This window comes from Martes martes, assembly GCF_963455335.1.
Source record: "Martes martes genome assembly, chromosome: 9".
NCBI lineage: Eukaryota > Metazoa > Chordata > Mammalia > Carnivora > Mustelidae > Martes > Martes martes.
In genome coordinates, this window is record NC_137896.1 from 49,435,377 (window position 1) to 49,505,646 (window position 70,270).

The following is a 70,270-nucleotide window of genomic DNA, read 5'->3' on the forward strand; positions in this document are numbered from 1 at the left end:
GGACGTGTCGCTCAGGATGGACTCGCCACAGTGTGGACACGCTCGAAGCTTGGAAGCAGTTGGAACGGACCTGGTGGAAAACAAGAAGAGCTGCGCAGAGGGCCCTAGACTAAGCCCTTCCTTGCCGGGGACCATCGGGAGCTCCGCGTTCAGTGAAAAGGCCTCCGGCGGACAGGCCTTCGTGGCGGTGTCTTCCCCGTTGAGGAAAGAAGACAGAACAAGGACGGACTCAGGGCAGGTGGCATTCCGTGAGTTCGGTGCAGGCGACAGCTCTCACGCTCCCCAGAGGTATACTGGAAGAACCCGAACGGGGCTCATCCCTACTGTCTACCTCACAGAAACGCCTCCAGCGTGCGAGGAAAGCGTGCGGGAGGACGGTCTCACCACCGTTTTGAGCGTCCTGAAGGAAGGAAGCAGTGGGAACTGACCGGGTGGAAAGGGGGCCGAGTCGCGTAGCTGTCCCATTCCCGCCAGTCCGAGCCGTCGACCGTCCGCAGTTCTGTGTTCACTGACACAGCTTCAGGCAGACACCCATTCGTGGCAGTGTCGTTCCCGTTGAGGAACGAGACAGAACCGGGACGGAAAATGGGCTGTTTGGATTCTGTGAGATACGTGCCGGTGACAGCTCTCAGGCGCCCGGAACGTATTTCGGCAGAGCACGAACGGTGGTCGTCCCTCCTGTCAACCTCACAGGAACGCTTCAAACGTGTGAGGGACGTGTCGCTCAGGATGGACTCGCCACAGTGTGGACAGGCTCGAAGCTTGGAAGCAGTTGGAACGGACCTGGTGGAAAACAAGAAGAGCTGCGCAGAGGGCCCTAGACTAAGCCCTTCCTTGCCGGGGACCATCGGGAGCTCCGCGTTCAGTGAAAAGGCCTCCGGCGGACAGGCCTTCGTGGCGGTGTCTTCCCCGTTGAGGAAAGAAGACAGAACAAGGACGGACTCAGGGCAGGTGGCATTCCGTGAGTTCGGTGCAGGCGACAGCTCTCAGGCTCCCCAGAGGTATACTGGAAGAACCCGAACGGGGCTCATCCCTACTGTCTACCTCACAGAAACGCCTCCAGCGTGCGAGGAAAGCGTGCGGGAGGACGGTCTCGCCACCGTTTTGAGCGTCCTGAAGGAAGGAAGCAGTGGGAACTGACCGGGTGGAAAGGGGGCCGAGTCGCGTAGCTGTCCCATTCCCGCCAGTCCGAGCCGTCGACCGTCCGCAGTTCTGTGTTCACTGACAAGCTTCAGGCAGACACCCATTCGTGGCAGTGTCGTTCCCGTTGAGGAACGAGACAGAACCGGGACGGAAAATGGGCTGTTTGGATTCTGTGAGATACGTGCCGGTGACAGCTCTCAGGCGCCCGGAACGTATTTCGGCAGAGCACGAACGGTGGTCGTCCCTCCTGTCAACCTCACAGGAAGGCTTCAAACGTGTGAGGGACGTGTCGCTCAGGATGGACTCGCCACAGTGTGGACACGCTCGAGGCTTGGAAGCAGTTGGAACGGACCTGGTGGAAAACAAGAAGAGCTGCGCAGAGGGCCCTAGACTAAGCCCTTCCTTGCCGGGGACCATCGGGAGCTCCGCGTTCAGTGAAAAGGCCTCCGGCGGACAGGCCTTCGTGGCGGTGTCTTCCCCGTTGAGGAAAGAAGACAGAACAAGGAGGGACTCAGGACAGGTGGCATTCCGTGAGTTCGGTGCAGGCGACAGCTCTCAGGCTCCCAAGAGGTATACTGGAAGAACCCGAACGGGGCTCATCCCTACTGTCTACCTCACAGAAACGCCTCCAGCGTGCGAGGAAAGCGTGCGGGAGGACGGTCTCGCCACCGTTTTGAGCGTCTCGAAGGAAGGAAGCAGTGGGAACTGACCGGGTGGAAAGGGGGCCGAGTCGCGTAGCTGTCCCATTCCCGCCAGTCCGAGCCGTCGACCGTCCGCAGTTCTGTGTTCACTGACACAGCTTCAGGCAGACACCCATTCGTGGCAGTGTCGTCCCCGTTGAGGAACGAGACAGAACCGGGACGGAAAATGGGCTGTTTGGATTCTGTGAGATACGTGCCGGTGACAGCTCTCAGGCGCCCGGAACGTATTTCGGCAGAGCACGAACGGTGGTCGTCCCTCCTGTCAACCTCACAGGAACGCTTCAAACGTGTGAGGGACGTGTCGCTCAGGATGGACTCGCCACAGTGTGGACACGCTCGAAGCTTGGAAGCAGTTGGAACGGACCTGGTGGAAAACAAGAAGAGCTGCGCAGAGGGCCCTAGACTAAGCCCTTCCTTGCCGGGGACCATCGGGAGCTCCGCGTTCAGTGAAAAGGATTCCGGCGGACAGGCCTTCGTGGCGGTGTCTTCCCCGTTGAGGAAAGAAGACAGAACAAGGACGGACTCAGGGCAGGTGGCATTCCGTGAGTTCGGTGCAGGCGACAGCTCTCAGGCTCCCCAGAGGTATACTGGAAGAACCCGAACGGGGCTCATCCCTACTGTCTACCTCACAGAAACGCCTCCAGCGTGCGAGGAAAGCGTGCGGGAGGACGGTCTCGCCACCGTTTTGAGCGTCCTGAAGGAAGGAAGCAGTGGGAACTGACCGGGTAGAAAGGGGGCCGAGTCACGTAGCTGTCCCATTCCCGCCAGTCCGAGCCGTCGACCGTCCGCAGTTCTGTGTTCACTGACACAGCTTCAGGCAGACACCCATTCGTGGCAGTGTCGTTCCCGTTGAGGAACGAGACAGAACCGGGACGGAAAATGGGCTGTTTGGATTCTGTGAGATACGTGCCGGTGACAGCTCTCAGGCGCCCGGAACGTATTTCGGCAGAGCACGAACGGTGGTCGTCCCTCCTGTCAACCTCACAGGAACGCTTCAAACGTGTGAGGGACGTGTCGCTCAGGATGGACTCGCCACAGTGTGGACACGCTCGAAGCTTGGAAGCAGTTGGAACGGACCTGGTGGAAAACAAGAAGAGCTGTGCAGAGGGCCCTAGACTAAGCCCTTCCTTGCCGGGGACCATCGGGAGCTCCGCGTTCAGTGAAAAGGCCTCCGGCGGACAGGCCTTCGTGGCGGTGTCTTGCCCGTTGAGGAAAGAAGACAGAACAAGGACGGACTCAGGGCAGGTGGCATTCCGTGAGTTCGGTGCAGGCGACAGCTCTCACGCTCCCCAGAGGTATACTGGAAGAACCCGAACGGGGCTCATCCCTACTGTCTACCTCACAGAAACGCCTCCAGCGTGCGAGGAAAGCGTGCGGGAGGACGGTCTCGCCACCGTTTTGAGCGTCTCGAAGGAAGGAAGCAGTGGGAACTGACCGGGTGGAAAGGGGGCCGAGTCGAGTAGCTGTCCCATTCCCGCCAGTCCGAGCCGCCGACCGTCCGCAGTTCTGTGTTCACTGACACAGCTTCAGGGAGACACCCATTCGTGGCAGTGTCGTCCCCGTTGAGGAACGAGACAGAACCGGGACGGAAAATGGGCTGTTTGGATTCTGTGAGATACGTGCCGGTGACAGCTCTCAGGCGCCCGGAACGTATTTCGGCAGAGCACGAACGGTGGTCGTCCCTCCTGTCAACCTCACAGGAACGCTTCAAACGTGTGAGGGACGTGTCGCTCAGGATGGACTCGCCACAGTGTGGACACGCTCGAAGCTTGGAAGCAGTTGGAACGGACCTGGTGGAAAACAAGAAGAGCTGCGCAGAGGGCCCTAGACTAAGCCCTTCCTTGCCGGGGACCATCGGGAGCTCCGCGTTCAGTGAAAAGGCCACCGGCGGACAGGCCTTCGTGGCGGTGTCTTCCCCGTTGAGGAAAGAAGACAGAACAAGGACGGACTCAGGGCAGGTGGCATTCCGTGAGTTCGGTGCAGGCGACAGCTCTCACGCTCCCCAGAGGTATACTGGAAGAACCCGAACGGGGCTCATCCCTACTGTCTACCTCACAGAAACGCCTCCAGCGTGCGAGGAAAGCGTGCGGGAGGACGGTCTCGCCACCGATTTGAGCCTCCTGAAGGAAGGAAGCAGTGGGAACTGACCGGGTGGAAAGGGGGCCGAGTCGCGTAGCTGTCCCATTCCCGCCAGTCCGAACCGTCGACAGTCCGCAGTTCTGTGTTCACTGACACAGCTTCAGGCAGACACCCATTCGTGGCAGTGTCGTTCCCGTTGAGGAACGAGACAGAACCGGGACGGAAAATGGGCTGTTTGGATTCTGTGAGATACGTGCCGGTGACAGCTCTCAGGCGCCCGGAACGTATTTCGGCAGAGCACGAACGGTGGTCGTCCCTCCTGTCAACCTCACAGGAACGCTTCAAACGTGTGAGGGACGTGTCGCTCAGGATGGACTCGCCAGAGTGTGGACAGGCTCGAAGCTTGGAAGCAGTTGGAACGGACCTGGTGGAAAACAAGAAGAGCTGCGCAGAGGGCCCTAGACTAAGCCCTTCCTTGCCGGGGACCATCGGGAGCTCCGCGTTCAGTGAAAAGGCCTCCGGCGGACAGGCCTTCGTGGCGGTGTCTTGCCCGTTGAGGAAAGAAGACAGAACAAGGACGGACTCAGGGCAGGTGGCATTCCGTGAGTTCGGTGCAGGCGACAGCTCTCAGGCTCCCAAGAGGTATACTGGAAGAACCCGAACGGGGCTCATCCCTACTGTCTACCTCACAGAAACGCCTCCAGCGTGTGAGGAAAGCGTGCGGGAGGACGGTCTCGCCACCGTTTTGAGCGTCTCGAAGGAAGGAAGCAGTGGGAACTGACCGGGTGGAAAGGGGGCCGAGTCGCGTAGCTGTCCCATTCCCGCCATTCCGAGCCGTCGACCGTCCGCAGTTCTGTGTTCACTGACACAGCTTCAGGCAGACACCCATTCGTGGCAGTGTCGTCCCCGTTGAGGAACGAGACAGAACCGGGACAGAAAATGGGCTGTTTGGATTCTGTGAGATACGTGCCGGTGACAGCTCGCAGGCGCCCGGAACGTATTTCGGCAGAGCACGAACGGTGGTCATCCCTCCTGTCAACCTCACAGGAACGCTTCAAACGTGTGAGGGACGTGTCGCTCAGGATGGACTCGCCACAGTGTGGACACGCTCGAAGCTTGGAAGCAGTTGGAACGGACCTGGTGGAAAACAAGAAGAGCTGCGCAGAGGGCCCTAGACTAAGCCCTTCCTTGCCGGGGACCATCGGGAGCTCCGCGTTCAGTGAAAAGGCCTCCGGCGGACAGGCCTTCTTGGCGGTGTCTTCCCCGTTGAGGAAAGAAGACAGAACAAGGACGGACTCAGGGCAGGTGGCATTCCGTGAGTTCGGTGCAGGCGACAGCTCTCAGGCTCCCAAGAGGTATACTGGAAGAACCCGAACGGGGCTCATCCCTACTGTCTACCTGACAGAAACGCCTCCAGCGTGCGAGGAAAGCGTGCGGGAGGACGGTCTCGCCACCGTTTTGAGCGTCTCGAAGGAAGGAAGCAGTGGGAACTGACCGGGTGGAAAGGGGGCCGAGTCGCGTAGCTGTCCCTTTCCCGCCATTCCGAGCCGTCGACCGTCCGCAGTTCTGTGTTCACTGACACAGCTTCAGGCAGACACCCATTCGTGGCAGTGTCGTCCCCGTTGAGGAACGAGACAGAACCGGGACGGAAAATGGGCTGTTTGGATTCTGTGAGATACGTGCCGGTGACAGCTCGCAGGCGCCCGGAACGTATTTCGGCAGAGCACGAACGGTGGTCGTCCCTCCTGTCAATCTCACAGGAACGCTTCAAACATGTGAGGGACGTGTCGCTCAGGATGGACTCGCCACAGTGTGGACACGCTCGAAGCTTGGAAGCAGTTGGAACGGACCTGGTGGAAAACAAGAAGAGCTGCGCAGAGGGCCCTAGACTAAGCCCTTCCTTGCCGGGGACCATCGGGAGCTCCGCGTTCAGTGAAAAGGCCTCCGGCGGACAGGCCTTCGTGGCGGTGTCTTCCCCGTTGAGGAAAGAAGACAGAACAAGGACGGACTCAGGGCAGGTGGCATTCCGTGTGTTCGGTGCAGGCGACAGCTCTCAGGCTCCCAAGAGGTATACTGGAAGAACCCGAACGGGGCTCATCCCTACTGTCTACCTCACAGAAACGCCTCCAGCGTGCGAGGAAAGCGTGCGGGAGGACGGCCTCGGCACCGTTTTGAGCGTCTCGAAGGAAGGAAGCAGTGGGAACTGACCGGGTGGAAAGGGGGCCGAGTCGCGTAGCTGTCCCATTCCCGCCATTCCGAGCCGTCGACCGTCCGCAGTTCTGTGTTCACTGACACAGCTTCAGGCAGACACCCATTCGTGGCAGTGTCGTCCCCGTTGAGGAACGAGACAGAACCGGGACGGAAAATGGGCTGTTTGGATTCTGTGAGATACGTGCCGGTGACAGCTCTCAGGCGCCCGGAACGTATTTCGGCAGAGCACGAACGGTGGTCGTCCCTCCTGTCAACCTCACAGGAACGCTTCAAACGTGTGAGGGACGTGTCGCTCAGGATGGACTCGCCACAGTGTGGACAGGCTCGAAGCTTGGAAGCAGTTTGAACGGACCTGGTGGAAAACAAGAAGAGCTGCGCAGAGGGCCCTAGACTAAGCCCTTCCTTGCCGGGGACCATCGGGAGCTCCGCGTTCAGTGAAAAGGCCTCCGGCGGACAGGCCTTCGTGGCGGTGTCTTGCCCGTTGAGGAAAGAAGACAGAACAAGGACGGACTCAGGGCAGGTGGCATTCCGTGAGTTCGGTGCAGGCGACAGCTCTCAGGCTCCCAAGAGGTATACTGGAAGAACCCGAACGGGGCTCATCCCTACTGTCTACCTCACAGAAACGCCTCTAGCGTGCGAGGAAAGCGTGCGGGAGGACGGTCTCGCCACCGTTTGAGCGTCTCGAAGGAAGGAAGCAGTGGGAACTGACCGGGTAGAAAGGGGGCCGAGTCGCGTAGCTGTCCCATTCCCGCCAGTCCGAGCCGCCGACCGTCCGCAGTTCTGTGTTCAGTGACACAGCTTCAGGCAGACACCCATTCGTGGCAGTGTCGTCCCCGTTGAGGAACGAGACAGAACCGGGACGGAAAATGGGCTGTTTGGATTCTGTGAGATACGTGCCGGTGACAGCTCTCAGGCGCCCGGACCGTATTTCCGCAGAGCACGAACGGTGGTCGTCCCTCCTGTCAACCTCACAGGAACGCTTCAAACGTGTGAGGGACGTGTCGCTCAGGATGGACTCGCCACAGTTTGGACACGCTCGAAGCTTGGAAGCAGTTGGAACGGACCTGGTGGAAAACAAGAAGAGCTGCGCAGAGGGCCCTAGACTAAGCCCTTCCTTGCCGGGGCCATCGGGAGCTCCGCGTTCAGTGAAAAGGCCTCCGGCGGACAGGCCTTCGTGGCGGTGTCTTCCCCGTTGAGGAAAGAAGACAGAACAAGGACGGACTCAGGGCAGGTGGCATTCCGTGAGTTCGGTGCAGGCGACAGCTCTCACGCTCCCAAGAGGTATACTGGAAGAACCCGAACGGGGCTCATCCCTACTGTCTACCTCACAGAAACGCCTCCAGCGTGCGAAGAAAGGGTGCGGGAGGACGGTCTCGCCACCGTTTTGAGCGTCTCGAAGGAAGGAAGCAGTGGGAACTGACCGGGTGGAAAGGGGGCCGAGTCGCGTACCTGTCCCATTCCCGCCAGTCCGAGCCGCCGACCGTCCGCAGTTCTGTGTTCCCTGACACAGCTTCAGGCAGACACCCATTCGTGGCAGTGTCGTCCCCGTTGAGGAATGTGACAGAACCGGGACGGAAAATGGGCTGTTTGGATTCTGTGAGATACGTGCCGGTGACAGCTCGCAGGCGCCCGGAACGTATTTCGGCAGAGCACGAACGGTGGTCGTCCCTCCTGTCAACCTCACAGGAACGCTTCAAACGTGTGAGGGACGTGTCGCTCAGGATGGACTCGCCACAGTGTGGACACGCTCGAAGCTTGGAAGCAGTTGGAACGGACCTGGTGGAAAACAAGAAGAGCTGTGCAGAGGGCCCTAGACTAAGCCCTTCCTTGCCGGGGACCATCGGGAGCTCCGCGTTCAGTGAAAAGGCCTCCGGCGGACAGGCCTTCGTGGCGGTGTCTTGCCCGTTGAGGAAAGAAGTCAGAACAAGGACGGACTCAGGGCAGGTGGCATTCCGTGAGTTCGGTGCAGGCGACAGCTCTCACGCTCCCCAGAGGTATACTGGAAGAACCCGAACGGGGCTCATCCCTACTGTCTACCTCACAGAAACGCCTCCAGCGTGCGAGGAAAGCGTGCGGGAGGACGGTCTCGCCACCGTTTTGAGCGTCTCGAAGGAAGGAAGCAGTGGGAACTGACCGGGTGGAAAGGGGGCCGAGTCGCGTAGCTGTCCCATTCCCGCCAGTCCGAGCCGTCGACCGTCCGCAGTTCTGTGTTCACTGACACAGCTTCAGGGAGACACCCATTCGTGGCAGTGTCGTCCCCGTTGAGGAACGAGACAGAACCGGGACGGAAAATGGGCTGTTTGGATTCTGTGAGATACGTGCCGGTGACAGCTCTCAGGCGCCCGGAACGTATTTCGGCAGAGCACGAACGGTGGTCGTCCCTCCTGTCAACCTCACAGGAACGCTTCAAACGTGTGAGGGACGTGTCGCTCAGGATGGACTCGCCACAGTGTGGACACGCTCGAAGCTTGGAAGCAGTTGGAACGGACCTGGTGGAAAACAAGAAGAGCTTCGCAGAGGGCCCTAGACTAAGCCCTTCCTTGCCGGGGACCATCGGGAGCTCCGCGTTCAGTGAAAAGGCCTCCGGCGGACAGGCCTTCGTGGCGGTGTCTTCCCCATTGAGGAAAGAAGACAGAACAAGGACGGACTCAGGGCAGGTGGCATTCCGTGAGTTCGGTGCAGGCGACAGCTCTCAGGCTCCCCAGAGGTATACTGGAAGAACCCGAACGGGGCTCATCCCTACTGTCTACCTCACAGAAACGCCTCCAGCGTGCGAGGAAAGCGTGCGGGAGGACGGTCTCGCCACCGTTTTGAGCGTCTCGAAGGAAGGAAGCAGTGGGAACTGACCGGGTGGAAAGGGGGCCGAGTCGCGTAGCTGTCCCATTCCCGCCAGTCCGAGCCGTTGACCGTCCGCAGTTCTGTGTTCACTGACACAGCTTCAGGCAGACACCCATTCGTGGCAGTGTCGTCCCCGTTGAGGAACGAGACAGAACCGGGACGGAAAATGGGCTGTTTGGATTCTGTGAGATACGTGCCGGTGACAGCTCTCAGGAGCCCGGAACGTATTTCGGCAGAGCACGAACGGTGGTCGTCCCTCCTGTCAACCTCACAGGAACGCTTCAAACGTGTGAGGGACGTGTCGCTCAGGATGGACTCGCCACAGTGTGGACACGCTCGAAGCTTGGAAGCAGTTGGAACGGACCTGGTGGAAAACAAGAAGAGCTGCGCAGAGGGCCCTAGACTAAGCCCTTCCTTGCCGGGGACCATCGGGAGCTCCGCGTTCAGTGAAAAGGCCTCCGGCGGACAGGCCTTCGTGGCGGTGTCTTCCCCGTTGAGGAAAGAAGACAGAACAAGGACGGACTCAGGGCAGGTGGCATTCCGTGAGTTCGGTGCAGGCGACAGCTCTCACGCTCCCAAGAGGTATACTGGAAGAACCCGAACGGGGCTCATCCCTACTGTCTACCTCACAGAAACGCCTCCAGCGTGCGAAAAAAGCGTGCGGGACGACGGTCTCGCCACCGTTTTGAGCGTCTCGAAGGAAGGAAGCAGTGGGAACTGACCGGGTGGAAAGGGGGCCGAGTCGCGTACCTGTCCCATTCCCGCCATTCCGAGCCGTCGACCGTCCGCAGTTCTGTGTTCACTGACACAGCTTCAGGCAGACACCCATTCGTGGCAGTGTCGTCCCCGTTGAGGAACGAGACAGAACCGGGACGGAAAATGGGCTGTTTGGATTCTGTGAGATACGTGCCGGTGACAGCTCTCAGGCGCCCGGAACGTATTTCGGCAGAGCACGAACGGTGGTCGTCCCTCCTGTCAACCTCACAGGAACGCTTCAAACGTGTGAGGGACGTGTCGCTCAGGATGGACTCGCCACAGTGTGGACACGCTCGAAGCTTGGAAGCAGTTGGAACGGACCTGTTGGAAAACAAGAAGAGCTGCGCAGAGGGCCCTAGACTAAGCCCTTCCTTGCCGGGGACCATCGGGAGCTCCGCGTTCAGTGAAAAGGCCTCCGGCGGACAGGCCTTCTTGGCGGTGTCTTCCCCGTTGAGGAAAGAAGACAGAACAAGGACGGACTCAGGGCAGGTGGCATTCCGTCGTTCGGTGCAGGCGACAGCTCTCAGGCTCCCAAGAGGTATACTGGAAGAACCCGAACGGGGCTCATCCCTACTGTCTACCTCACAGAAACGCCTCCAGCGTGCGAGGAAAGGGTGCGGGAGGACGGTCTCGCCACCGTTTTGAGCGTCTCGAAGGAAGGAAGCAGTGGGAACTGACCGGGTAGAAAGGGGGCCGAGTCGCGTAGCTGTCCCATTCCCGCCAGTCCGAGCCGCCGACCGTCCGCAGTTCTGTGTTCACTGACACAGCTTCAGGCAGACACTCATTCATGGCAGTGTCTTCCCCGTTGAGGAACGAGACAGAACCGGGACGGAAAATGGGCTGTTTGTATTCTGTGAGGTACGTGCCGGTGACAGCTCTCAGGCGCCCGGAACGTATTTCGGCAGAGCACGAACGGTGGTCGTCCCTCCTGTCAACCTCACAGGAACGCTTCAAACGTGTGAGGGACGTGTCGCTCAGGATGGACTCGCCACAGTGTGGACACGCTCGAAGCTTGGAAGCAGTTGGAACGGACCTGGTGGAAAACAAGAAGAGCTGCGCAGAGGGCCCTAGACTAAGCCCTTCCTTGCCGGGGACCATCGGGAGCTCCGCGTTCAGTGAAAAGGCCTCCGGCGGACAGGCCTTCGTGGCGGTGTCTTGCCCGTTGAGGAAAGAAGACAGAACAAGGACGGACTCAGGGCAGGTGGCATTCCGTGAGTTCGGTGCAGGCGACAGCTCTCAGGCTCCCAAGAGGTATACTGGAAGAACCCGAACGGGGCTCATCCCTACTGTCTACCTCACAGAAACGCCTCCAGCGTGTGAGGAAAGCGTGCGGGAGGACGGTCTCGCCACCGTTTTGAGCGTCTCGAAGGAAGGAAGCAGTGGGAACTGACCGGGTGGAAAGGGGGCCGAGTCGCGTAGCTGTCCCATTCCCGCCATTCCGAGCCGTCGACCGTCCGCAGTTCTGTGTTCACTGACACAGCTTCAGGCAGACACCCATTCGTGGCAGTGTCGTCCCCGTTGAGGAACGAGACAGAACCGGGACAGAAAATGGGCTGTTTGGATTCTGTGAGATACGTGCCGGTGACAGCTCGCAGGCGCCCGGAACGTATTTCGGCAGAGCACGAACGGTGGTCATCCCTCCTGTCAACCTCACAGGAACGCTTCAAACGTGTGAGGGACGTGTCGCTCAGGATGGACTCGCCACAGTGTGGACACGCTCGAAGCTTGGAAGCAGTTGGAACGGACCTGGTGGAAAACAAGAAGAGCTGCGCAGAGGGCCCTAGACTAAGCCCTTCCTTGCCGGGGACCATCGGGAGCTCCGCGTTCAGTGAAAAGGCCTCCGGCGGACAGGCCTTCTTGGCGGTGTCTTCCCCGTTGAGGAAAGAAGACAGAACAAGGACGGACTCAGGGCAGGTGGCATTCCGTGAGTTCGGTGCAGGCGACAGCTCTCAGGCTCCCAAGAGGTATACTGGAAGAACCCGAACGGGGCTCATCCCTACTGTCTACCTGACAGAAACGCCTCCAGCGTGCGAGGAAAGCGTGCGGGAGGACGGTCTCGCCACCGTTTTGAGCGTCTCGAAGGAAGGAAGCAGTGGGAACTGACCGGGTGGAAAGGGGGCCGAGTCGCGTAGCTGTCCCATTCCCGCCATTCCGAGCCGTCGACCGTCCGCAGTTCTGTGTTCACTGACACAGCTTCAGGCAGACACCCATTCGTGGCAGTGTCGTCCCCGTTGAGGAACGAGACAGAACCGGGACGGAAAATGGGCTGTTTGGATTCTGTGAGATACGTGCCGGTGACAGCTCGCAGGCGCCCGGAACGTATTTCGGCAGAGCACGAACGGTGGTCGTCCCTCCTGTCAACCTCACAGGAACGCTTCAAACATGTGAGGGACGTGTCGCTCAGGATGGACTCGCCACAGTGTGGACACGCTCGAAGCTTGGAAGCAGTTGGAACGGACCTGGTGGAAAACAAGAAGAGCTGCGCAGAGGGCCCTAGACTAAGCCCTTCCTTGCCGGGGACCATCGGGAGCTCCGCGTTCAGTGAAAAGGCCTCCGGCGGACAGGCCTTCTTGGCGGTGTCTTCCCCGTTGAGGAAAGAAGACAGAACAAGGACGGACTCAGGGCAGGTGGCATTCCGTGTGTTCGGTGCAGGCGACAGCTCTCAGGCTCCCAAGAGGTATACTGGAAGAACCCGAACGGGGCTCATCCCTACTGTCTACCTCACAGAAACGCCTCCAGCGTGCGAGGAAAGCGTGCGGGAGGACGGCCTCGGCACCGTTTTGAGCGTCTCGAAGGAAGGAAGCAGTGGGAACTGACCGGGTGGAAAGGGGGCCGAGTCGCGTAGCTGTCCCATTCCCGCCATTCCGAGCCGTCGACCGTCCGCAGTTCTGTGTTCACTGACACAGCTTCAGGCAGACACCCATTCGTGGCAGTGTCGTCCCCGTTGAGGAACGAGACAGAACCGGGACGGAAAATGGGCTGTTTGGATTCTGTGAGATACGTGCCGGTGACAGCTCTCAGGCGCCCGGAACGTATTTCGGCAGAGCACGAACGGTGGTCGTCCCTCCTGTCAACCTCACAGGAACGCTTCAAACGTGTGAGGGACGTGTCGCTCAGGATGGACTCGCCACAGTGTGGACAGGCTCGAAGCTTGGAAGCAGTTTGAACGGACCTGGTGGAAAACAAGAAGAGCTGCGCAGAGGGCCCTAGACTAAGCCCTTCCTTGCCGGGGACCATCGGGAGCTCCGCGTTCAGTGAAAAGGCCTCCGGCGGACAGGCCTTCGTGGCGGTGTCTTCCCCGTTGAGGAAAGAAGACAGAACAAGGACGGACTCAGGGCAGGTGGCATTCCGTGAGTTCGGTGCAGGCGACAGCTCTCAGGCTCCCAAGAGGTATACTGGAAGAACCCGAACGGGGCTCATCCCTACTGTCTACCTCACAGAAACGCCTCCAGCGTGCGAGGAAAGCGTGCGGGAGGACGGTCTCGCCACCGTTTGAGCGTCTCGAAGGAAGGAAGCAGTGGGAACTGACCGGGTAGAAAGGGGGCCGAGTCGCCTATCTGTCCCATTCCCGCCAGTCCGAGCCGCCGACCGTCCGCAGTTCTGTGTTCAGTGACACAGCTTCAGGCAGACACCCATTCGTGGCAGTGTCGTCCCCGTTGAGGAACGAGACAGAACCGGGACGGAAAATGGGCTGTTTGGATTCTGTGAGATACGTGCCGGTGACAGCTCTCAGGCGCCCGGACCGTATTTCCGCAGAGCACGAACGGTGGTCGTCCCTCCTGTCAACCTCACAGGAACGCTTCAAACGTGTGAGGGACGTGTCGCTCAGGATGGACTCGCCACAGTTTGGACACGCTCGAAGCTTGGAAGCAGTTGGAACGGACCTGGTGGAAAACAAGAAGAGCTGCGCAGAGGGCCCTAGACTAAGCCCTTCCTTGCCGGGGCCATCGGGAGCTCCGTGTTCAGTGAAAAGGCCTCCGGCGGACAGGCCTTCGTGGCGGTGTCTTCCCCGTTGAGGAAAGAAGACAGAACAAGGACGGACTCAGGGCAGGTGGCATTCCGTGAGTTCGGTGCAGGCGACAGCTCTCACGCTCCCAAGAGGTATACTGGAAGAACCCGAACGGGGCTCATCCCTACTGTCTACCTCACAGAAACGCCTCCAGCGTGCGAAGAAAGGGTGCGGGAGGACGGTCTCGCCACCGTTTTGAGCGTCTCGAAGGAAGGAAGCAGTGGGAACTGACCGGGTGGAAAGGGGGCCGAGTCGCGTACCTGTCCCATTCCCGCCAGTCCGAGCCGCCGACCGTCCGCAGTTCTGTGTTCCCTGACACAGCTTCAGGCAGACACCCATTCGTGGCAGTGTCGTCCCCGTTGAGGAATGTGACAGAACCGGGACGGAAAATGGGCTGTTTGGATTCTGTGAGATACGTGCCGGTGACAGCTCGCAGGCGCCCGGAACGTATTTCGGCAGAGCACGAACGGTGGTCGTCCCTCCTGTCAACCTCACAGGAACGCTTCAAACGTGTGAGGGACGTGTCGCTCAGGATGGACTCGCCACAGTGTGGACACGCTCGAAGCTTGGAAGCAGTTGGAACGGACCTGGTGGAAAACAAGAAGAGCTGTGCAGAGGGCCCTAGACTAAGCCCTTCCTTGCCGGGGACCATCGGGAGCTCCGCGTTCAGTGAAAAGGCCTCCGGCGGACAGGCCTTCGTGGCGGTGTCTTGCCCGTTGAGGAAAGAAGTCAGAACAAGGACGGACTCAGGGCAGGTGGCATTCCGTGAGTTCGGTGCAGGCGACAGCTCTCACGCTCCCCAGAGGTATACTGGAAGAACCCGAACGGGGCTCATCCCTACTGTCTACCTCACAGAAACGCCTCCAGCGTGCGAGGAAAGCGTGCGGGAGGACGGTCTCGCCACCGTTTTGAGCGTCTCGAAGGAAGGAAGCAGTGGGAACTGACCGGGTGGAAAGGGGGCCGAGTCGCGTAGCTGTCCCATTCCCGCCAGTCCGAGCCGTCGACCGTCCGCAGTTCTGTGTTCACTGACACAGCTTCAGGCAGACACCCATTCGTGGCAGTGTCGTCCCCGTTGAGGAACGAGACAGAACCGGGACGGAAAATGGGCTGTTTGGATTCTGTGAGATACGTGCCGGTGACAGCTCTCAGGCGCCCGGAACGTATTTCGGCAGAGCACGAACGGTGGTCGTCCCTCCTGTCAACCTCACAGGAACGCTTCAAACGTGTGAGGGACGTGTCGCTCAGGATGGACTCGCCACAGTGTGGACACGCTCGAAGCTTGGAAGCAGTTGGAACGGACCTGGTGGAAAACAAGAAGAGCTTCGCAGAGGGCCCTAGACTAAGCCCTTCCTTGCCGGGGACCATCGGGAGCTCCGCGTTCAGTGAAAAGGCCTCCGGCGGACAGGCCTTCGTGGCGGTGTCTTCCCCATTGAGGAAAGAAGACAGAACAAGGACGGACTCAGGGCAGGTGGCATTCCGTGAGTTCGGTGCAGGCGACAGCTCTCAGGCTCCCCAGAGGTATACTGGAAGAACCCGAACGGGGCTCATCCCTACTGTCTACCTCACAGAAACGCCTCCAGCGTGCGAGGAAAGCGTGCGGGAGGACGGTCTCGCCACCGTTTTGAGCGTCTCGAAGGAAGGAAGCAGTGGGAACTGACCGGGTGGAAAGGGGGCCGAGTCGCGTAGCTGTCCCATTCCCGCCAGTCCGAGCCGTTGACCGTCCGCAGTTCTGTGTTCACTGACACAGCTTCAGGCAGACACCCATTCGTGGCAGTGTCGTCCCCGTTGAGGAACGAGACAGAACCGGGACGGAAAATGGGCTGTTTGGATTCTGTGAGATACGTGCCAGTGACAGCTCTCAGGAGCCCGGAACGTATTTCGGCAGAGCACGAACGGTGGTCGTCCCTCCTGTCAACCTCACAGGAACGCTTCAAACGTGTGAGGGACGTGTCGCTCAGGATGGACTCGCCACAGTGTGGACACGCTCGAAGCTTGGAAGCAGTTGGAACGGACCTGGTGGAAAACAAGAAGAGCTGCGCAGAGGGCCCTAGACTAAGCCCTTCCTTGCCGGGGACCATCGGGAGCTCCGCGTTCAGTGAAAAGGCCTCCGGCGGACAGGCCTTCGTGGCGGTGTCTTCCCCGTTGAGGAAAGAAGACAGAACAAGGACGGACTCAGGGCAGGTGGCATTCCGTGAGTTCGGTGCAGGCGACAGCTCTCACGCTCCCAAGAGGTATACTGGAAGAACCCGAACGGGGCTCATCCCTACTGTCTACCTCACAGAAACGCCTCCAGCGTGCGAAAAAAGCGTGCGGGACGACGGTCTCCCCACCGTTTTGAGCGTCTCGAAGGAAGGAAGCAGTGGGAACTGACCGGGTGGAAAGGGGGCCGAGTCGCGTACCTGTCCCATTCCCGCCATTCCGAGCCGTCGACCGTCCGCAGTTCTGTGTTCACTGACACAGCTTCAGGCAGACACCCATTCGTGGCAGTGTCGTCCCCGTTGAGGAACGAGACAGAACCGGGACGGAAAATGGGCTGTTTGGATTCTGTGAGATACGTGCCGGTGACAGCTCTCAGGCGCCCGGAACGTATTTCGGCAGAGCACGAACGGTGGTCGTCCCTCCTGTCAACCTCACAGGAACGCTTCAAACGTGTGAGGGACGTGTCGCTCAGGATGGACTCGCCACAGTGTGGACACGCTCGAAGCTTGGAAGCAGTTGGAACGGACCTGTTGGAAAACAAGAAGAGCTGCGCAGAGGGCCCTAGACTAAGCCCTTCCTTGCCGGGGACCATCGGGAGCTCCGCGTTCAGTGAAAAGGCCTCCGGCGGACAGGCCTTCTTGGCGGTGTCTTCCCCGTTGAGGAAAGAAGACAGAACAAGGACGGACTCAGGGCAGGTGGCATTCCGTCGTTCGGTGCAGGCGACAGCTCTCAGGCTCCCAAGAGGTATACTGGAAGAACCCGAACGGGGCTCATCCCTACTGTCTACCTCACAGAAACGCCTCCAGCGTGCGAGGAAAGGGTGCGGGAGGACGGTCTCGCCACCGTTTTGAGCGTCTCGAAGGAAGGAAGCAGTGGGAACTGACCGGGTAGAAAGGGGGCCGAGTCGCGTAGCTGTCCCATTCCCGCCAGTCCGAGCCGCCGACCGTCCGCAGTTCTGTGTTCACTGACACAGCTTCAGGCAGACACTCATTCATGGCAGTGTCTTCCCCGTTGAGGAACGAGACAGAACCGGGACGGAAAATGGGCTGTTTGTATTCTGTGAGGTACGTGCCGGTGACAGCTCTCAGGCGCCCGGAACGTATTTCGGCAGAGCACGAACGGTGGTCGTCCCTCCTGTCAACCTCACAGGAACGCTTCAAACGTGTGAGGGACGTGTCGCTCAGGATGGACTCGCCACAGTGTGGACACGCTCGAAGCTTGGAAGCAGTTGGAACGGACCTGGTGGAAAACAAGAAGAGCTGCGCAGAGGGCCCTAGACTAAGCCCTTCCTTGCCGGGGACCATCGGGAGCTCCGCGTTCAGTGAAAAGGCCTCCGGCGGACAGGCCTTCGTGGCGGTGTCTTCCCCGTTGAGGAAAGAAGACAGAACAAGGACGGACTCAGGGCAGGTGGCATTCCGTGAGTTCGGTGCAGGCGACAGCTCTCACGCTCCCAAGAGGTATACTGGAAGAACCCGAACGGGGCTCATCCCTACTGTCTACCTCACAGAAACGCCTCCAGCGTGCGAGGAAAGCGTGCGGGAGGACGGTCTCGCCACCGTTTTGAGCGTCTCGAAGGAAGGAAGCAGTGGGAACTGACCGGGTGGAAAGGGGGCCGAGTCGCGTACCTGTCCCATTCCCGCCATTCCGAGCCGCCGACCGTCCGCAGTTCTGTGTTCACTGACACAGCTTCAGGCAGACACCCATTCGTGGCAGTGTCGTCCCCGTTGAGGAACGTGACAGAACCGGGACGGAAAATGGGCTGTTTGGATTCTGTGAGATACGTGCCGGTGACAGCTCGCAGGCGCCCGGAACGTATTTCGGCAGAGCACGAACGGTGGTCGTCCCTCCTGTCAACCTCACAGGAACGCTTCAAACGTGTGAGGGACGTGTCGCTCAGGATGGACTCGCCACAGTGTGGACAGGCTCGAAGCTTGGAAGCAGTTGGAACGGACCTGGTGGAAAACAAGAAGAGCTGCGCAGAGGGCCCTAGACTAAGCCCTTCCTTGCCGGGGACCATCGGGAGCTCCGCGTTCAGTGAAAAGGCCTCCGGCGGACAGGCCTTCTTGGCGGTGTCTTCCCCGTTGAGGAAAGAAGACAGAACAAGGACGGACTCAGGGCAGGTGGCATTCCGTGAGTTCGGTGCAGGCGACAGCTCTCAGGCTCCCAAGAGGTATACTGGAAGAACCCGAACGGGGCTCATCCCTACTGTCTACCTCACAGAAACGCCTCCAGCGTGCGAGGAAAGCGTGCGGGAGGACGGTCACGCCACCGTTTGAGCGTCTCGAAGGAAGGAAGCAGTGGGAACTGACCGGGTAGAAAGGGGGCCGAGTCGCGTAGCTGTCCCATTCCCGCCAGTCCGAGCCGCCGACCGTCCGCAGTTCTGTGTTCAGTGACACAGCTTCAGGCAGACACCCATTCGTGGCAGTGTCGTCCCCGTTGAGGAACGAGACAGAACCGGGACGGAAAATGGGCTGTTTGGATTCTGTGAGATACGTGCCGGTGACAGCTCTCAGGCGCCCGGACCGTATTTCCGCAGAGCACGAACGGTGGTCGTCCCTCCTGTCAACCTCACAGGAACGCTTCAAACGTGTGAGGGACGTGTCGCTCAGGATGGACTCGCCACAGTTTGGACACGCTCGAAGCTTGGAAGCAGTTGGAACGGACCTGGTGGAAAACAAGAAGAGCTGCGCAGAGGGCCCTAGACTAAGCCCTTCCTTGCCGGGGCCATCGGGAGCTCCGTGTTCAGTGAAAAGGCCTCCGGCGGACAGGCCTTCGTGGCGGTGTCTTCCCCGTTGAGGAAAGAAGACAGAACAAGGACGGACTCAGGGCAGGTGGCATTCCGTGAGTTCGGTGCAGGCGACAGCTCTCACGCTCCCAAGAGGTATACTGGAAGAACCCGAACGGGGCTCATCCCTACTGTCTACCTCACAGAAACGCCTCCAGCGTGCGAGGAAAGCGTGCGGGAGGACGGTCACGCCACCGTTTGAGCGTCTCGAAGGAAGGAAGCAGTGGGAACTGACCGGGTAGAAAGGGGGCCGAGTCGCGTAGCTGTCCCATTCCCGCCAGTCCGAGCCGCCGACCGTCCGCAGTTCTGTGTTCCCTGACACAGCTTCAGGCAGACACCCATTCGTGGCAGTGTCGTCCCCGTTGAGGAATGTGACAGAACCGGGACGGAAAATGGGCTGTTTGGATTCTGTGAGATACGTGCCGGTGACAGCTCTCAGGCGCCCGGAACGTATTTCGGCAGAGCACGAACGGTGGTCGTCCCTCCTGTCAACCTCACAGGAACGCTTCAAACGTGTGAGGGACGTGTCGCTCAGGATGGACTTGCCACAGTGTGGACACGCTCGAAGCTTGGAAGCAGTTGGAACGGACCTGGTGGAAAACAAGAAGAGCTGTGCAGAGGGCCCTAGACTAAGCCCTTCCTTGCCGGGGACCATCGGGAGCTCCGCGTTCAGTGAAAAGGCCTCCGGCGGACAGGCCTTCGTGGCGGTGTCTTGCCCGTTGAGGAAAGAAGTCAGAACAAGGACGGACTCAGGGCAGGTGGCATTCCGTGAGTTCGGTGCAGGCGACAGCTCTCACGCTCCCCAGAGGTATACTGGAAGAACCCGAACGGGGCTCATCCCTACTGTCTACCTCACAGAAACGCCTCCAGCGTGCGAGGAAAGCGTGCGGGAGGACGGTCTCGCCACCGTTTTGAGCGTCTCGAAGGAAGGAAGCAGTGGGAACTGACCGGGTGGAAAGGGGGCCGAGTCGCGTAGCTGTCCCATTCCCGCCAGTCCGAGCCGTCGACCGTCCGCAGTTCTGTGTTCACTGACACAGCTTCAGGGAGACACCCATTCGTGGCAGTGTCGTCCCCGTTGAGGAACGAGACAGAACCGGGACGGAAAATGGGCTGTTTGGATTCTGTGAGATACGTGCCGGTGACAGCTCTCAGGCGCCCGGAACGTATTTCGGCAGAGCACGAACGGTGGTCGTCCCTCCTGTCAACCTCACAGGAACGCTTCAAACGTGTGAGGGACGTGTCGCTCAGGATGGACTCGCCACAGTGTGGACACGCTCGAAGCTTGGAAGCAGTTGGAACGGACCTGGTGGAAAACAAGAAGAGCTTCGCAGAGGGCCCTAGACTAAGCCCTTCCTTGCCGGGGACCATCGGGAGCTCCGCGTTCAGTGAAAAGGCCTCCGGCGGACAGGCCTTCGTGGCGGTGTCTTCCCCATTGAGGAAAGAAGACAGAACAAGGACGGACTCAGGGCAGGTGGCATTCCGTGAGTTCGGTGCAGGCGACAGCTCTCAGGCTCCCCAGAGGTATACTGGAAGAACCCGAACGGGGCTCATCCCTACTGTCTACCTCACAGAAACGCCTCCAGCGTGCGAGGAAAGCGTGCGGGAGGACGGTCTCGCCACCGTTTTGAGCGTCTCGAAGGAAGGAAGCAGTGGGAACTGACCGGGTGGAAAGGGGGCCGAGTCGCGTAGCTGTCCCATTCCCGCCAGTCCGAGCCGTTGACCGTCCGCAGTTCTGTGTTCACTGACACAGCTTCAGGCAGACACCCATTCGTGGCAGTGTCGTCCCCGTTGAGGAACGAGACAGAACCAGGACGGAAAATGGGCTGTTTGGATTCTGTGAGATACGTGCCGGTGACAGCTCTCAGGAGCCCGGAACGTATTTCGGCAGAGCACGAACGGTGGTCGTCCCTCCTGTCAACCTCACAGGAACGCTTCAAACGTGTGAGGGACGTGTCGCTCAGGATGGACTCGCCACAGTGTGGACACGCTCGAAGCTTGGAAGCAGTTGGAACGGACCTGGTGGAAAACAAGAAGAGCTGCGCAGAGGGCCCTAGACTAAGCCCTTCCTTGCCGGGGACCATCGGGAGCTCCGCGTTCAGTGAAAAGGCCTCCGGCGGACAGGCCTTCGTGGCGGTGTCTTGCCCGTTGAGGAAAGAAGACAGAACAAGGACGGACTCAGGGCAGGTGGCATTCCGTGAGTTCGGTGCAGGCGACAGCTCTCACGCTCCCCAGAGGTATACTGGAAGAACCCGAACGGGGCTCATCCCTACTGTCTACCTCACAGAAACGCCTCTAGCGTTCGAGGAAAGCGTGCGGGAGGACGGTCTCGCCACCGTTTTGAGCGTCTCGAAGGAAGGAAGCAGTGGGAACTGACCGGGTGGAAAGGGGGCCGAGTCGCGTAGCTGTCCCATTCCCGCCAGTCCGAGCCGTCGACCGTCCGCAGTTCTGTGTTCACTGACACAGCTTCAGGCAGACACCCATTCGTGGCAGTGTCGTCCCCGTTGAGGAACGAGACAGAACCGGGACGGAAAATGGGCTGTTTGGATTCTGTGAGATACATGCCGGTGACAGCTCTCAGGCGCCCGGAACGTATTTCGGCAGAGCACGAACGGTGGTCGTCCCTCCTGTCAACCTCACAGGAACGCTTCAAACGTGTGAGGGACGTGTCGCTCAGGATGGACTCGCCACAGTGTGGACAGGCTCGAAGCTTGGAAGCAGTTGGAACGGACCTGGTGGAAAACAAGAAGAGCTGCGCAGAGGGCCCTAGACTAAGCCCTTCCTTGCCGGGGACCATCGGGAGCTCCGCGTTCAGTGAAAAGGCCTCCGGCGGACAGGCCTTCGTGGCGGTGTCTTGCCCGTTGAGGAAAGAAGACAGAACAAGGACGGACTCAGGGCAGGTGGCATTCCGTGAGTTCGGTGCAGGCGACAGCTCTCACGCTCCCAAGAGGTATACTGGAAGAACCCGAACGGGGCTCATCCCTACTGTCTACCTCAAAGAAACGCCTCCAGCGTGCGAGGAAAGCGTGCGGGAGGACGGTCTCGCCACCGTTTTGAGCGTCTCGAAGGAAGGAAGCAGTGGGAACTGACCGGGTGGAAAGGGGGCCGAGTCGCGTAGCTGTCCCATTCCCGCCATTCCGAGCCGTCGACCGTCCGCAGTTCTGTGTTCACTGACACAGCTTCAGGCAGACACCCATTCGTGGCAGTGTCGTCCCCGTTGAGGAACGAGACAGAACCGGGACGGAAAATGGGCTGTTTGGATTCTGTGAGGTACGTGCCGGTGAAAGCTCTCAGGCGCCCGGAACGTATTTCGGCAGAGCACGAACGGTGGTCGTCCCTCCTGTCAACCTCACAGGAACGCTTCAAACGTGTGAGGGACGTGTCGCTCAGGATGGACTCGCCACAGTGTGGACACGCTCGAAGCTTGGAAGCAGTTGGAACGGACCTGGTGGAAAACAAGAAGAGCTGCGCAGAGGGCCCTAGACTAAGCCCTTCCTTGCCGGGGACCATCGGGAGCTCCGCGTTCAGTGAAAAGGCCTCCGGCGGACAGGCCTTCGTGGCGGTGTCTTCCCCGTTGAGGAAAGAAGACAGAACAAGGACGGACTCAGGGCAGGTGGCATTCCGTGAGTTCGGTGCAGGCGACAGCTCTCACGCTCCCAAGAGGTATACTGGAAGAACCCGAACGGGGCTCATCCCTACTGTCTACCTCACAGAAACGCCTCCAGCGTGCGAAAAAAGCGTGCGGGACGACGGTCTCGCCACCGTTTTGAGCGTCTCGAAGGAAGGAAGCAGTGGGAACTGACCGGGTGGAAAGGGGGCCAAGTCGCGTACCTGTCCCATTCCCGCCATTCCGAGCCGTCGACCGTCCGCAGTTCTGTGTTCACTGACACAGCTTCAGGCAGACACCCATTCGTGGCAGTGTCGTCCCCGTTGAGGAACGAGACAGAACCGGGACGGAAAATGGGCTGTTTGGATTCTGTGAGATACGTGCCGGTGACAGCTCTCAGGCGCCCGGAACGTATTTCGGCAGAGCACGAACGGTGGTCGTCCCTCCTGTCAACCTCACAGGAACGCTTCAAACGTGTGAGGGACGTGTCGCTCAGGATGGACTCGCCACAGTGTGGACACGCTCGAAGCTTGGAAGCAGTTGGAACGGACCTGTTGGAAAACAAGAAGAGCTGCGCAGAGGGCCCTAGACTAAGCCCTTCCTTGCCGGGGACCATCGGGAGCTCCGCGTTCAGTGAAAAGGCCTCCGGCGGACAGGCCTTCTTGGCGGTGTCTTCCCCGTTGAGGAAAGAAGACAGAACAAGGACGGACTCAGGGCAGGTGGCATTCCGTCGTTCGGTGCAGGCGACAGCTCTCAGGCTCCCAAGAGGTATACTGGAAGAACCCGAACGGGGCTCATCCCTACTGTCTACCTCACAGAAACGCCTCCAGCGTGCGAGGAAAGGGTGCGGGAGGACGGTCTCGCCACCGTTTTGAGCGTCTCGAAGGAAGGAAGCAGTGGGAACTGACCGGGTAGAAAGGGGGCCGAGTCGCGTAGCTGTCCCATTCCCGCCAGTCCGAGCCGCCGACCGTCCGCAGTTCTGTGTTCACTGACACAGCTTCAGGCAGACACTCATTCATGGCAGTGTCTTCCCCGTTGAGGAACGAGACAGAACCGGGACGGAAAATGGGCTGTTTGTATTCTGTGAGGTACGTGCCGGTGACAGCTCTCAGGCGCCCGGAACGTATTTCGGCAGAGCACGAACGGTGGTCGTCCCTCCTGTCAACCTCACAGGAACGCTTCAAACGTGTGAGGGACGTGTCGCTCAGGATGGACTCGCCACAGTGTGGACACGCTCGAAGCTTGGAAGCAGTTGGAACGGACCTGGTGGAAAACAAGAAGAGCTGCGCAGAGGGCCCTAGACTAAGCCCTTCCTTGCCGGGGACCATCGGGAGCTCCGCGTTCAGTGAAAAGGCCTCCGGCGGACAGGCCTTCGTGGCGGTGTCTTCCCCGTTGAGGAAAGAAGACAGAACAAGGACGGACTCAGGGCAGGTGGCATTCCGTGAGTTCGGTGCAGGCGACAGCTCTCACGCTCCCAAGAGGTATACTGGAAGAACCCGAACGGGGCTCATCCCTACTGTCTACCTCACAGAAACGCCTCCAGCGTGCGAGGAAAGCGTGCGGGAGGACGGTCTCGCCACCGTTTTGAGCGTCTCGAAGGAAGGAAGCAGTGGGAACTGACCGGGTGGAAAGGGGGCCGAGTCGCGTACCTGTCCCATTCCCGCCATTCCGAGCCGCCGACCGTCCGCAGTTCTGTGTTCACTGACACAGCTTCAGGCAGACACCCATTCGTGGCAGTGTCGTCCCCGTTGAGGAACGTGACAGAACCGGGACGGAAAATGGGCTGTTTGGATTCTGTGAGATACGTGCCGGTGACAGCTCGCAGGCGCCCGGAACGTATTTCGGCAGAGCACGAACGGTGGTCGTCCCTCCTGTCAACCTCACAGGAACGCTTCAAACGTGTGAGGGACGTGTCGCTCAGGATGGACTCGCCACAGTGTGGACAGGCTCGAAGCTTGGAAGCAGTTGGAACGGACCTGGTGGAAAACAAGAAGAGCTGCGCAGAGGGCCCTAGACTAAGCCCTTCCTTGCCGGGGACCATCGGGAGCTCCGCGTTCAGTGAAAAGGCCTCCGGCGGACAGGCCTTCTTGGCGGTGTCTTCCCCGTTGAGGAAAGAAGACAGAACAAGGACGGACTCAGGGCAGGTGGCATTCCGTGAGTTCGGTGCAGGCGACAGCTCTCAGGCTCCCCAGAGGTATACTGGAAGAACCCGAACGGGGCTCATCCCTACTGTCTACCTCACAGAAACGCCTCCAGCGTGCGAGGAAAGCGTGCGGGAGGACGGTCTCGCCACCGTTTTGAGCGTCTCGAAGGAAGGAAGCAGTGGGAACTGACCGGGTGGAAAGGGGGCCGAGTCGCGTAGCTGTCCCATTCCCGCCAGTCCGAGCCGTTGACCGTCCGCAGTTCTGTGTTCACTGACACAGCTTCAGGCAGACACCCATTCGTGGCAGTGTCGTCCCCGTTGAGGAACGAGACAGAACCAGGACGGAAAATGGGCTGTTTGGATTCTGTGAGATACGTGCCGGTGACAGCTCTCAGGAGCCCGGAACGTATTTCGGCAGAGCACGAACGGTGGTCGTCCCTCCTGTCAACCTCACAGGAACGCTTCAAACGTGTGAGGGACGTGTCGCTCAGGATGGACTCGCCACAGTGTGGACACGCTCGAAGCTTGGAAGCAGTTGGAACGGACCTGGTGGAAAACAAGAAGAGCTGCGCAGAGGGCCCTAGACTAAGCCCTTCCTTGCCGGGGACCATCGGGAGCTCCGCGTTCAGTGAAAAGGCCTCCGGCGGACAGGCCTTCGAGGCGGTGTCTTGCCCGTTGAGGAAAGAAGACAGAACAAGGACGGACTCAGGGCAGGTGGCATTCCGTGAGTTCGGTGCAGGCGACAGCTCTCACGCTCCCCAGAGGTATACTGGAAGAACCCGAACGGGGCTCATCCCTACTGTCTACCTCACAGAAACGCCTCTAGCGTTCGAGGAAAGCGTGCGGGAGGACGGTCTCGCCACCGTTTTGAGCGTCTCGAAGGAAGGAAGCAGTGGGAACTGACCGGGTGGAAAGGGGGCCGAGTCGCGTAGCTGTCCCATTCCCGCCAGTCCGAGCCGTCGACCGTCCGCAGTTCTGTGTTCACTGACACAGCTTCAGGCAGACACCCATTCGTGGCAGTGTCGTCCCCGTTGAGGAACGAGACAGAACCGGGACGGAAAATGGGCTGTTTGGATTCTGTGAGATACATGCCGGTGACAGCTCTCAGGCGCCCGGAACGTATTTCGGCAGAGCACGAACGGTGGTCGTCCCTCCTGTCAACCTCACAGGAACGCTTCAAACGTGTGAGGGACGTGTCGCTCAGGATGGACTCGCCACAGTGTGGACAGGCTCGAAGCTTGGAAGCAGTTGGAACGGACCTGGTGGAAAACAAGAAGAGCTGCGCAGAGGGCCCTAGACTAAGCCCTTCCTTGCCGGGGACCATCGGGAGCTCCGCGTTCAGTGAAAAGGCCTCCGGCGGACAGGCCTTCGTGGCGGTGTCTTGCCCGTTGAGGAAAGAAGACAGAACAAGGACGGACTCAGGGCAGGTGGCATTCCGTGAGTTCGGTGCAGGCGACAGCTCTCACGCTCCCAAGAGGTATACTGGAAGAACCCGAACGGGGCTCATCCCTACTGTCTACCTCAAAGAAACGCCTCCAGCGTGCGAGGAAAGCGTGCGGGAGGACGGTCTCGCCACCGTTTTGAGCGTCTCGAAGGAAGGAAGCAGTGGGAACTGACCGGGTGGAAAGGGGGCCGAGTCGCGTAGCTGTCCCATTCCCGCCATTCCGAGCCGTCGACCGTCCGCAGTTCTGTGTTCACTGACACAGCTTCAGGCAGACACCCATTCGTGGCAGTGTCGTCCCCGTTGAGGAACGAGACAGAACCGGGACGGAAAATGGGCTGTTTGGATTCTGTGAGGTACGTGCCGGTGAAAGCTCTCAGGCGCCCGGAACGTATTTCGGCAGAGCACGAACGGTGGTCGTCCCTCCTGTCAACCTCACAGGAACGCTTCAAACGTGTGAGGGACGTGTCGCTCAGGATGGACTCGCCACAGTGTGGACACGCTCGAAGCTTGGAAGCAGTTGGAACGGACCTGGTGGAAAACAAGAAGAGCTGCGCAGAGGGCCCTAGACTAAGCCCTTCCTTGCCGGGGACCATCGGGAGCTCCGCGTTCAGTGAAAAGGCCTCCGGCGGACAGGCCTTCGTGGCGGTGTCTTCCCCGTTGAGGAAAGAAGACAGAACAAGGACGGACTCAGGGCAGGTGGCATTCCGTGAGTTCGGTGCAGGCGACAGCTCTCACGCTCCCAAGAGGTATACTGGAAGAACCCGAACGGGGCTCATCCCTACTGTCTACCTCACAGAAACGCCTCCAGCGTGCGAAAAAAGCGTGCGGGACGACGGTCTCGCCACCGTTTTGAGCGTCTCGAAGGAAGGAAGCAGTGGGAACTGACCGGGTGGAAAGGGGGCCAAGTCGCGTACCTGTCCCATTCCCGCCATTCCGAGCCGTCGACCGTCCGCAGTTCTGTGTTCACTGACACAGCTTCAGGCAGACACCCATTCGTGGCAGTGTCGTCCCCGTTGAGGAACGAGACAGAACCGGGACGGAAAATGGGCTGTTTGGATTCTGTGAGATACGTGCCGGTGACAGCTCTCAGGCGCCCGGAACGTATTTCGGCAGAGCACGAACGGTGGTCGTCCCTCCTGTCAACCTCACAGGAACGCTTCAAACGTGTGAGGGACGTGTCGCTCAGGATGGACTCGCCACAGTGTGGACACGCTCGAAGCTTGGAAGCAGTTGGAACGGACCTGTTGGAAAACAAGAAGAGCTGCGCAGAGGGCCCTAGACTAAGCCCTTCCTTGCCGGGGACCATCGGGAGCTCCGCGTTCAGTGAAAAGGCCTCCGGCGGACAGGCCTTCTTGGCGGTGTCTTCCCCGTTGAGGAAAGAAGACAGAACAAGGACGGACTCAGGGCAGGTGGCATTCCGTCGTTCGGTGCAGGCGACAGCTCTCAGGCTCCCAAGAGGTATACTGGAAGAACCCGAACGGGGCTCATCCCTACTGTCTACCTCACAGAAACGCCTCCAGCGTGCGAGGAAAGGGTGCGGGAGGACGGTCTCGCCACCGTTTTGAGCGTCTCGAAGGAAGGAAGCAGTGGGAACTGACCGGGTAGAAAGGGGGCCGAGTCGCGTAGCTGTCCCATTCCCGCCAGTCCGAGCCGCCGACCGTCCGCAGTTCTGTGTTCACTGACACAGCTTCAGGCAGACACTCATTCATGGCAGTGTCTTCCCCGTTGAGGAACGAGACAGAACCGGGACGGAAAATGGGCTGTTTGTATTCTGTGAGGTACGTGCCGGTGACAGCTCTCAGGCGCCCGGAACGTATTTCGGCAGAGCACGAACGGTGGTCGTCCCTCCTGTCAACCTCACAGGAACGCTTCAAACGTGTGAGGGACGTGTCGCTCAGGATGGACTCGCCACAGTGTGGACACGCTCGAAGCTTGGAAGCAGTTGGAACGGACCTGGTGGAAAACAAGAAGAGCTGCGCAGAGGGCCCTAGACTAAGCCCTTCCTTGCCGGGGACCATCGGGAGCTCCGCGTTCAGTGAAAAGGCCTCCGGCGGACAGGCCTTCGTGGCGGTGTCTTCCCCGTTGAGGAAAGAAGACAGAACAAGGACGGACTCAGGGCAGGTGGCATTCCGTGAGTTCGGTGCAGGCGACAGCTCTCACGCTCCCAAGAGGTATACTGGAAGAACCCGAACGGGGCTCATCCCTACTGTCTACCTCACAGAAACGCCTCCAGCGTGCGAGGAAAGCGTGCGGGAGGACGGTCTCGCCACCGTTTTGAGCGTCTCGAAGGAAGGAAGCAGTGGGAACTGACCGGGTGGAAAGGGGGCCGAGTCGCGTACCTGTCCCATTCCCGCCATTCCGAGCCGCCGACCGTCCGCAGTTCTGTGTTCACTGACACAGCTTCAGGCAGACACCCATTCGTGGCAGTGTCGTCCCCGTTGAGGAACGTGACAGAACCGGGACGGAAAATGGGCTGTTTGGATTCTGTGAGATACGTGCCGGTGACAGCTCGCAGGCGCCCGGAACGTATTTCGGCAGAGCACGAACGGTGGTCGTCCCTCCTGTCAACCTCACAGGAACGCTTCAAACGTGTGAGGGACGTGTCGCTCAGGATGGACTCGCCACAGTGTGGACAGGCTCGAAGCTTGGAAGCAGTTGGAACGGACCTGGTGGAAAACAAGAAGAGCTGCGCAGAGGGCCCTAGACTAAGCCCTTCCTTGCCGGGGACCATCGGGAGCTCCGCGTTCAGTGAAAAGGCCTCCGGCGGACAGGCCTTCGTGGCGGTGTCTTCCCCGTTGAGGAAAGAAGACAGAACAAGGACGGACTCAGGGCAGGTGGCATTCCGTGAGTTCGGTGCAGGCGACAGCTCTCAGGCTCCCAAGAGGTATACTGGAAGAACCCGAACGGGGCTCATCCCTACTGTCTACCTCACAGAAACGCCTCCAGCGTGCGAGGAAAGCGTGCGGGAGGACGGTCTCGCCACCGTTTGAGCGTCTCGAAGGAAGGAAGCAGTGGGAACTGACCGGGTAGAAAGGGGGCCGAGTCGCGTAGCTGTCCCATTCCCGCCAGTCCGAGCCGCCGACCGTCCGCAGTTCTGTGTTCAGTGACACAGCTTCAGGCAGACACCCATTCGTGGCAGTGTCGTCCCCGTTGAGGAACGAGACAGAACCGGGACGGAAAATGGGCTGTTTGGATTCTGTGAGATACGTGCCGGTGACAGCTCTCAGGCGCCCGGACCGTATTTCCGCAGAGCACGAACGGTGGTCGTCCCTCCTGTCAACCTCACAGGAACGCTTCAAACGTGTGAGGGACGTGTCGCTCAGGATGGACTCGCCACAGTTTGGACACGCTCGAAGCTTGGAAGCAGTTGGAACGGACCTGGTGGAAAACAAGAAGAGCTGCGCAGAGGGCCCTAGACTAAGCCCTTCCTTGCCGGGGCCATCGGGAGCTCCGTGTTCAGTGAAAAGGCCTCCGGCGGACAGGCCTTCGTGGCGGTGTCTTCCCCGTTGAGGAAAGAAGACAGAACAAGGACGGACTCAGGGCAGGTGGCATTCCGTGAGTTCGGTGCAGGCGACAGCTCTCACGCTCCCAAGAGGTATACTGGAAGAACCCGAACGGGGCTCATCCCTACTGTCTACCTCACAGAAACGCCTCCAGCGTGCGAAGAAAGGGTGCGGGAGGACGGTCTCGCCACCGTTTTGAGCGTCTCGAAGGAAGGAAGCAGTGGGAACTGACCGGGTAGAAAGGGGGCCGAGTCGCGTAGCTGTCCCATTCCCGCCAGTCCGAGCCGCCGACCGTCCGCAGTTCTGTGTTCACTGACACAGCTTCAGGCAGACACTCATTCATGGCAGTGTCTTCCCCGTTGAGGAACGAGACAGAACCGGGACGGAAAATGGGCTGTTTGTATTCTGTGAGGTACGTGCCGGTGACAGCTCTCAGGCGCCCGGAACGTATTTCGGCAGAGCACGAACGGTGGTCGTCCCTCCTGTCAACCTCACAGGAACGCTTCAAACGTGTGAGGGACGTGTCGCTCAGGATGGACTCGCCACAGTGTGGACACGCTCGAAGCTTGGAAGCAGTTGGAACGGACCTGGTGGAAAACAAGAAGAGCTGCGCAGAGGGCCCTAGACTAAGCCCTTCCTTGCCGGGGACCATCGGGAGCTCCGCGTTCAGTGAAAAGGCCTCCGGCGGACAGGCCTTCGTGGCGGTGTCTTCCCCGTTGAGGAAAGAAGACAGAACAAGGACGGACTCAGGGCAGGTGGCATTCCGTGAGTTCGGTGCAGGCGACAGCTCTCACGCTCCCAAGAGGTATACTGGAAGAACCCGAACGGGGCTCATCCCTACTGTCTACCTCACAGAAACGCCTCCAGCGTGCGAGGAAAGCGTGCGGGAGGACGGTCTCGCCACCGTTTTGAGCGTCTCGAAGGAAGGAAGCAGTGGGAACTGACCGGGTGGAAAGGGGGCCGAGTCGCGTACCTGTCCCATTCCCGCCATTCCGAGCCGCCGACCGTCCGCAGTTCTGTGTTCACTGACACAGCTTCAGGCAGACACCCATTCGTGGCAGTGTCGTCCCCGTTGAGGAACGTGACAGAACCGGGACGGAAAATGGGCTGTTTGGATTCTGTGAGATACGTGCCGGTGACAGCTCGCAGGCGCCCGGAACGTATTTCGGCAGAGCACGAACGGTGGTCGTCCCTCCTGTCAACCTCACAGGAACGCTTCAAACGTGTGAGGGACGTGTCGCTCAGGATGGACTCGCCACAGTGTGGACAGGCTCGAAGCTTGGAAGCAGTTGGAACGGACCTGGTGGAAAACAAGAAGAGCTGCGCAGAGGGCCCTAGACTAAGCCCTTCCTTGCCGGGGACCATCGGGAGCTCCGCGTTCGGTGAAAAGGCCTCCGGCGGACAGGCCTTCGTGGCGGTGTCTTCCCCGTTGAGGAAAGAAGACAGAACAAGGACGGACTCAGGGCAGGTGGCATTCCGTGAGTTCGGTGCAGGCGACAGCTCTCAGGCTCCCAAGAGGTATACTGGAAGAACCCGAACGGGGCTCATCCCTACTGTCTACCTCACAGAAACGCCTCCAGCGTGCGAGGAAAGCGTGCGGGAGGACGGTCACGCCACCGTTTGAGCGTCTCGAAGGAAGGAAGCAGTGGGAACTGACCGGGTAGAAAGGGGGCCGAGTCGCGTAGCTGTCCCATTCCCGCCAGTCCGAGCCGCCGACCGTCCGCAGTTCTGTGTTCAGTGACACAGCTTCAGGCAGACACCCATTCGTGGCAGTGTCGTCCCCGTTGAGGAACGAGACAGAACCGGGACGGAAAATGGGCTGTTTGGATTCTGTGAGATACGTGCCGGTGACAGCTCTCAGGCGCCCGGACCGTATTTCCGCAGAGCACGAACGGTGGTCGTCCCTCCTGTCAACCTCACAGGAACGCTTCAAACGTGTGAGGGACGTGTCGCTCAGGATGGACTCGCCACAGTTTGGACACGCTCGAAGCTTGGAAGCAGTTGGAACGGACCTGGTGGAAAACAAGAAGAGCTGCGCAGAGGGCCCTAGACTAAGCCCTTCCTTGCCGGGGCCATCGGGAGCTCCGTGTTCAGTGAAAAGGCCTCCGGCGGACAGGCCTTCGTGGCGGTGTCTTCCCCGTTGAGGAAAGAAGACAGAACAAGGACGGACTCAGGGCAGGTGGCATTCCGTGAGTTCGGTGCAGGCGACAGCTCTCACGCTCCCAAGAGGTATACTGGAAGAACCCGAACGGGGCTCATCCCTACTGTCTACCTCACAGAAACGCCTCCAGCGTGCGAAGAAAGGGTGCGGGAGGACGGTCTCGCCACCGTTTTGAGCGTCTCGAAGGAAGGAAGCAGTGGGAACTGACCGGGTGGAAAGGGGGCCGAGTCGCGTACCTGTCCCATTCCCGCCAGTCCGAGCCGCCGACCGTCCGCAGTTCTGTGTTCCCTGACACAGCTTCAGGCAGACACCCATTCGTGGCAGTGTCGTCCCCGTTGAGGAATGTGACAGAACCGGGACGGAAAATGGGCTGTTTGGATTCTGTGAGATACGTGCCGGTGACAGCTCTCAGGCGCCCGGAACGTATTTCGGCAGAGCACGAACGGTGGTCGTCCCTCCTGTCAACCTCACAGGAACGCTTCAAACGTGTGAGGGACGTGTCGCTCAGGATGGACTCGCCACAGTGTGGACACGCTCGAAGCTTGGAAGCAGTTGGAACGGACCTGGTGGAAAACAAGAAGAGCTGTGCAGAGGGCCCTAGACTAAGCCCTTCCTTGCCGGGGACCATCGGGAGCTCCGCGTTCAGTGAAAAGGCCTCCGGCGGACAGGCCTTCGTGGCGGTGTCTTGCCCGTTGAGGAAAGAAGTCAGAACAAGGACGGACTCAGGGCAGGTGGCATTCCGTGAGTTCGGTGCAGGCGACAGCTCTCACGCTCCCAAGAGGTATACTGGAAGAACCCGAACGGGGCTCATCCCTACTGTCTACCTCACAGAAACGCCTCCAGCGTGCGAGGAAAGCGTGCGGGAGGACGGTCTCGCCACCGTTTTGAGCGTCTCGAAGGAAGGAAGCAGTGGGAACTGACCGGGTGGAAAGGGGGCCGAGTCGCGTAGCTGTCCCATTCCCGCCAGTCCGAGCCGTCGACCGTCCGCAGTTCTGTGTTCACTGACACAGCTTCAGGGAGACACCCATTCGTGGCAGTGTCGTCCCCGTTGAGGAACGAGACAGAACCGGGACGGAAAATGGGCTGTTTGGATTCTGTGAGATACGTGCCGGTGACAGCTCTCAGGCGCCCGGAACGTATTTCGGCAGAGCACGAACGGTGGTCGTCCCTCCTGTCAACCTCACAGGAACGCTTCAAACGTGTGAGGGACGTGTCGCTCAGGATGGACTCGCCACAGTGTGGACACGCTCGAAGCTTGGAAGCAGTTGGAACGGACCTGGTGGAAAACAAGAAGAGCTTCGCAGAGGGCCCTAGACTAAGCCCTTCCTTGCCGGGGACCATCGGGAGCTCCGCGTTCAGTGAAAAGGCCTCCGGCGGACAGGCCTTCGTGGCGGTGTCTTCCCCATTGAGGAAAGAAGACAGAACAAGGACGGACTCAGGGCAGGTGGCATTCCGTGAGTTCGGTGCAGGCGACAGCTCTCAGGCTCCCCAGAGGTATACTGGAAGAACCCGAACGGGGCTCATCCCTACTGTCTACCTCACAGAAACGCCTCCAGCGTGCGAGGAAAGCGTGCGGGAGGACGGTCTCGCCACCGTTTTGAGCGTCTCGAAGGAAGGAAGCAGTGGGAACTGACCGGGTGGAAAGGGGGCCGAGTCGCGTAGCTGTCCCATTCCCGCCAGTCCGAGCCGTTGACCGTCCGCAGTTCTGTGTTCACTGACACAGCTTCAGGCAGACACCCATTCGTGGCAGTGTCGTCCCCGTTGAGGAACGAGACAGAACCGGGACGGAAAATGGGCTGTTTGGATTCTGTGAGATACGTGCCGGTGACAGCTCTCAGGAGCCCGGAACGTATTTCGGCAGAGCACGAACGGTGGTCGTCCCTCCTGTCAACCTCACAGGAACGCTTCAAACGTGTGAGGGACGTGTCGCTCAGGATGGACTCGCCACAGTGTGGACACGCTCGAAGCTTGGAAGCAGTTGGAACGGACCTGGTGGAAAACAAGAAGAGCTGCGCAGAGGGCCCTAGACTAAGCCCTTCCTTGCCGGGGACCATCGGGAGCTCCGCGTTCAGTGAAAAGGCCTCCGGCGGACAGGCCTTCGTGGCGGTGTCTTCCCCATTGAGGAAAGAAGACAGAACAAGGACGGACTCAGGGCAGGTGGCATTCCGTGAGTTCGGTGCAGGCGACAGCTCTCAGGCTCCCCAGAGGTATACTGGAAGAACCCGAACGGGGCTCATCCCTACTGTCTACCTCACAGAAACGCCTCCAGCGTGCGAGGAAAGCGTGCGGGAGGACGGTCTCGCCACCGTTTTGAGCGTCTCGAAGGAAGGAAGCAGTGGGAACTGACCGGGTGGAAAGGGGGCCGAGTCGCGTAGCTGTCCCATTCCCGCCAGTCCGAGCCGTTGACCGTCCGCAGTTCTGTGTTCACTGACACAGCTTCAGGCAGACACCCATTCGTGGCAGTGTCGTCCCCGTTGAGGAACGAGACAGAACCGGGACGGAAAATGGGCTGTTTGGATTCTGTGAGATACGTGCCGGTGACAGCTCTCAGGAGCCCGGAACGTATTTCGGCAGAGCACGAACGGTGGTCGTCCCTCCTGTCAACCTCACAGGAACGCTTCAAACGTGTGAGGGACGTGTCGCTCAGGATGGACTCGCCACAGTGTGGACACGCTCGAAGCTTGGAAGCAGTTGGAACGGACCTGGTGGAAAACAAGAAGAGCTGCGCAGAGGGCCCTAGACTAAGCCCTTCCTTGCCGGGGACCATCGGGAGCTCCGCGTTCAGTGAAAAGGCCTCCGGCGGACAGGCCTTCGTGGCGGTGTCTTGCCCGTTGAGGAAAGAAGACAGAACAAGGACGGACTCAGGGCAGGTGGCATTCCGTGAGTTCGGTGCAGGCGACAGCTCTCACGCTCCCCAGAGGTATACTGGAAGAACCCGAACGGGGCTCATCCCTACTGTCTACCTCACAGAAACGCCTCTAGCGTTCGAGGAAAGCGTGCGGGAGGACGGTCTCGCCACCGTTTTGAGCGTCTCGAAGGAAGGAAGCAGTGGGAACTGACCGGGTGGAAAGGGGGCCGAGTCGCGTAGCTGTCCCATTCCCGCCAGTCCGAGCCGTCGACCGTCCGCAGTTCTGTGTTCACTGACACAGCTTCAGGCAGACACCCATTCGTGGCAGTGTCGTCCCCGTTGAGGAACGAGACAGAACCGGGACGGAAAATGGGCTGTTTGGATTCTGTGAGATACATGACGGTGACAGCTCTCAGGCGCCCGGAACGTATTTCGGCAGAGCACGAACGGTGGTCGTCCCTCCTGTCAACCTCACAGGAACGCTTCAAACGTGTGAGGGACGTGTCGCTCAGGATGGACTCGCCACAGTGTGGACAGGCTCGAAGCTTGGAAGCAGTTGGAACGGACCTGGTGGAAAACAAGAAGAGCTGCGCAGAGGGCCCTAGACTAAGCCCTTCCTTGCCGGGGACCATCGGGAGCTCCGCGTTCAGTGAAAAGGCCTCCGGCGGACAGGCCTTCGTGGCGGTGTCTTGCCCGTTGAGGAAAGAAGACAGAACAAGGACGGACTCAGGGCAGGTGGCATTCCGTGAGTTCGGTGCAGGCGACAGCTCTCACGCTCCCAAGAGGTATACTGGAAGAACCCGAACGGGGCTCATCCCTACTGTCTACCTCAAAGAAACGCCTCCAGCGTGCGAGGAAAGCGTGCGGGAGGACGGTCTCGCCACCGTTTTGAGCGTCTCGAAGGAAGGAAGCAGTGGGAACTGACCGGGTGGAAAGGGGGCCGAGTCGCGTAGCTGTCCCATTCCCGCCATTCCGAGCCGTCGACCGTCCGCAGTTCTGTGTTCACTGACACAGCTTCAGGCAGACACCCATTCGTGGCAGTGTCGTCCCCGTTGAGGAACGAGACAGAACCGGGACGGAAAATGGGCTGTTTGGATTCTGTGAGGTACGTGCCGGTGACAGCTCTCAGGCGCCCGGAACGTATTTCGGCAGAGCACGAACGGTGGTCGTCCCTCCTGTCAACCTCACAGGAACGCTTCAAACGTGTGAGGGACGTGTCGCTCAGGATGGACTCGCCACAGTGTGGACACGCTCGAAGCTTGGAAGCAGTTGGAACGGACCTGGTGGAAAACAAGAAGAGCTGCGCAGATGGCCCTAGACTAAGCCCTTCCTTGCCGGGGACCATCGGGAGCTCCGCGTTCAGTGAAAAGGCCTCCGGCGGACAGGCCTTCGTGGCGGTGTCTTCCCCGTTGAGGAAAGAAGACAGAACAAGGACGGACTCAGGGCAGGTGGCATTCCGTGAGTTCGGTGCAGGCGACAGCTCTCACGCTCCCAAGAGGTATACTGGAAGAACCCGAACGGGGCTCATCCCTACTGTCTACCTCACAGAAACGCCTCCAGTGTGCGAAAAAAGCGTGCGGGACGACGGTCTCGCCACCGTTTTGAGCGTCTCGAAGGAAGGAAGCAGTGGGAACTGACCGGGTGGAAAGGGGGCCGAGTCGCGTACCTGTCCCATTCCCGCCATTCCGAGCCGTCGACCGTCCGCAGTTCTGTGTTCACTGACACAGCTTCAGGCAGACACCCATTCGTGGCAGTGTCGTCCCCGTTGAGGAACGAGACAGAACCGGGACGGAAAATGGGCTGTTTGGATTCTGTGAGATACGTGCCGGTGACAGCTCTCAGGCGCCCGGAACGTATTTCGGCAGAGCACGAACGGTGGTCGTCCCTCCTGTCAACCTCACAGGAACGCTTCAAACGTGTGAGGGACGTGTCGCTCAGGATGGACTCGCCACAGTGTGGACACGCTCGAAGCTTGGAAGCAGTTGGAACGGACCTGTTGGAAAACAAGAAGAGCTGCGCAGAGGGCCCTAGACTAAGCCCTTCCTTGCCGGGGACCATCGGGAGCTCCGCGTTCAGTGAAAAGGCCTCCGGCGGACAGGCCTTCTTGGCGGTGTCTTCCCCGTTGAGGAAAGAAGACAGAACAAGGACGGACTCAGGGCAGGTGGCATTCCGTCGTTCGGTGCAGGCGACAGCTCTGAGGCTCCCAAGAGGTATACTGGAAGAACCCGAACGGGGCTCATCCCTACTGTCTACCTCACAGAAACGCCTCCAGCGTGCGAGGAAAGGGTGCGGGAGGACGGTCTCGCCACCGTTTTGAGCGTCTCGAAGGAAGGAAGCAGTGGGAACTGACCGGGTAGAAAGGGGGCCGAGTCGCGTAGCTGTCCCATTCCCGCCAGTCCGAGCCGCCGACCGTCCGCAGTTCTGTGTTCACTGACACAGCTTCAGGCAGACACTCATTCATGGCAGTGTCTTCCCCGTTGAGGAACGAGACAGAACCGGGACGGAAAATGGGCTGTTTGTATTCTGTGAGGTACGTGCCGGTGACAGCTCTCAGGCGCCCGGAACGTATTTCGGCAGAGCACGAACGGTGGTCGTCCCTCCTGTCAACCTCACAGGAACGCTTCAAACGTGTGAGGGACGTGTCGCTCAGGATGGACTCGCCACAGTGTGGACACGCTCGAAGCTTGGAAGCAGTTGGAACGGACCTGGTGGAAAACAAGAAGAGCTGCGCAGAGGGCCCTAGACTAAGCCCTTCCTTGCCGGGGACCATCGGGAGCTCCGCGTTCAGTGAAAAGGCCTCCGGCGGACAGGCCTTCGTGGCGGTGTCTTCCCCGTTGAGGAAAGAAGACAGAACAAGGACGGACTCAGGGCAGGTGGCATTCCGTGAGTTCGGTGCAGGCGACAGCTCTCACGCTCCCCAGAGGTATACTGGAAGAACCCGAACGGGGCTCATCCCTACTGTCTACCTCACAGAAACGCCTCCAGCGTGCGAGGAAAGCGTGCGGGAGGACGGTCTCGCCACCGTTTTGAGCGTCTCGAAGGAAGGAAGCAGTGGGAACTGACCGGGTGGAAAGGGGGCCGAGTCGCGTACCTGTCCCATTCCCGCCATTCCGAGCCGCCGACCGTCCGCAGTTCTGTGTTCACTGACACAGCTTCAGGCAGACACCCATTCGTGGCAGTGTCGTCCCCGTTGAGGAACGTGACAGAACCGGGACGGAAAATGGGCTGTTTGGATTCTGTGAGATACGTGCCGGTGACAGCTCGCAGGCGCCCGGAACGTATTTCGGCAGAGCACGAACGGTGGTCGTCCCTCCTGTCAACCTCACAGGAACGCTTCAAACGTGTGAGGGACGTGTCGCTCAGGATGGACTCGCCACAGTGTGGACAGGCTCGAAGCTTGGAAGCAGTTGGAACGGACCTGGTGGAAAACAAGAAGAGCTGCGCAGAGGGCCCTAGACTAAGCCCTTCCTTGCCGGGGACCATCGGGAGCTCCGCGTTCAGTGGAAAGGCCTCCGGCGGACAGGCCTTCTTGGCGGTGTCTTCCCCGTTGAGGAAAGAAGACAGAACAAGGACGGACTCAGGGCAGGTGGCATTCCGTGAGTTCGGTGCAGGCGACAGCTCTCAGGCTCCCAAGAGGTATACTGGAAGAACCCGAACGGGGCTCATCCCTACTGTCTACCTCACAGAAACTCCTCCAGCGTGCGAGGAAAGCGTGCGGGAGGACGGTCTCGCCACCGTTTGAGCGTCTCGAAGGAAGGAAGCAGTGGGAACTGACCGGGTAGAAAGGGGGCCGAGTCGCGTAGCTGTCCCATTCCCGCCAGTCCGAGCCGCCGACCGTCCGCAGTTCTGTGTTCAGTGACACAGCTTCAGGCAGACACCCATTCGTGGCAGTGTCGTCCCCGTTGAGGAACGAGACAGAACCGGGACGGAAAATGGGCTGTTTGGATTCTGTGAGATACGTGCCGGTGACAGCTCTCAGGCGCCCGGACCGTATTTCCGCAGAGCACGAACGGTGGTCGTCCCTCCTGTCAACCTCACAGGAACGCTTCAAACGTGTGAGGGACGTGTCGCTCAGGATGGACTCGCCACAGTTTGGACACGCTCGAAGCTTGGAAGCAGTTGGAACGGACCTGGTGGAAAACAAGAAGAGCTGCGCAGAGGGCCCTAGACTAAGCCCTTCCTTGCCGGGGCCATCGGGAGCTCCGTGTTCAGTGAAAAGGCCTCCGGCGGACAGGCCTTCGTGGCGGTGTCTTCCCCGTTGAGGAAAGAAGACAGAACAAGGACGGACTCAGGGCAGGTGGCATTCCGTGAGTTCGGTGCAGGCGACAGCTCTCACGCTCCCAAGAGGTATACTGGAAGAACCCGAACGGGGCTCATCCCTACTGTCTACCTCACAGAAACGCCTCCAGCGTGCGAAGAAAGGGTGCGGGAGGAAGGTCTCGCCACCGTTTTGAGCGTCTCGAAGGAAGGAAGCAGTGGGAACTGACCGGGTGGAAAGGGGGCCGAGTCGCGTACCTGTCCCATTCCCGCCAGTCCGAGCCGCCGACCGTCCGCAGTTCTGTGTTCCCTGACACAGCTTCAGGCAGACACCCATTCGTGGCAGTGTCGTCCCCGTTGAGGAATGTGACAGAACCGGGACGGAAAATGGGCTGTTTGGATTCTGTGAGATACGTGCCGGTGACAGCTCGCAGGCGCCCGGAACGTATTTCGGCAGAGCACGAACGGTGGTCGTCCCTCCTGTCAACCTCACAGGAACGCTTCAAACGTGTGAGGGACGTGTCGCTCAGGATGGACTCGAAACAGTGTGGACAGGCTCGAAGCTTGGAAGCAGTTGGAACGGACCTGGTGGAAAACAAGAAGAGCTGCGCAGAGGGCCCTAGACTAAGCCCTTCCTTGCCGGGGACCATCGGGAGCTCCGAGTTCAGTGAAAAGGCCTCCGGCGGACAGGCCTTCGTGGCGGTGTCTTCCCCGTTGAGGAAAGAAGACAGAACAAGGACGGACTCAGGGCAGGTGGCATTCCGTGAGTTCGGTGCAGGCGACAGCTCTCAGGCTCCCAAGAGGTATACTGGAAGAACCCGAACGGGGCTCATCCCTACTGTCTACCTCACAGAAACGCCTCCAGCGTGCGAGGAAAGGGTGCGGGAGGACGGTCTCGCCACCGTTTTGAGCGTCTCGAAGGAAGGAAGCAGTGGGAACTGACCGGGTAGAAAGGGGGCCGAGTCGCGTAGCTGTCCCATTCCCGCCAGTCCGAGCCGCCGACCGTCCGCAGTTCTGTGTTCACTGACACAGCTTCAGGCAGACACTCATTCATGGCAGTGTCTTCCCCGTTGAGGAACGAGACAGAACCGGGACGGAAAATGGGCTGTTTGTATTCTGTGAGGTACGTGCCGGTGACAGCTCTCAGGCGCCCGGAACGTATTTCGGCAGAGCACGAACGGTGGTCGTCCCTCCTGTCAACCTCACAGGAACGCTTCAAACGTGTGAGGGACGTGTCGCTCAGGATGGACTCGCCACAGTGTGGACACGCTCGAAGCTTGGAAGCAGTTGGAACGGACCTGGTGGAAAACAAGAAGAGCTGCGCAGAGGGCCCTAGACTAAGCCCTTCCTTGCCGGGGACCATCGGGAGCTCCGCGTTCAGTGAAAAGGCCTCCGGCGGACAGGCCTTCGTGGCGGTGTCTTCCCCGTTGAGGAAAGAAGACAGAACAAGGACGGACTCAGGGCAGGTGGCATTCCGTGAGTTCGGTGCAGGCGACAGCTCTCACGCTCCCAAGAGGTATACTGGAAGAACCCGAACGGGGCTCATCCCTACTGTCTACCTCACAGAAACGCCTCCAGCGTGCGAGGAAAGCGTGCGGGAGGACGGTCTCGCCACCGTTTTGAGCGTCTCGAAGGAAGGAAGCAGTGGGAACTGACCGGGTGGAAAGGGGGCCGAGTCGCGTACCTGTCCCATTCCCGCCATTCCGAGCCGCCGACCGTCCGCAGTTCTGTGTTCACTGACACAGCTTCAGGCAGACACCCATTCGTGGCAGTGTCGTCCCCGTTGAGGAACGTGACAGAACCGGGACGGAAAATGGGCTGTTTGGATTCTGTGAGATACGTGCCGGTGACAGCTCGCAGGCGCCCGGAACGTATTTCGGCAGAGCACGAACGGTGGTCGTCCCTCCTGTCAACCTCACAGGAACGCTTCAAACGTGTGAGGGACGTGTCGCTCAGGATGGACTCGCCACAGTGTGGACAGGCTCGAAGCTTGGAAGCAGTTGGAACGGACCTGGTGGAAAACAAGAAGAGCTGCGCAGAGGGCCCTAGACTAAGCCCTTCCTTGCCGGGGACCATCGGGAGCTCCGCGTTCAGTGAAAAGGCCTCCGGCGGACAGGCCTTCTTGGCGGTGTCTTCCCCGTTGAGGAAAGAAGACAGAACAAGGACGGACTCAGGGCAGGTGGCATTCCGTGAGTTCGGTGCAGGCGACAGCTCTCAGGCTCCCAAGAGGTATACTGGAAGAACCCGAACGGGGCTCATCCCTACTGTCTACCTCACAGAAACGCCTCCAGCGTGCGAGGAAAGCGTGCGGGAGGACGGTCTCGCCACCGTTTGAGCGTCTCGAAGGAAGGAAGCAGTGGGAACTGACCGGGTAGAAAGGGGGCCGAGTCGCGTAGCTGTCCCATTCCCGCCAGTCCGAGCCGCCGACCGTCCGCAGTTCTGTGTTCAGTGACACAGCTTCAGGCAGACACCCATTCGTGGCAGTGTCGTCCCCGTTGAGGAACGAGACAGAACCGGGACGGAAAATGGGCTGTTTGGATTCTGTGAGATACGTGCCGGTGACAGCTCTCAGGCGCCCGGACCGTATTTCCGCAGAGCACGAACGGTGGTCGTCCCTCCTGTCAACCTCACAGGAACGCTTCAAACGTGTGAGGGACGTGTCGCTCAGGATGGACTCGCCACAGTTTGGACACGCTCGAAGCTTGGAAGCAGTTGGAACGGACCTGGTGGAAAACAAGAAGAGCTGCGCAGAGGGCCCTAGACTAAGCCCTTCCTTGCCGGGGCCATCGGGAGCTCCGTGTTCAGTGAAAAGGCCTCCGGCGGACAGGCCTTCGTGGCGGTGTCTTCCCCGTTGAGGAAAGAAGACAGAACAAGGACGGACTCAGGGCAGGTGGCATTCCGTGAGTTCGGTGCAGGCGACAGCTCTCACGCTCCCAAGAGGTATACTGGAAGAACCCGAACGGGGCTCATCCCTACTGTCTACCTCACAGAAACGCCTCCAGCGTGCGAAGAAAGGGTGCGGGAGGACGGTCTCGCCACCGTTTTGAGCGTCTCGAAGGAAGGAAGCAGTGGGAACTGACCGGGTGGAAAGGGGGCCGAGTCGCGTACCTGTCCCATTCCCGCCAGTCCGAGCCGCCGACCGTCCGCAGTTCTGTGTTCCCTGACACAGCTTCAGGCAGACACCCATTCGTGGCAGTGTCGTCCCCGTTGAGGAATGTGACAGAACCGGGACGGAAAATGGGCTGTTTGGATTCTGTGAGATACGTGCCGGTGACAGCTCTCAGGCGCCCGGAACGTATTTCGGCAGAGCACGAACGGTGGTCGTCCCTCCTGTCAACCTCACAGGAACGCTTCAAACGTGTGAGGGACGTGTCGCTCAGGATGGACTCGCCACAGTGTGGACACGCTCGAAGCTTGGAAGCAGTTGGAACGGACCTGGTGGAAAACAAGAAGAGCTGTGCAGAGGGCCCTAGACTAAGCCCTTCCTTGCCGGGGACCATCGGGAGCTCCGCGTTCAGTGAAAAGGCCTCCGGCGGACAGGCCTTCGTGGCGGTGTCTTGCCCGTTGAGGAAAGAAGTCAGAACAAGGACGGACTCAGGGCAGGTGGCATTCCGTGAGTTCGGTGCAGGCGACAGCTCTCACGCTCCCCAGAGGTATACTGGAAGAACCCGAACGGGGCTCATCCCTACTGTCTACCTCACAGAAACGCCTCCAGCGTGCGAGGAAAGCGTGCGGGAGGACGGTCTCGCCACCGTTTTGAGCGTCTCGAAGGAAGGAAGCAGTGGGAACTGACCGGGTGGAAAGGGGGCCGAGTCGCGTAGCTGTCCCATTCCCGCCAGTCCGAGCCGTCGACCGTCCGCAGTTCTGTGTTCACTGACACAGCTTCAGGGAGACACCCATTCGTGGCAGTGTCGTCCCCGTTGAGGAACGAGACAGAACCGGGACGGAAAATGGGCTGTTTGGATTCTGTGAGATACGTGCCGGTGACAGCTCTCAGGCGCCCGGAACGTATTTCGGCAGAGCACGAACGGTGGTCGTCCCTCCTGTCAACCTCACAGGAACGCTTCAAACGTGTGAGGGACGTGTCGCTCAGGATGGACTCGCCACAGTGTGGACACGCTCGAAGCTTGGAAGCAGTTGGAACGGACCTGGTGGAAAAAAAGAAGAGCTTCGCAGAGGGCCCTAGACTAAGCCCTTCCTTGCCGGGGACCATCGGGAGCTCCGCGTTCAGTGAAAAGGCCTCCGGCGGACAGGCCTTCGTGGCGGTGTCTTCCCCATTGAGGAAAGAAGACAGAACAAGGACGGACTCAGGGCAGGTGGCATTCCGTGAGTTCGGTGCAGGCGACAGCTCTCAGGCTCCCCAGAGGTATACTGGAAGAACCCGAACGGGGCTCATCCCTACTGTCTACCTCACAGAAACGCCTCCAGCGTGCGAGGAAAGCGTGCGGGAGGACGGTCTCGCCACCGTTTTGAGCGTCTCGAAGGAAGGAAGCAGTGGGAACTGACCGGGTGGAAAGGGGGCCGAGTCGCGTAGCTGTCCCATTCCCGCCAGTCCGAGCCGTTGACCGTCCGCAGTTCTGTGTTCACTGACACAGCTTCAGGCAGACACCCATTCGTGGCAGTGTCGTCCCCGTTGAGGAACGAGACAGAACCGGGACGGAAAATGGGCTGTTTGGATTCTGTGAGATACGTGCCGGTGACAGCTCTCAGGAGCCCGGAACGTATTTCGGCAGAGCACGAACGGTGGTCGTCCCTCCTGTCAACCTCACAGGAACGCTTCAAACGTGTGAGGGACGTGTCGCTCAGGATGGACTCGCCACAGTGTGGACACGCTCGAAGCTTGGAAGCAGTTGGAACGGACCTGGTGGAAAACAAGAAGAGCTGCGCAGAGGGCCCTAGACTAAGCCCTTCCTTGCCGGGGACCATCGGGAGCTCCGCGTTCAGTGAAAAGGCCTCCGGCGGACAGGCCTTCGTGGCGGTGTCTTCCCCGTTGAGGAAAGAAGACAGAACAAGGACGGACTCAGGGCAGGTGGCATTCCGTGAGTTCGGTGCAGGCGACAGCTCTCAGGCTCCCCAGAGGTATACTGGAAGAACCCGAACGGGGCTCATCCCTACTGTCTACCTCACAGAAACGCCTCCAGCGTGTGAGGAAAGCGTGCTGGAGGACGGTCTCGCCACCGTTTTGAGCGTCCTGAAGGAAGGAAGCAGTGGGAACTGACCGGGTGGAAAGGGGGCCGAGTCGCGTAGCTGTCCCATTCCCGCCAGTCCGAGCCGTCGACCGTCCGCAGTTCTGTGTTCACTGACACAGCTTCAGGCAGACACCCATTCGTGGCAGTGTCGTTCCCGTTGAGGAACGAGACAGAACCGGGACGGAAAATGGGCTGTTTGGATTCTGTGAGATACGTGCCGGTGACAGCTCTCAGGCGCCCGGAACGTATTTCGGCAGAGCACGAACGGTGGTCGTCCCTCCTGTCAACCTCACAGGAACGCTTCAAACGTGTGAGGGACGTGTCGCTCAGGATGGACTCGCCACAGTGTGGACAGGCTCGAAGCTTGGAAGCAGTTGGAACGGACCTGGTGGAAAACAAGAAGAGCTGCGCAGAGGGCCCTAGACTAAGCCCTTCCTTGCCGGGGACCATCGGGAGCTCCGCGTTCAGTGAAAAGGCCTCCGGCGGACAGGCCTTCGTGGCGGTGTCTTGCCCGTTGAGGAAAGAAGACAGAACAAGGACGGACTCAGGGCAGGTGGCATTCCGTGAGTTCGGTGCAGGCGACAGCTCTCACGCTCCCAAGAGGTATACTGGAAGAACCCGAACGGGGCTCATCCCTACTGTCTCCCTCACAGAAACGCCTCTAGCGTTCGAGGAAAGCGTGCGGGAGGACGGTCTCGCCACCGTTTTGAGCGTCTCGAAGGAAGGAAGCAGTGGGAACTGACCGGGTGGAAAGGGGGCCGAGTCGCGTAGCTGTCCCATTCCCACCAGTCCGAGCCGTCGACCGTCCGCAGTTCTGTGTTCACTGACACAGCTTCAGGCAGACACCCATTCGTGGCAGTGTCGTCCCCGTTGAGGAACGAGACAGAACCGGGACGGAAAATGGGCTGTTTGGATTCTGTGAGATACGTGCCAGTGACAGCTCTCAGGCGCCCGGAACGTATTTCGGCAGAGCACGAACGGTGGTCGTCCCTCCTGTCAACCTCACAGGAACGCTTCAAACGTGTGAGGGACGTGTCGCTCAGGATGGACTCGCCACAGTGTGGACACGCTCGAAGCTTGGAAGCAGTTGGAACGGACCTGGTGGAAAACAAGAAGAGCTGCGCAGAGGGCCCTAGACTAAGCCCTTCCTTGCCGGGGACCATCGGGAGCTCCGCGTTCAGTGAAAAGGCCTCCGGCGGACAGGCCTTCGTGGCGGTGTCTTCCCCGTTGAGGAAAGAAGACAGAACAAGGACGGACTCAGGGCAGGTGGCATTCCGTGAGTTCGGTGCAGGCGACAGCTCTCACGCTCCCAAGAGGTATACTGGAAGAACCCGAACGGGGCTCATCCCTACTGTCTACCTCACAGAAACGCCTCCAGCGTGCGAGGAAAGCGTGCGGTAGGACGGTCTCGCCACCGTTTTGAGCGTCCTGAAGGAAGGAAGCAGTGGGAACTGACCGGGTGGAAAGGGGGCCGAGTCGCGTAGCTGTCCCATTCCTGCCAGTCCGAGCCGTCGACCGTCCGCAGTTCTGTGTTCACTGACACAGCTTCAGGCAGACACCCATTCGTGGCAGTGTCGTTCCCGTTGAGGAACGAGACAGAACCGGGACGGAAAATGGGCTGTTTGGATTCTGTGAGATACGTGCCGGTGACAGCTCTCAGGCGCCCGGACCGTATTTCGGCAGAGCACGAACGGTGGTCGTCCCTCCTGTCAACCTCACAGGAACGCTTCAAACGTGTGAGGGACGTGTCGCTCAGGATGGACTCGCCACAGTGTGGACACGCTCGAAGCTTGGAAGCAGTTGGAACGGACCTGGTGGAAAACAAGAAGAGCTGCGCAGAGGGCCCTAGACTAAGCCCTTCCTTGCCGGGGACCATCGGGAGCTCCGCGTTCAGTGAAAAGGCCTCCGGCGGACAGGCCTTCGTGGCGGTGTCTTGCCCGTTGAGGCAAGAAGACAGAACAAGGACGGACTCAGGGCAGGTGGCATTCCGTGAGTTCGGTGCAGGCGACAGCTCTCACGCTCCCAAGAGGTATACTGGAAGAACCCGAACGGGGCTCATCCCTACTGTCTCCCTCACAGAAACGCCTCCAGTGTGCGAGGAAAGCGTGCGGGAGGACGGTCTCGCCACCGTTTTGAGCGTCTCGAAAGAAGGAAGCAGTGGGAACTGACCGGGTGGAAAGGGGGCCGAGTCGTGTACCTGTCCCATTCCCGCCAGTCCGAGCCGTCGACCGTCCGCAGTTCTGTGTTCACTGACACAGCTTCAGGCAGACACCCATTCGTGGCAGTGTCGTCCCCGTTGAGGAACGAGACAGAACCGGGACGGAAAATGGGCTGTTTGGATTCTGTGAGGTACGTGCCGGTGACAGCTCGCAGGCGCCCGGAACGTATTTCGGCAGAGCACGAACGGTGGTCGTCCCTCCTGTCAACCTCACAGGAACGCTTCAAACGTGTGAGGGACGTGTCGCTCAGGATGGACTCGCCACAGTGTGGACACGCTCGAAGCTTGGAAGCAGTTGGAACGGACCTGGTGGAAAACAAGAAGAGCTGCGCAGAGGGCCCTAGACTAAGCCCTTCCTTGCCGGGGACCATCGGGAGCTCCGCGTTCAGTGAAAAGGCCTCCGGCGGACAGGCCTTCGTGGCGGTGTCTTCCCCGTTGAGGAAAGAAGACAGAACAAGGACGGACTCAGGGCAGGTGGCATTCCGTGAGTTCGGTGCAGGCGACAGCTCTCAGGCTCCCCAGAGGTATACTGGAAGAACCCGAACGGGGCTCATCCCTACTGTCTACCTCACAGAAACGCCTCCAGCGTGCGAGGAAAGCGTGCGGGAGGACGGTCTCGCCACCGTTTTGAGCGTCCTGAAGGAAGGAAGCAGTGGGAACTGACCGGGTAGAAAGGGGGCCGAGTCGCGTAGCTGTCCCATTCCCGCCAGTCCGAGCCGTCGACCGTCCGCAGTTCTGTGTTCACTGACACAGCTTCAGGCAGACACCCATTCGTGGCAGTGTCGTTCCCGTTGAGGAACGAGACAGAACCGGGACGGAAAATGGGCTGTTTGGATTCTGTGAGATACGTGCCGGTGACAGCTCTCAGGCGCCCGGAACGTATTTCGGCAGAGCACGAACGGTGGTCGTCCCTCCTGTCAACCTCACAGGAACGCTTCAAACGTGTGAGGGACGTGTCGCTCAGGATGGACTCGCCACAGTGTGGACAGGCTCGAAGTTTGGAAGCAGTTGGAACGGACCTGGTGGAAAACAAGAAGAGCTGCGCAGAGGGCCCTAGACTAAGCCCTTCCTTGCCGGGGACCATCGGGAGCTCCGCGTTCAGTGAAAAGGCCTCCGGCGGACAGGCCTTCGTGGCGGTGTCTTGCCCGTTGAGGAAAGAAGACAGAACAAGGACGGACTCAGGGCAGGTGGCATTCCGTGAGTTCGGTGCAGGCGACAGCTCTCACGCTCCCAAGAGGTATACTGGAAGAACCCGAACGGGGCTCATCCCTACTGTCTACCTCACAGAAACGCCTCCAGCGTGCGAGGAAAGCGTGCGGGAGGACGGTCTCGCCACCGTTTTGAGCGTCTCGAAGGAAGGAAGCAGTGGGAACTGACCGGGTGGAAAGGGGGCCGAGTCGCGTAGCTGTCCCATTCCCGCCAGTCCGAGCCGTCGACCGTCCGCAGTTCTGTGTTCACTGACACAGCTTCAGGCAGACACCCATTCGTGGCAGTGTCGTTCCCGTTGAGGACGAGACAGAACCGGGACGGAAAATGGGCTGTTTGGATTCTGTGAGATACGTGCCGGTGACAGCTCGCAGGCGCCCGGAACGTATTTCGGCAGAGCACGAACGGTGGTCGTCCCTCCTGTCAACCTCACAGGAACGCTTCAAACGTGTGAGGGACGTGTCGCTCAGGATGGACTCGCCACAGTGTGGACACGCTCGAAGCTTGGAAGCAGTTGGAACGGACCTGGTGGAAAACAAGAAGAGCTGCGCAGAGGGCCCTAGACTAAGCCCTTCCTTGCCGGGGACCATCGGGAGCTCCGCGTTCAGTGAAAAGGCCTCCGGCGGACAGGCCTTCGTGGCGGTGTCTTCCCCGTTGAGGAAAGAAGACAGAACAAGGACGGACTCAGGGCAGGTGGCATTCCGTGAGTTCGGTGCAGGCGACAGCTCTCAGGCTCCCCAGAGGTATACTGGAAGAACCCGAACGGGGCTCATCCCTACTGTCTACCTCACAGAAACGCCTCCAGCGTGCGAGGAAAGCGTGCTGGAGGACGGTCTCGCCACCGTTTTGAGCGTCCTGAAGGAAGGAAGCAGTGGGAACTGACCGGGTGGAAAGGGGGCCGAGTCGCGTAGCTGTCCCATTCCCGCCAGTCCGAGCCGTCGACCGTCCGCAGTTCTGTGTTCACTGACACAGCTTCAGGCAGACACCCATTCGTGGCAGTGTCGTTCCCGTTGAGGAACGAGACAGAACCGGGACGGAAAATGGGCTGTTTGGATTCTGTGAGATACGCGCCGGTGACAGCTCTCAGGCGCCCGGAACGTATTTCGGCAGAGCACGAACGGTGGTCGTCCCTCCTGTCAACCTCACAGGAACGCTTCAAACGTGTGAGGGACGTGTCGCTCAGGATGGACTCGCCACAGTGTGGACAGGCTCGAAGCTTGGAAGCAGTTGGAACGGACCTGGTGGAAAACAAGAAGAGCTGCGCAGAGGGCCCTAGACTAAGCCCTTCCTTGCCGGGGACCATCGGGAGCTCCGCGTTCAGTGAAAAGGCCTCCGGCGGACAGGCCTTCGTGGCGGTGTCTTCCCCGTTGAGGAAAGAAGACAGAACAAGGACGGACTCAGGGCAGGTGGCATTCCGTGAGTTCGGTGCAGGCGACAGCTCTCAGGCTCCCCAGAGGTATACTGGAAGAACCCGAACGGGGCTCATCCCTACTGTCTACCTCACAGAAACGCCTCCAGCGTGCGAGGAAAGCGTGCGGGAGGACGGTCTCGCCACCGTTTTGAGCGTCCTGAAGGAAGGAAGCAGTGGGAACTGACCGGGTGGAAAGGGGGCCGAGTCGCGTAGCTGTCCCATTCCCGCCAGTCCGAGCCGTCGACCGTCCGCAGTTCTGTGTTCACTGACAAGCTTCAGGCAGACACCCATTCGTGGCAGTGTCGTTCCCGTTGAGGAACGAGACAGAACCGGGACGGAAAATGGGCTGTTTGGATTCTGTGAGATACGTGCCGGTGACAGCTCTCAGGCGCCCGGAACGTATTTCGGCAGAGCACGAACAGTGGTCGTCCCTCCTGTCAACCTCACAGGAAGGCTTCAAACGTGTGAGGGACGTGTCGCTCAGGATGGACTCGCCACAGTGTGGACACGCTCGAGGCTTGGAAGCAGTTGGAACGGACCTGGTGGAAAACAAGAAGAGCTGCGCAGAGGGCCCTAGACTAAGCCCTTCCTTGCCGGGGACCATCGGGAGCTCCGCGTTCAGTGAAAAGGCCTCCGGCGGACAGGCCTTCGTGGCGGTGTCTTCCCCGTTGAGGAAAGAAGACAGAACAAGGACGGACTCAGGGCAGGTGGCATTCCGTGAGTTCGGTGCAGGCGACAGCTCTCAGGCTCCCCAGAGGTATACTGGAAGAACCCGAACGGGGCTCATCCCTACTGTCTACCTCACAGAAACGCCTCCAGCGTGCGAGGAAAGCGTGCGGGAGGACGGTCTCGCCACCGTTTTGAGCGTCCTGAAGGAAGGAAGCAGTGGGAACTGACCGGGTAGAAAGGGGGCCGAGTCGCGTAGCTGTCCCATTCCCGCCAGTCCGAGCCGTCGACCGTCCGCAGTTCTGTGTTCACTGACACAGCTTCAGGCAGACACCCATTCGTGGCAGTGTCGTTCCCGTTGAGGAACGAGACAGAACCGGGACGGAAAATGGGCTCTTTGGATTCTGTGAGATACGTGCCGGTGACAGCTCTCAGGCGCCCGGAACGTATTTCGGCAGAGCATGAACGGTGGTCGTCCCTCCTGTCAACCTCACAGGAACGCTTCAAACGTGTGAGGGACGTGTCGCTCAGGATGGACTCGCCACAGTGTGGACACGCTCGAAGCTTGGAAGCAGTTGGAACGGACCTGGTGGAAAACAAGAAGAGCTGCACAGAGGGCCCTAGACTAAGCCCTTCCTTGCCGGGGACCATCGGGAGCTCCGCGTTCAGTGAAAAGGCCTCCGGCGGACAGGCCTTCGTGGCGGTGTCTTGCCCGTTGAGGAAAGAAGACAGAACAAGGACGGACTCAGGGCAGGTGGCATTCCGTGAGTTCGGTGCAGGCGACAGCTCTCACGCTCCCAAGAGGTATACTGGAAGAACCCGAACGGGGCTCATCCCTACTGTCTCCCTCACAGAAACGCCTCTAGCGTTCGAGGAAAGCGTGCGGGAGGACGGTCTCGCCACCGTTTTGAGCGTCTCGAAGGAAGGAAGCAGTGGGAACTGACCGGGTGGAAAGGGGGCCGAGTCGCGTAGCTGTCCCATTCCCGCCAGTCCGAGCCGTCGACCGTCCGCAGTTCTGTGTTCACTGACACAGCTTCAGGCAGACACCCATTCGTGGCAGTGTCGTCCCCGTTGAGGAACGAGACAGAACCGGGACGGAAAATGGGCTGTTTGGATTCTGTGAGATACGTGCCAGTGACAGCTCTCAGGCGCCCGGAACGTATTTCGGCAGAGCACGAACGGTGGTCGTCCCTCCTGTCAACCTCACAGGAACGCTTCAAACGTGTGAGGGACGTGTCGCTCAGGATGGACTCGCCACAGTGTGGACACGCTCGAAGCTTGGAAGCAGTTGGAACGGACCTGGTGGAAAACAAGAAGAGCTGCGCAGAGGGCCCTAGACTAAGCCCTTCCTTGCCGGGGACCATCGGGAGCTCCGCGTTCAGTGAAAAGGCCTCCGGCGGACAGGCCTTCGTGGCGGTGTCTTCCCCGTTGAGGAAAGAAGACAGAACAAGGACGGACTCAGGGCAGGTGGCATTCCGTGAGTTCGGTGCAGGCGACAGCTCTCAGGCTCCCCAGAGGTATACTGGAAGAACCCGAACGGGGCTCATCCCTACTGTCTACCTCACAGAAACGCCTCCAGCGTGCGAAGAAAGCGTGCGGGAGGACGGTCTCGCCACCGTTTTGAGCGTCTCGAAGGAAGGAAGCAGTGGGAACTGACCGGGTGGAAAGGGGGCCGAGTCGCGTACCTGTCCCATTCCCGCCATTCCGAGCCGCCGACCGTCCGCAGTTCTGTGTTCACTGACACAGCTTCAGGCAGACACCCATTCGTGGCAGTGTCGTCCCCGTTGAGGAATGTGACAGAACCGGGACGGAAAATGGGCTGTTTGGATTCTGTGAGATACGTGCCGGTGACAGCTCTCAGGCGCCCGGAACGTATTTCGGCAGAGCACGAAAGGTGGTCGTCCCTCCTGTCAACCTCACAGGAACGCTTCAAACGTGTGAGGGACGTGTCGCTCAGGATGGACTCGCCACAGTGTGGACACGCTCGAAGCTTGGAAGCAGTTGGAACGGACCTGGTGGAAAACAAGAAGAGCTGCGCAGAGGGCCCTAGACTAAGCCCTTCCTTGCCGGGGACCATCGGGAGCTCCGCGTTCAGAGAAAAGGGCTCCGGCGGACAGGCCTTCGTGGCGGTATCTTGCCCGTTGAGGCAAGAAGACAGAACAAGGACGGACTCAGGGCAGGTGGCATTCCGTGAGTTCGGTGCAGGCGACAGCTCTCACGCTCCCCAGAGGTATACTGGAAGAACCCGAACGGGGCTCATCCCTACTGTCTACCTCACAGAAACGCCTCCAGCGTGCGAGGAAAGCGTGCGGGAGGACGGTCTCGCCACCGTTTTGAGCGTCTCGAAGGAAGGAAGCAGTGGGAACTGACCGGGTGGAAAGGGGGCCGAGTCGCGTAGCTGTCCCATTCCCGCCAGTCCGAGCCGTCGACCGTCCGCAGTTCTGTGTTCACTGACACAGCTGCAGGCAGACACCCATTCGTGGCAGTGTCGTCCCCGTTGAGGAACGAGACAGAACCGGGACGGAAAATGGGCTGTTTGGACTCTGTGAGATACGCGCCGCTGACAGCTCTCAGGCGCCCGGAACGTATTTCGGCAGAGCACGAACGGTGGTCGTCCCTCCTGTCAACCTCACAGGAACGCTTCAAACGTGTGAGGGACGTGTCGCTCAGGATGGACTCGCCACAGTTTGGACACGCTCGAAGCTTGGAAGCAGTTGGAACGGACCTGGTGGAAAACGAGAAGAGCTGCGCAGAGGGCCCTAGACTAAGCCCTTCCTTGCCGGGGACCATCGGGAGCTCCGCGTTCAGAGAAAAGGGCTCCGGCGGACAGGCCTTCGTGGCGGTGTCTTGCCCGTTGAGGCAAGAAGACAGAACAAGGACGGACTCAGGGCAGGTGGCATTCCGTGAGTTCGGTGCAGGCGACAGCTCTCACGCTCCCCAGAGGTATACTGGAAGAACCCGAACGGGGCTCATCCCTACTGTCTACCTCACAGAAACGCCTCCAGCGTGCGAGGAAAGCGTGCGGGAGGACGGTCTCGCCACCGTTTTGAGCGTCTCGAAGGAAGGAAGCAGTGGGAACTGACCGGGTGGAAAGGGGGCCGAGTCGCGTACCTGTCCCATTCCCGCCATTCCGAGCCGCCGACCGTCCGCAGTTCTGTGTTCACTGACACAGCTTCAGGCAGACACCCATTCGTGGCAGTGTCGTCCCCGTTGAGGAATGTGACAGAACCGGGACGGAAAATGGGCTGTTTGGATTCTGTGAGATACGTGCCGGTGACAGCTCTCAGGCGCCCGGAACGTATTTCGGCAGAGCACGAAAGGTGGTCGTCCCTCCTGTCAACCTCACAGGAACGCTTCAAACGTGTGAGGGACGTGTCGCTCAGGATGGACTCGCCACAGTGTGGACACGCTCGAAGCTTGGAAGCAGTTGGAACGGACCTGGTGGAAAACGAGAAGAGCTGCGCAGAGGGCCCTAGACTAAGCCCTTCCTTGCCGGGGACCATCGGGAGCTCCGCGTTCAGAGAAAAGGGCTCCGGCGGACAGGCCTTCGTGGCGGTGTCTTGCCCGTTGAGGCAAGAAGACAGAACAAGGACGGACTCAGGGCAGGTGGCATTCCGTGAGTTCGGTGCAGGCGACAGCTCTCACGCTCCCCAGAGGTATACTGGAAGAACCCGAACGGGGCTCATCCCTACTGTCTACCTCACAGAAACGCCTCCAGCGTGCGAGGAAAGCGTGCGGGAGGACGGTCTCGCCACCGTTTTGAGCGTCTCGAAGGAAGGAAGCAGTGGGAACTGACCGGGTGGAAAGGGGGCCGAGTCGCGTACCTGTCCCATTCCCGCCAGTCCGAGCCGTCGACCGTCCGCAGTTCTGTGTTCACTGACACAGCTGCAAGCAGACACCCATTCGTGGCAGTGTCGTCCCCGTTGAGGAACGAGACAGAACCGGGATGGAAAATGGGCTGTTTGGACTCTGTGAGATACGCGCCGCTGACAGCTCTCAGGCGCCCGGAACGTATTTCGGCAGAGCACGAACGGTGGTCGTCCCTCCTGTCAACCTCACAGGAACGCTTCAAACGTGTGAGGGACGTGTCGCTCAGGATGGACTCGCCACAGTTTGGACACGCTCGAAGCTTGGAAGCAGTTGGAACGGACCTGGTGGAAAACGAGAAGAGCTGCGCAGAGGGCCCTAGACTAAGCCCTTCCTTGCCGGGGACCATCGGGAGCTCCGCGTTCAGAGAAAAGGGCTCCGGCGGACAGGCCTTCGTGGCGGTGTCTTGCCCGTTGAGGCAAGAAGACAGAACAAGGACGGACTCAGGGCAGGTGGCATTCCGTGAGTTCGGTGCAGGCGACAGCTCTCACGCTCCCCAGAGGTATACTGGAAGAACCCGAACGGGGCTCATCCCTACTGTCTACCTCACAGAAACGCCTCCAGCGTGCGAGGAAAGCGTGCGGGAGGACGGTCTCGCCACCGTTTTGAGCGTCTCGAAGGAAGGAAGCAGTGGGAACTGACCGGGTAGAAAGGGGGCCGAGTCGCGTAGCTGTCCCATTACCGCCGGTCCGAGCCGTCGACCGTCCGCAGTTCTGTGTTCACTGACACAGCTGCAGGCAGACACCCATTCGTGGCAGTGTCGTCCCCGTTGAGGAACGAGACAGAACCGGGACGGAAAATGGGCTGTTTGGACTCTGTGAGATACGTGCCGGTGACAGCTCTCAGGCGCCCGGAACGTATTTCGGCAGAGCACGAACGGTGGTCGTCCCTCCTGTCAACCTCACAGGAACGCTTCAAACGTGTGAGGGACGTGTCGCTCAGGATGGACTCGCCACAGTGTGGACAGGCTCGAAGCTTGGAAGCAGTTGGAACGGACCTGGTGGAAAACAAGAAGAGCTGCGCAGAGGGCCCTAGACTAAGCCCTTCCTTGCCGGGGACCATCGGGAGCTCCGCGTTCAGTGAAAAGGCTTCCGGCGGACAGGCCTTCTTGGCGGTGTCTTCCCCGTTGAGGAAAGAAGACAGAACAAGGACGGACTCAGGGCAGGTGGCATTCCGTGAGTTCGGTGCAGGCGACAGCTCTCAGGCTCCCAAGAGGTATACTGGAAGAACCCGAACGGGGCTCATCCCTACTGTCTACCTCACAGAAACGCCTCCAGCGTGCGAGGAAAGCGTGCGGAAGGACGGTCTCGCCACCGTTTTGAGCGTCTCGAAGGAAGGAAGCAGTGGGAACTGACCGGGTGGAAAGGGGGCCGAGTCGCGTAGCTGTCCCATTCCCGCCAGTCCGAGCCGTCGACCGTCCGCAGTTCTGTGTTCACTGACACAGCTTCAGGCAGACACCCATTCGTGGCAGTGTCGTCCCCGTTGAGGAACGAGACAGAACCGGGACGGAAAATGGGCTGTTTGGACTCTGTGAGATACGCGCCGCTGACAGCTCTCAGGCGCCCGGAACGTATTTCGGCAGAGCACGAACGGTGGTCGTCCCTCCTGTCAACCTCACAGGAACGCTTCAAACGTGTGAGGGACGTGTCGCTCAGGATGGACTCGCCACAGTGTGGACACGCTCGAGGCTTGGAAGCAGTTGGAACGGACCTGGTGGAAAACAAGAAGAGCTGCGCAGAGGGCCCTAGACTAAGCCCTTCCTTGCCGGGGACCATCGGGAGCTCCGCGTTCAGTGAAAAGGCCTCCGGCGGACAGGCCTTCGTGGCGGTGTCTTCCCCGTTGAGGAAAGAAGACAGAACAAGGAGGGGCTCAGGGCAGGTGGCATTCCGTGAGTTCGGTGCAGGGACAGCTCTCACGCTCCCCAGAGGTATACTGGTAGAACCCGAACGGGGCTCATCCCTACTGTCTACCTCACAGAAACGCCTCCAGCGTGCGAGGAAAGCGTGCGGGAGGACGGTCTCGCCACCGTTTTGAGCGTCTCGAAGGAAGGAAGCAGTGGGAACTGACCGGGTGGAAAGGGGGCCGAGTCGCGTACCTGTCCCATTCCCGCCAGTCCGAGCCGTCGACCGTCCGCAGTTCTGTGTTCACTGACACAGCTTCAGGCAGACACCCATTCGTGGCAGTGTCGTCCCCGTTGATTAACGAGACAGAACCGGGACGGAAAATGGGCTGTTTGGATTCTGTGAGATACGTGCCGGTGACAGCTCTCAGGCGCCCAGAACGTATTTCGGCAGAGCACGAACGGTGGTCGTCCCTCCTGTCAACCTCACAGGAACGCTTCAAACGTGTGAGGGACGTGTCGCTCAGGATGAACTCGCCACAGTGTGGACACGCTCGAGGCTTGGAAGCAGTTGGAACGGACCTGGTGGAAAACAAGAAGAGCTGCGCAGAGGGCCCTAGACTAAGCCCTTCCTTGCCGGGGACCATCGGGAGCTCCGCGTTCAGTGAAAAGGCCTCCGGCGGACAGGCCTTCGTGGCGGTGTCTTCCCCGTTGAGGAAAGAAGACAGAACAAGGACGGACTCAGGGCAGGTGGCATTCCGTGAGTTCGGTGCAGGCGACAGCTCTCACGCTCCCAAGAGGTATACTGGAAGAACCCGAACGGGGCTCATCCCTACTGTCTACCTCACAGAAACGCCTCCAGCGTGCGAGGAAAGCGTGCGGGAGGACGGTCTCGCCACCGTTTTGAGCGTCTCGAAGGAAGGAAGCAGTGGGAACTGACCGGGTAGAAAGGGGGCCGAGTCGCGTAGCTGTCCCTTTCCCGCCAGTCCGAGCCGCCGACCGTCCGAAGTTCTGTGTTCACTGACACAGCTTCAGGCAGACACCCATTCGTGGCAGTGTCGTCCCCGTTGAGGAACGAGACAGAACCGGGACGGAAAATGGGCTGTTTGGATTCTGTGAGATACGTGCCGGTGACAGCCCTCAGGCGCCCGGAACGTATTTCGGCAGAGCACGAACGGTGGTCGTCCCTCCTGTCAACCTCACAGGAACGCTTCAAACGTGTGAGGGACGTGTCGCTCAGGATGGACTCGCCAGAGTGTGGACACGCTCGATGCTTGGAAGCAGTTGGAACGGACCTGGTGGAAAACAAGAAGAGCTGCGCAGAGGGCCCTAGACTAAGCCCTTCCTTGCCGGGGACCATCGGGAGCTCCGCGTTCAGTGAAAAGGCCTCCGGCGGACAGGCCTTCGTGGCGGTGTCTTCCCCGTTGAGGAAAGAAGACAGAACAAGGACGGACTCAGGGCAGGTGGCATTCCGTGAGTTCGGTGCAGGCGACAGCTCTCACGCTCCCAAGAGGTATACTGGAAGAACCCGAACGGGGCTCATCCCTACTGTCTACCTCACAGAAACGCCTCCAGCGTGCGAAGAAAGCGTGCGGGAGGACGGTCTCGCCACCGTTTTGAGCGTCTCGAAGGAAGGAAGCAGTGGGAACTGACCGGGTGGAAAGGGGGCCGAGTCGCGTACCTGTCCCATTCCCGCCATTCCGAGCCGCCGACCGTCCGCAGTTCTGTGTTCACTGACACAGCTTCAGGCAGACACCCATTCGTGGCAGTGTCGTCCCCGTTGAGGAACGAGACAGAACCGGGACGGAAAATGGGCTGTTTGGATTCTGTGATATACGTGCCGGTGACAGCCCTCAGGCGCCCGGAACGTATTTCGGCAGAGCACGAACGGTGGTCGTCCCTCCTGTCAACCTCACAGGAACGCTTCAAACGTGTGAGGGACGTGTCGCTCAGGATGGACTCGCCAGAGTGTGGACAGGCTCGAAGCTTGGAAGCAGTTGGAACGGACCTGGTGGAAAACAAGAAGAGCTGCGCAGAGGGCCCTAGACTAAGCCCTTCCTTGCCGGGGACCATCGGGAGCTCCGCGTTCAGTGAAAAGGCCTCCGGCGGACAGGCCTTCGTGGCGGTGTCTTCCCCGTTGAGGAAAGAAGACAGAACAAGGACGGACTCAGGGCAGGTGGCATTCCGTGAGTTCGGTGCAGGCGACAGCTCTCACGCTCCCAAGAGGTATACTGGAAGAACCCGAACGGGGCTCATCCCTACTGTCTACCTCACAGAAACGCCTCCAGCGTGCGAAGAAAGCGTGCGGGAGGACGGTCTCGCCACCGTTTTGAGCGTCTCGAAGGAAGGAAGCAGTGGGAACTGACCGGGTGGAAAGGGGGCCGAGTCGCGTACCTGTCCCATTCCCGCCATTCCGAGCCGCCGACCGTCCGCAGTTCTGTGTTCACTGACACAGCTTCAGGCAGACACCCATTCGTGGCAGTGTCGTCCCCGTTGAGGAATGTGACAGAACCGGGACGGAAAATGGGCTGTTTGGATTCTGTGAGATACGTGCCGGTGACAGCTCTCAGGCGCCCGGAACGTATTTCGGCAGAGCACGAAAGGTGGTCGTCCCTCCTGTCAACCTCACAGGAACGCTTCAAACGTGTGAGGGACGTGTCGCTCAGGATGGACTCGCCACAGTGTGGACACGCTCGAAGCTTGGAAGCAGTTGGAACGGACCTGGTGGAAAACAAGAAGAGCTGCGCAGAGGGCCCTAGACTAAGCCCTTCCTTGCCGGGGACCATCGGGAGCTCCGCGTTCAGAGAAAAGGGCTCCGGCGGACAGGCCTTCGTGGCGGTATCTTGCCCGTTGAGGCAAGAAGACAGAACAAGGACGGACTCAGGGCAGGTGGCATTCCGTGAGTTCGGTGCAGGCGACAGCTCTCACGCTCCCCAGAGGTATACTGGAAGAACCCGAACGGGGCTCATCCCTACTGTCTACCTCACAGAAACGCCTCCAGCGTGCGAGGAAAGCGTGCGGGAGGACGGTCTCGCCACCGTTTTGAGCGTCTCGAAGGAAGGAAGCAGTGGGAACTGACCGGGTGGAAAGGGGGCCGAGTCGCGTAGCTGTCCCATTCCCGCCAGTCCGAGCCGTCGACCGTCCGCAGTTCTGTGTTCACTGACACAGCTGCAGGCAGACACCCATTCGTGGCAGTGTCGTCCCCGTTGAGGAACGAGACAGAACCGGGACGGAAAATGGGCTGTTTGGACTCTGTGAGATACGCGCCGCTGACAGCTCTCAGGCGCCCGGAACGTATTTCGGCAGAGCACGAACGGTGGTCGTCCCTCCTGTCAACCTCACAGGAACGCTTCAAACGTGTGAGGGACGTGTCGCTCAGGATGGACTCGCCACAGTTTGGACACGCTCGAAGCTTGGAAGCAGTTGGAACGGACCTGGTGGAAAACGAGAAGAGCTGCGCAGAGGGCCCTAGACTAAGCCCTTCCTTGCCGGGGACCATCGGGAGCTCCGCGTTCAGAGAAAAGGGCTCCGGCGGACAGGCCTTCGTGGCGGTGTCTTGCCCGTTGAGGCAAGAAGACAGAACAAGGACGGACTCAGGGCAGGTGGCATTCCGTGAGTTCGGTGCAGGCGACAGCTCTCACGCTCCCCAGAGGTATACTGGAAGAACCCGAACGGGGCTCATCCCTACTGTCTACCTCACAGAAACGCCTCCAGCGTGCGAAGAAAGCGTGTGGGAGGACGGTCTCGCCACCGTTTTGAGCGTCTCGAAGGAAGGAAGCAGTGGGAACTGACCGGGTGGAAAGGGGGCCGAGTCGCGTACCTGTCCCATTCCCGCCAGTCCGAGCCGTCGACCGTCCGCAGTTCTGTGTTCACTGACACAGCTTCAGGCAGACACCCATTCGTGACAGTGTCGTCCCCGTTGAGGAACGAGACAGAACCGGGACGGAAAATGGGCTGTTTGGATTCTGTGAGATACGTGCCGGTGACAGCTCTCAGGCGCACGGAACGTATTTCGGCAGAGCACGAACGGTGGTCGTCCCTCCTGTCAACCTCACAGGAACGCTTCAAACGTGTGAGGGACGTGTCGCTCAGGATGGACTCGCCACAGTGTGGACAGGCTCGAAACTTGGAAGCAGTTGGAACGGACCTGGTGGAAAACAAGAAGAGCTGCGCAGAGGGCCCTAGACTAAGCCCTTCCTTGCCGGGGACCATCGGGAGCTCCGCGTTCAGTGAAAAGGCCTCCGGCGGACAGGCCTTCGTGGCGGTGTCTTGCCGTTGAGGAAAGAAGACAGAACAAGGACGGACTCAGGGCAGGTGGCATTCCGTGAGTTCGGTGCAGGCGACAGCTCTCACGCTCCCCAGAGGTATACTGGAAGAACCCGAACGGGGCTCATCCCTACTGTCTACCTCACAGAAACGCCTCCAGCGTGCGAGGAAAGCGTGCGGGAGGACGGTCTTGCCACCGTTTTGAGCGTCTCGAAGGAAGGAAGCAGTGGGAACTGACCGGGTGGAAAGGGGGCCGAGTCGCGTAGCTGTCCCATTCCCGCCAGTCCGAGCCGTCGACCGTCCGCAGTTCTGTGTTCACTGACACAGCTTCAGGCAGACACCCATTCGTGGCAGTGTCGTCCCCGTTGAGGAACGAGACAGAACCGGGACGGAAAATGGGCTGTTTGGATTCTGTGAGATACGTGCCGGTGACAGCTCGCAGGCGCCCGGAACGTATTTCGGCAGAGCACGAACGGTGGTCGTCCCTCCTGTCAACCTCACAGGAACGCTTCAAACGTGTGAGGGACGTGTCGCTCAGGATGGACTCGCCACAGTGTGGACACGCTCGAAGCTTGGAAGCAGTTGGAACGGACCTGGTGGAAAACAAGAAGAGCTGCGCAGAGGGCCCTAGAATAAGCCCTTCCTTGCCGGGGACCATCGGGAGCTCCGCGTTCAGTGAAAAGGCCTCCGGCGGACAGGCCTTCGTGGCGGTGTCTTCCCCGTTGAGGAAAGAAGACAGAACAAGGACGGACTCAGGGCAGGTGGCATTCCGTGAGTTCGGTGCAGGCGACAGCTCTCACGCTCCCAAGAGGTATACTGGAAGAACCCGAACGGGGCTCATCCCTACTGTCTACCTCACAGAAACGCCTCTAGCGTGCGAGGAAAGCGTGCGGGAGGACGGTCTCGCCACCGTTTTGAGCGTCTCGAAGGAAGGAAGCAGTGGGAACTGACCGGGTGGAAAGGGGGCCGAGTCGCGTACCTGTCCCATTCCCGCCAATCCGAGCCGTCGACCGTCCGCAGTTCTGTGTTCAGTGACACAGCTTCAGGCAGACACCCATTCGTGGCAGTGTCGTCCCCGTTGAGGAACGAGACAGAACCGGGACGGAAAATGGGCTGTTTGGATTCTGTGAGATACGTGCCGGTGACAGCTCTCAGGCGCACGGAACGTATTTCGGCAGAGCACGAACGGTGGTCGTCCCTCCTGTCAACCTCACAGGAACGCTTCAAACGTGTGAGGGACGTGTCGCTCAGGATGGACTCGCCACAGTGTGGACAGGCTCGAAGCTTGGAAGCAGTTGGAACGGACCTGGTGGAAAACAAGAAGAGCTGCGCAGAGGGCCCTAGACTAAGCCCTTCCTTGCCGGGGACCATCGGGAGCTCCGCGTTCAGTGAAAAGGCCTCCGGCGGACAGGCCTTCGTGGCGGTGTCTTCCCCGTTGAGGAAAGAAGACAGAACAAGGAGGGACTCAGGGCAAGTGGCATTCCGTGAGTTCGGTGCAGGCGACAGCTCTCACGCTCCCAAGAGGTATACTGGAAGAACCCGAACGGGGCTCATCCCTACTGTCTACCTCACAGAAACGCCTCCAGCGTGCGAGGAAAGCGTGCGGGAGGACGGTCTCGCCACCGTTTTGAGCGTCTCGAGGGAAGGAAGCAGTGGGAACTGACCGGTTGGAAAGGGGGCCGAGTCGCGTACCTGTCCCATTCCCGCCAGTCCGAGCCGTCGACCGTCCGCAGTTCTGTGTTCACTCACACAGCTTCAGGCAGACACCCATTCGTGGCAGTGTCGTCCCCGTTGAGGAACGAGACAGAACCGGGACGGAAAATGGGCTGTTTGGATTCTGTGAGATACGTGCCGGTGACAGCTCTCAGGCGCCCGGAACGTATTTCGGCAGAGCACGAACGGTGGTCGTCCCTCCTGTCAACCTCACAGGAACGCTTCAAACGTGTGAGGGACGTGTCGCTCAGGATGGACTCGCCACAGTGTGGACAGGCTCGAAGCTTGGAAGCAGTTGGAACGGACCTGGTGGAAAACAAGAAGAGCTGCGCAGAGGGCCCTAGACTAAGCCCTTCCTTGCCGGGGACCATCGGGAGCTCCGCGTTCAGTAAAAAGGCCTCCGGCGGACAGGCCTTCGTGGCGGTGTCTTCCCCGTTGAGGAAAGAAGACAGAACAAGGAGGGACTCAGGGCAGGTGGCATTCCGTGAGTTCGGTGCAGGCGACAACTCTCACGCTCCCAAGAGGTATACTGGAAGAACCCGAACGGGGCTCATCCCTACTGTCTACCTCACAGAAACGCCTCCAGCGTGCGAGGAAAGCGTGCGGGAGGACGGTCTCGCCACCGTTTTGAGCGTCTCGAAGGAAGGAAGCAGTGGGAACTGACCGGGTGGAAAGGGGGCCGAGTTGCGTAGCTGTCCCATTCCCGCCAGTCTGAGCCGTCGACCGTCCGCAGTTCTGTGTTCACTGACATAGCTTCAGGCAGACACCCATTCGTGGCAGTGTCGTCCCCGTTGAGGAACGAGACAGAACCGGGACGGAAAATGGGCTGTTTGGATTCTGTGAGATACGTGCCGGTGAGAGCTCTCAGGCGCCCGGAACGTATTTCGGCAGAGCACGAACGGTGGTCGTCCCTCCTGTCAACCTCACAGGAACGCTTCAAACGTGTGAGGGACGTGTCGCTCAGGATGGACTCGCCACAGTTTGGACACGCTCGAAGCTTGGAAGCAGTTGGAACGGACCTGGTGGAAAACAAGAAGAGCTGCGCAGAGGGCCCTAGACTAAGCCCTTCCTTGCCGGGGACCATCGGGAGCTCCGCGTTCAGTGAAAAGGCCTCCGGCGGACAGGCCTTCGTGGCGGTGTCTTCCCCGTTGAGGAAAGAATACAGAACAAGGACGGACTCAGGGCAGGTGGCATTCCGTGAGTTCGGTGCAGGCGACAGCTCTCACGCTCCCAAGAGGTATACTGGAAGAACCCGAACGGGGCTCATCCCTACTGTCTACCTCACAGAAACGCCTCCAGCGTGCGAGGAAAGCGTGTGGGAGGACGGTCTCGCCACCGTTTTGAGCGTCTCGAAGGAAGGAAGCAGTGGGAACTGACCGGGTGGAAAGGGGGCCGAGTCGCGTACCTGTCCCATTCCCGCCAGTCCGAGCCGTCGACCGTCCGCAGTTCTGTGTTCACTGACACAGCTTCAGGCAGACACCCATTCGTGGCAGTGTCGTCCCCGTTGAGGAACGAGACAGAACCGGGACGGAAAATGGGCTGTTTGGATTCTGTGAGATACGTGCCGGTGACAGCTCTCAGGCGCCCGGAACGTATTTCGGCAGAGCACGAACGGTGGTCGTCCCTCCTGTCAACCTCACAGGAACGCTTCAAACGTGTGAGGGACGTGTCGCTCAGGATGGACTCGCCACAGTGTGGACACGCTCGAAGCTTGGAAGCAGTTGGAACGGACCTGGTGGAAAACAAGAAGAGCTGCGCAGAGGGCCCTAGACTAAGCCCTTCCTTGCCGGGGACCATCGGGAGCTCCGCGTTCAGTGAAAAGGCCTCCGGCGGACAGGCCTTCGTGGCGGTGTCTTCCCCGTTGAGGAAAGAAGACAGAACAAGGACGGACTCAGGGCAGGTGGCATTCCGTGAGTTCGGTGCAGGCGACAGCTCTCACGCTCCCAAGAGGTATACTGGAAGAACCCGAACGGGGCTCATCCCTACTGTCTACCTCACAGAAACGCCTCCAGCGTGCGAGGAAAGCGTGCGGGAGGACGGTCTCGCCACCGTTTTGAGCGTCTCGAAGGAAGGAAGCAGTGGGAACTGACCGGGTGGAAAGGGGGCCTAGTCGCGTACCTGTCCCATTCCCGCCAGTCCGAGCCGTCGACCGTCCGCAGTTCTGTGTTCACTGACACAGCTTCAGGCAGACACCCATTCGTGGCAGTGTCGTCCCCGTTGAGGAACGAGACAGAACCGGGACGGAAAATGGGCTGTTTGGATTCTGTGAGATACGTGCCGGTGACAGCTCTCAGGCGCCCGGAACGTATTTCGGCAGAGCACGAACGGTGGTCGTCCCTCCTGTCAACCTCACAGGAACGCTTCAAACGTGTGAGGGACGTGTCGCTCAGGATGGACTCGCCACAGTGTGGACACGCTCGAAGCTTGGAAGCAGTTGGAACGGACCTGGTGGAAAACAAGAAGAGCTGCGCAGAGGGCCCTAGACTAAGCCCTTCCTTGCCGGGGACCATCGGGAGCTCCGCGTTCAGTGAAAAGGCCTCCGGCGGACAGGCCTTCGTGGCGGTGTCTTCCCCGTTGAGGAAAGAAGACAGAACAAGGAGGGACTCAGGGCAGGTGGCATTCCGTGAGTTCGGTGCAGGCGACAGCTCTCACGCTCCCAAGAGGTATACTGGAAGAACCCGAACGGGGCTCATCCCTACTGTCTACCTCACAGAAACGCCTCCAGCGTGCGAGGAAAGCGTGCGGGAGGACGGTCTCGCCACCGTTTTGAGCGTCTCGAAGGAAGGAAGCAGTGGGAACTGACCGGGTGGAAAGGGGGCCGAGTCGCGTACCTGTCCCATTCCCGCCAGTCCGAGCCGTCGACCGTCCGCAGTTCTGTGTTCACTGACACAGCTTCAGGCAGACACCCATTCGTGGCAGTGTCGTCCCCGTTGAGGAACGAGACAGAACCGGGACGGAAAATGGGCTGTTTGGATTCTGTGAGATACGTGCCGGTGACAGCTCTCAGGCGCCCGGAACGTATTTCGGCAGAGCACGAACGGTGGTCGTCCCTCCTGTCAACCTCACAGGAACGCTTCCAACGTGTGAGGGACGTGTCGCTCAGGATGGACTCGCCACAGTGTGGACACGCTCGAAGCTTGGAAGCAGTTGGAACGGACCTGGTGGAAAACAAGAAGAGCTGCGCAGAGGGCCCTAGACTAAGCCCTTCCTTGCCGGGGACCATCGGGAGCTCCGCGTTCAGTGAAAAGGCCTCCGGCGGACAGGCCTTCGTGGCGGTGTCTTCCCCGTTGAGGAAAGAAGACAGAACAAGGACGGACTCAGGGCAGGTGGCATTCCGTGAGTTCGGTGCAGGCGACAGCTCTCACGCTCCCAAGAGGTATACTGGAAGAACCCGAACGGGGCTCATCCCTACTGTCTACCTCACAGAAACGCCTCCAGCGTGCGAGGAAAGCGTGCGGGAGGACGGTCTCGCCACCGTTTTGAGCGTCTCGAAGGAAGGAAGCAGTGGGAACTGACCGGGTGGAAAGGGGGCCGAGTCGCGTAGCTGTCCCATTCCCGCCAGTCCGAGCCGTCGACCGTCCGCAGTTCTGTGTTCACTGACACAGCTTCAGGCAGGCACCCATTCGTGGCAGTGTCGTCCCCGTTGAGGAACGAGACAGAACCGGGACGTAAAATGGGCTGTTTGGATTCTGTGAGATACGTGCCGGTGACAGCTCTCAGGCGCCCGGACCGTATTTCGGCAGAGCACGAACGGTGGTCGTCCCTCCTGTCAACCTCACAGGAACGCTTCAAACGTGTGAGGGACGTGTCGCTCAGGATGGACTCGCCACAGTGTGGACACGCTCGAAGCTTGGAAGCTGTTGGAACGGACCTGGTGGAAAACAAGAAGAGCTGCGCAGAGGGCCCTAGACTAAGCCCTTCCTTGCCGGGGACCATCGGGAGCTCCGCGTTCAGTGAAAAGGCCTCCGGCGGACAGGCCTTCGTGGCGGTGTCTTCCCCGTTGAGGAAAGAAGACAGAACAAGGAGGGACTCAGGGCAAGTGGCATTCCGTGAGTTCGGTGCAGGCGACAGCTCTCACGCTCCCAAGAGGTATACTGGAAGAACCCGAACGGGGCTCATCCCTACTGTCTACCTCACAGAAACGCCTCCAGCGTGCGAGGAAAGCGTGCGGGAGGACGGTCTCGCCACCGTTTTGAGCGTCTCGAAGGAAGGAAGCAGTGGGAACTGACCGGGTGGAAAGGGGGCCTAGTCGCGTACCTGTCCCATTCCCGCCAGTCCGAGCCGTCGACCGTCCGCAGTTCTGTGTTCACTGACACAGCTTCAGGCAGACACCCATTCGTGGCAGTGTCGTCCCCGTTGAGGAACGAGACAGAACCGGGACGGAAAATGGGCTGTTTGGATTCTGTGAGATACATGCCGGTGACAGCTCTCAGGCGCCCAGAACGTATTTCGGCAGAGCACGAACGGTGGTCGTCCCTCCTGTCAACCTCACAGGAACGCTTCAAACGTGTGAGGGACGTGTCGCTCAGGATGGACTCGCCACAGTGTGGACACGCTCGAGGCTTGGAAGCAGTTGGAACGGACCTGGTGGAAAACAAGAAGAGCTGCGCAGAGGGCCCTAGACTAAGCCCTTCCTTGCCGGGGACCATCGGGAGCTCCGCGTTCAGTGAAAAGGCCTCCGGCGGACAGGCCTTCGTGGCGGTGTCTTCCCCGTTGAGGAAAGAAGACAGAACAAGGAGGGACTCAGGGCAGGTGGCATTCCGTGAGTTCGGTGCAGGCGACAGCTTTCACGCTCCCAAGAGGTATACTGGAAGAACCCGAACGGGGCTCATCCCTACTGTCTACCTCACAGAAACGCCTCTAGCGTGCGAGGAAAGCGTGCGGGAGGACGGTCTCGCCACCGTTTTGAGCGTCTCGAAGGAAGGAAGCAGTGGGAACTGACCGGTTGGAAAGGGGGCCGAGTCGCGTACCTGTCCCATTCCCGCCAGTCCGAGCCGTCGACCGTCCGCAGTTCTGTGTTCACTGACATAGCTTCAGGCAGACACCCATTCGTGGCAGTGTCGTCCCCGTTGAGGAACGAGACAGAACCGGGACGGAAAATGGGCTGTTTGGATTCTGTGAGATACGTGCCGGTGAGAGCTCTCAGGCGCCCGGAACGTATTTCGGCAGAGCACGAACGGTGGTCGTCCCTCCTGTCAACCTCACAGGAACGCTTCAAACGTGTGAGGGACGTGTCGCTCAGGATGGACTCGCCACAGTTTGGACACGCTCGAAGCTTGGAAGCAGTTGGAACGGACCTGGTGGAAAACAAGAAGAGCTGCGCAGAGGGCCCTAGACTAAGCCCTTCCTTGCCGGGGACCATCGGGAGCTCCGCGTTCAGTGAAAAGGCCTCCGGCGGACAGGCCTTCGTGGCGGTGTCTTCCCCGTTGAGGAAAGAAGACAGAACAAGGACGGACTCAGGGCAGGTGGCATTCCGTGAGTTCGGTGCAGGCGACAGCTCTCACGCTCCCAAGAGGTATACTGGAAGAACCCGAACGGGGCTCATCCCTACTGTCTACCTCACAGAACCGCCTCCAGCGTGCGAGGAAAGCGTGTGGGAGGACGGTCTCGCCACCGTTTTGAGCGTCTCGAAGGAAGGAAGCAGTGGGAACTGACCGGGTGGAAAGGGGGCCGAGTCGCGTAGCTGTCCCATTCCCGCCAGTCCGAGCCGTCGACCGTCCGCAGTTCTGTGTTCACTGACACAGCTTCAGGCAGACACCCATTCGTGGCAGTGTCGTCCCCGTTGAGGAACGAGACAGAACCGGGACGGAAAATGGGCTGTTTGGATTCTGTGAGATACGTGCCGGTGACAGCTCTCAGGCGCCCGGAACGTATTTCGGCAGAGCACGAACGGTGGTCGTCCCTCCTGTCAACCTCACAGGAACGCTTCAAACGTGTGAGGGACGTGTCGCTCAGGATGGACTCGCCACAGTGTGGACACGCTCGAAGCTTGGAAGCAGTTGGAACGGACCTGGTGGAAAACAAGAAGAGCTGCGCAGAGGGCCCTAGACTAAGCCCTTCCTTGCCGGGACCATCGGGAGCTCCGCGTTCAGTGAAAAGGCCTCCGGCGGACAGGCCTTCGTGGCGGTGTCTTCCCCGTTGAGGAAAGAAGACAGAACAAGGACGGACTCAGGGCAGGTGGCATTCCGTGAGTTCGGTGCAGGCGACAGCTCTCACGCTCCCAAGAGGTATACTGGAAGAACCCGAACGGGGCTCATCCCTACTGTCTACCTCACAGAAACGCCTCTAGCGTGCGAGGAAAGCGTGCGGGAGGACGGTCTCGCCACCGTTTTGAGCGTCTCGAAGGAAGGAAGCAGTGGGAACTGACCGGGTGGAAAGGGGGCCGAGTCGCGTACCTGTCCCATTCCCGCCAGTCCGAGCCGTCGACCGTCCGCAGTTCTGTGTTCACTGACACAGCTTCAGGCAGACACCCATTCGTGGCAGTGTCGTCCCCGTTGAGGATCGAGACAGAACCGGGACGGAAAATGGGCTGTTTGGATTCTGTGAGATACGTGCCAGTGACAGCTCTCAGGCGCCCGGAACGTATTTCGGCAGAGCACGAACGGTGGTCGTCCCTCCTGTCAACCTCACAGGAACGCTTCAAACGTGTGAGGGACGTGTCGCTCAGGATGGACTCGCCACAGTGTGGACACGCTCGAAGCTTGGAAGCAGTTGGAACGGACCTGGTGGAAAACAAGAAGAGCTGCGCAGAGGGCCCTAGACTAAGCCCTTCCTTGCCGGGGACCATCGGGAGCTCCGCGTTCAGTGAAAAGGCCTCCGGCGGACAGGCCTTCGTGGCGGTGTCTTCCCCGTTGAGGAAAGAAGACAGAACAAGGACGGACTCAGGGCAGGTGGCATTCCGTGAGTTCGGTGCAGGCGACAGCTCTCACGCTCCCAAGAGGTATACTGGAAGAACCCGAACGGGGCTCATCCCTACTGTCTACCTCACAGAAACGCCTCTAGCGTGCGAGGAAAGCGTGCGGGAGGACGGTCTCGCCACCGTTTTGAGCGTCTCGAAGGAAGGAAGCAGTGGGAACTGACCGGGTGGAAAGGGGGCCGAGTCGCGTACCTGTCCCATTCCCGCCAGTCCGAGCCGTCGACCGTCCGCAGTTCTGTGTTCACTGACACAGCTTCAGGCAGACACCCATTCGTGGCAGTGTCGTCCCCGTTGAGGAACGAGACAGAACCGGGACGGAAAATGGGCTGTTTGGATTCTATGAGATACGTGCCGGTGACAGCTCTCAGGCGCCCGGACCGTATTTCGGCAGAGCACGAACGGTGGTCGTCCCTCCTGTCAACCTCACAGGAACGCTTCAAACGTGTGAGGGACGTGTCGCTCAGGATGGACTCGCCACAGTGTGGACACGCTCGAGGCTTGGAAGCAGTTGGAACGGACCTGGTGGAAAACAAGAAGAGCTGCGCAGAGGGCCCTAGACTAAGCCCTTCCTTGCCGGGCACCATCGGGAGCTCCGCGTTCAGTGAAAAGGCCTCCGGCGGACAGGCCTTCGTGGCGGTGTCTTCCCCGTTGAGGAAAGAAGACAGAACAAGGAGGGACTCAGGGCAGGTGGCATTCCGTGAGTTCGGTGCAGGCGACAGCTCTCACGCTCCTAAGAGGTATACTGGAAGAACCCGAACGGGGCTCATCCCTACTGTCTACCTCACAGAAACGCCTCCAGCGTGCGAGGAAAGCGTGCGGGAGGACGGTCTCGCCACCGTTTTGAGCGTCTCGAAGGAAGGAAGCAGTGGGAACTGACCGGGTGGAAAGGGGGCCGAGTCGCGTACCTGTCCCATTCCCGCCAGTCCGAGCCGTCGACCGTCCGCAGTTCTGTGTTCACTGACACAGCTTCAGGCAGACACCCATTCGTGGCAGTGTCGTCCCCGTTGAGGAACGAGACAGAACCGGGACGGAAAATGGGCTGTTTCGATTCTGTGAGATACGTGCCGGTGACAGCTCTCAGGCGCCCGGAACGTATTTCGGCAGAGCACGAACGGTGGTCGTCCCTCCTGTCAACCTCACAGGAACGCTTCAAACGTGTGAGGGACGTGTCGCTCAGGATGGACTCGCCACAGTGTGGACACGCTCGAGGCTTGGAAGCAGTTGGAACGGACCTGGTGGAAAACAAGAAGAGCTGCGCAGAGGGCCCTAGACTAAGCCCTTCCTTGCCGGGGACCATCGGGAGCTCCGCGTTCAGTGAAAAGGCCTCCGGCGGACAGGCCTTCTTGGCGGTGTCTTCCCCGTTGAGGAAAGAAGACAGAACAAGGACGGACTCAGGGCAGGTGGCATTCCGTGAGTTCGGTGCAGGCGACAGCTCTCAGGCTCCCAAGAGGTATACTGGAAGAACCCGAACGGGGCTCATCCCTACTGTCTACCTCACAGAAACGCCTCCAGCGTGCGAGGAAAGCGTGCGGAAGGACGGTCTCGCCACCGTTTTGAGCGTCTCGAAGGAAGGAAGCAGTGGGAACTGACCGGGTGGAAAGGGGGCCGAGTCGCGTAGCTGTCCCATTCCCGCCAGTCCGAGCCGCCGACCGTCCGCAGTTCTGTGTTCACTGACACAGCTTCAGGCAGACACCCATTCGTGGCAGTGTCGTCCCCGTTGAGGAACGAGACAGAACCGGGACGGAAAATGGGCTGTTTGGATTCTGTGAGATACGTGCCGGTGACAGCTCTCAGGCGCCCGGAACGTATTTCGGCAGAGCACGAACGGTGGTCGTCCCTCCTGTCAACCTCACAGGAAGGCTTCAAACGTGTGAGGGACGTGTCGCTCAGGATGGACTCGCCACAGTGTGGACACGCTCGAAGCTTGGAAGCAGTTGGAACGGACCTGGTGGAAAACAAGAAGAGCTGCGCAGAGGGCCCTAGACTAAGCCCTTCCTTGCTGGGGACCATCGGGAGCTCCGCGTTCAGTGAAAAGGCCTCTGGCGGACAGGCCTTCGTGGCGGTGTCTTCCCCGTTGAGGAAAGAAGACAGAACAAGGACGGACTCAGGGCTGGTGGCATTCCGTGAGATCGGTGCAGGCGACTGCTCTCACGCTCCCAAGAGGTATACTGGAAGAACCCGAACGGGGCTCATCCCTACTGTCTACCTCACAGAAACGCCTCCAGCGTGCGAGGAAAGCGTGCGGGAGGACGGTCTCGCCACCGTTTTGAGCGTCTCGAAGGAAGGAAGCAGTGGGA